This window comes from Cupressus sempervirens, chromosome 7, assembly GCF_028749045.1.
Source record: "Cupressus sempervirens isolate cs-2001-9-10 chromosome 7, ASM2874904v1, whole genome shotgun sequence".
In the NCBI taxonomy this organism is placed as follows: domain Eukaryota; kingdom Viridiplantae; phylum Streptophyta; class Pinopsida; order Cupressales; family Cupressaceae; genus Cupressus; species Cupressus sempervirens.
In genome coordinates, this window is record NC_143124.1 from 390,219,040 (window position 1) to 390,291,128 (window position 72,089).

Below are 72,089 nucleotides of genomic sequence, written 5' to 3' on the forward strand. Positions count from 1 at the left end.
AGTTAAAATACTATCACTCAACCATCATTCAATTATCCACTCACTATAGAACTTCTAGCTCAGCATCAATATAGTTTGCTCAGTCAATACTAATACTTGGTCAACACTAAATTTTCTTAGCACTTACTGTGACTTGGTTGACAATAGCATCATTCAGTATGAACTTCAAAGTTACCTTATTTTTTACTTTGTAGCTTGGTTAAGTTTTATATTAGTGATCTAACTTGGCTTGCAAAATCAAGACTTGAAGATCAACATGATTTAAACAATCACTTTGTTTTGTCAAACTCTAACTAATAAAATGTCCATTGTAGCTTCCTTTTCATAGCAAAACCTTTCCTTTAGGTTCTTTTTCTATGAGAAATTTCTCAAATCCTCTTCATCAATCAAATAGATATGACATTTATATCAAATAGAAATATGTACCATCAATAAATTTCACATTAATGACAATACAAAAATTGTTCCAATTATACTTTCCAACAATACCTCTGTTTGACATTGATGGAAACACATTAAAATATTTTCCTCTAGGTAATCTCCCTCTTTGTTATCATGAAATTTAAAAGAGTTCACTTCCAATATCCTTAGTTTCATTCTAATTCTCATCCATTCAATTTTAGAAACTCCATCCAAGATCTAAGTTTAGATATCCTCTATCATAGGTATTTATCTAGTTCTATTGAAATCTCTTTATGCGTCTCGCCCTCTTTGATAAAAATACCAAAGACATGATCTCTTATGTCTTCATTTATTTCATGCATATTGATTATATAGATAAATACATATCTGGATAAATTAAATCAACTGTCTAGAACTATTTGCATCAATGTGTAAGTTATTATGATTACTGCATTTGATGCAATGCACCATTTCTTCTTAAGTTTCTTTTCTTAAGGTAATCACCCCTAGTTTACCTCTAAGGTATTCATGAGCATCTTTAGGTAAGGCTTTAGTATATATGTTAGCAAATTGTTCATTGGGATGCACATATTCTAATTTTAGTTCTTTGTCTTAAACTAGTTATCTCAAGTAGTCATACTTGATAGCAATGTGCTTTATTTTAGTATGCATCACTAGACTCTTTGATATGTTGATAGAACTTGTGTTATCACAATAGATAACCACTATATCTATAGATTTTTCCTTCATTCCTTTCAATAATTGTTAAACTGACATATTATTTGAGCAATTCACTACAACTACCACAAACTTGGTCTTGGTTATTGATTGGGAAAATATAGTTTGGTTTTTTGCATGTACATGAAAACAATCTCTTTTGTGGAAAGAATGCACCACCACTAGTACTTTTTATGTCATCAATAATTTCTATCGAATCAAAGTCAGTGAATAACTTTAGTTCAAATTTATCACTTATCTTGTAATACAATCCAAAATCTTATGTACCTTTTAGATATATAAATATAATTTCTATTGACACCATATGATTATCCTTAGGATTTTATAAAAATCTAGCAAATATCCCAACAACTAATGCCCTATTAGGTATTTTATAAACAAAATATTATAATTTGCCAATCATGGATCTATATAGTATTTTCTTTACATTAACAGATTCATAATTTTTCAATAACTTATGTCATGTAGACATAGGTGTGCTCACATGTCTTGATTCTTCCATTCTAAAATTTTTTAGAATCTCATTGATATATTTGGACTTCGTAATGAAAATACAAAACTTCATTTGATATACTAGAAAACCAACAATGAACTTAATTTCACCAAGCATTGCCATTTCAAATTCCTTCTGCATTTCATTAGAAAATGAATTGTGTAGTTATTTTTTTCCTCCAAATATAATTTCATCAGCAAAAAATTTAGATAATAGTACCTCATTATTCTTACTAGTCTCCAAATATATATTACTATTATCATTTGTCTTTTCAAAACTAGTCTTCGCCAAATAATTGTGTAGTATTTCATACTACGCTCTCAGATCTTTTTAAAAACCATATAGAGCTTTTTTCAATTGACATATCATATTATTCTTGTTTGGGTCCAAAAATCCTTTAGGTTGTTCTATGTACACTTCTTCCTCAATTATACCATTTAGAAATGTGCATTTGACATCCATCTGATATACCTAAAAGTTTTTGCAGATTTTTGACTCCTTCAAGTCTTACCATAGTAGAAAAAAATTCTCCATAGTCAACTCCTTATTATTAAGCATTTCCTTTGCATACTAATATTTCCTTTTCCCTTGTAACTTCACCTTTTTTATTTATCAAATTCTTAAAAGCCCATTTTGTTCCAATTATAGTTTTTTCTTTTGGTCTAGGTAATAGGGTCCAAGTTTTAATATTCTCAATTTGTTCAATTTCTTCATTGATTGAAAAATCTTCACTGTCTAGAGCATCGTTTACTAAAATGGGCTTAAATTCACAAAGTAATCATGTATCATTTATGAGTCTCTTTCTTGTCATAACTAGACATTCTCCATCTCCAATGATTTTTTAGGTTTATGATGTCTCCATACATACTTGGCTAGCATAGGTGGTCTCCTTCTTTTTTATTCAATAGATTCATCTTAAAAAATAATCTCAAGCTCATTATCTCTTTCAGGTTTAGGTTCAGGCTCAGGTTCTACATGCTTGACATTATTGATCTAATGGTCATCATTGCTTTTATATGACTTGACATCTTTTGTCTATTGCTTAGCACCCACTATCTACTACTTAGAAACCTATTTTTGCACTTCATTATTCCTTGATTTCTAGGAAACTATAGCTTGGTTGCTTTTTTTATAGGATTTTTGGTAGCACCATCATCTACATATATGAATGTAATATAATCTTTAGGTTGTTTCTTACCTTCAATATCATTTCATTCTACAAATATATCAATTTTCACATTTTTTTAGTCTACAACTTTTTTAGTGTTGGATTATAAAAAATTGTAAGATTTATTATTGGTGGAATAACCTAGGAATATACCTTCATCATTCTTTGCATCAAGTTTTCCATTCTCATTATCTTTGAATATATATAGAATATGCTTCTAAATATTTTGAAATATTTCACATTAGTAACATATTCATACTATAGTTCAATAGGTCTAGCATTTGTACCTTTTTTTACTTGTACTCTATTTAAGGTATAGAAAGTAGTAATGCTAGCTTCTTTCAAATACTTACTATGATAAATTCTTCTCCATAATTAATGTTCTAGTACAATCCATTATTGATTTGTTTCCCCTTTTAGCTATCACATTTTGAGGAGAATTCCTTGGTGCTAACATATGTCTTTTATTTCCTTTATCATTAAAGAATGTGTTGAACTCATTGGAAATGAATTTGCCACCTATATTACACCTCAAAAACCTAAGATTATTCCTTTTTTATTTTTTAACTCTAGCTAAATAGCACTTAAATAACTTAAAAGCATTAGATTTAGCTTTTAAAAACATCATAATCATCATCCTAGAATAGTCATTAAAAAATAGAAAGAAATACTTGTCTCCACAATATCTTTCAACATCAATAGGTCCACAAAGGATAGTATGAACTAATTCCAAAATATCATTAGATTTGTAAAGTTTTCTCTTGAATTTGAACTTTCTCATTTTTCCCAATTGACATTGTTTACACATAACATTGTCAGGCTTCTTCCGTTTTAAATTCCCTCATACTTTCTTTATTTTACTAATGTTCACCATATTTTCAAAATTTGCATGACATAACCTTTTGTGCCATAACCAAGAATCTTCTTGTTGTGCTAACAAACATGTCTCATTAGATAAATCTAGATAGAACAAGTTACCTCTTGTCTAATCAGCATTTCCAATCATCTTGCCATCAATATCATATATATTTGCCTTTATGAGATGGAATTTAACTCTATATCCTAATTTGTTTAAATATGAAACACTCAACATATAATAGTTATATCCTTCCACCTAGTAAACATTGTCACACTTGATTTTTTCAATCAATTTAATTGAACGTTTACCTTTCACAACACATGGAATATCATTACCAAAGTTAACATAGCCTCCCTTATATGTTCTAATTTCCTCAAATTTATTTCTATCCCTAGTTGTGTGATTCAAGAATCCACTATTAATTATCCATCTATAAATTTTTTTCACATATTAAATTGAATAATTTATCTCATCTTCATCATAATGTTCTTTGATAGCAACATAAACAAATTCATCATCATTACATTTAGATTCAATGTTAGTTTCTTCTTTAGCAATATAACAATATCTCTTACCTTTTTAATCCTTTTTCTTCTTGTAGTCTTAGTCATCTCTCATTGCTTTGTACTTTCCTTCCTTTCTATCATTCGTGATTTCTTTGTTAGGCCACCTTGTAGCTATATGACCAACCTTGTTGTATGAAAACAAATTATAAGTAATTTACCTTTGTATTTAACTCTTCCTCTTCCAAATAATTTTGGAATAAGTTCTTCAAGTTCATCTAGATCATCATTAGACTTGTATTAATGTCACTCTTCAATTTTTTTCCTTTTCCTTTTCAAAGAACTAATTGTGACTTAAAAGCATATTGAATAGTAGCAGGTGTGTAGTTATCAAAGCTAGACATCTCAGAAGTAGTAAGTCTACTAATTACACATTCCAAAGTCAAATTGTTACTTGGAGTACATCTCAACTCTTGTATTGTAGATACCCTAATGAAATATGTACATAGTAGAGTTATCAATACCTTGATTATCATTACTTCATCTTTAATCTCTCCATTTGCACCTTGAATAGCCTTGGAACCTTCCTTGATTCTTATACTATATTGCACCATGTCCTAACCTTCCATCATTTTCATTTAATCCAATTTTCCTCTAATGCTCTCTAATTTGGCTCTCAAAATATTATCATCTCCTCCATATATGGCCACCAGTTTATCCTACATCTATTTCACATTACCACATTATTTTATGTCATCAAACTTGCCACAACTTAGGGATGAAGTAATATCTAGCATTGATTGATTGTATTCTTTCTTGTCTTTCAAGTTTTGATGAGTGAGGGAAATAATTGTTATCTTCACATATTCATTTTCCACAAATTTAATAACTACATCATTGATATACTAGATACGTGTAGCCTCATCAATGTTCTACATGTAGGAAAGTTCTCCTTTCTCAGCTTTGGCACCTCCCTTTTGTGAGTCATGATATTTAGCTTTAAGTACCTTCAAACTTCTTTTTATAAGCACCCATTACTATGATGCTAATTGTTATAATGTTTACAATAGATGAGAGGTTGGGGGTGTGTGAATCAGTTACTCAATTACCCAAGCTCCATAAGTACCATTTGAACAATCAAACATTCTCTATTTTTCTTAACTTGTTGTAACTGGGTTTCTACTATAATCTAAAAAAAAATCTTAACTAGCTTTTCATTGTCCTATGATAACAAGCTTTGCTAAATGTAACAACATAAATGTAAACCACCATAGAACTTTCAACAAAGTTAGACACTAGGATTTAAGATGGAAACCCAATTGAGAAAAAAACCACTAGCAACATTTCACCACTTTTTCACTCTTTCGAAGTGAGCCATGTTATGAGCCAACCCTATTAAACGTTACAATACACACTGCTTAGTGTCAATTGGTGAGATGATTTAATTACGCTATTAGGAGTGGCCTTGTTAGAGGACTTTAGAATATTCCATAGTAATGTCACCTTGCAAAATTATTTAAATAGACTATTAAGTCCTTAATGATTATTAGGTCAACCTTTGATTAAAAATATTTCAATACAAACTATTTAAAATGATCAAAATGAAAGCAATAGGATTTTATCTGTATGATTACAACTCACTTTACAATTTTAGATCTTTGTTTAGTTGATGTGTTGATTCTCTGATAAGCCTTGCTTGTCACCTATGTCCTTGATTTTCTTGGAAACCCTTCAAGCATTCACCCTTCTCTTCACAACAAACTTAAGCCTTATGCTTAGATTTTCTAATCAACCTCAACAGATCTCATATGGAACAAATTAGAATTTTATTAAAATATTTAAATTTGATTCCTTTATTTTTCTCAATTAATTAAATATAATTAAATATTAAATTTTATTTATTTAATTTCTATTAAATTAAATCATTAATTTAATTTAATTTTATTTAATTTAATTATAACAAAGAATCATTCTAGACTTACAAGACAAAATATGCAACCATCATAAAGAACAGAATAGAAAAATAAATTCTAGGGTCAAAATTGCGAATTCATGTCACTTGATGAATTCAAAAAGGTGAAACCAACTCACATACTTGTCCTATTTTCTAGGACAATTGGCTTAGTTTAGGATTTGATCTTAAGAGTTATCCCCCCATTGATACCATTGAAATATTATGATAGGGTATGCTCATCTTGGCAATTCAGGAAAGTTGATTCTCGGTACCTACAATCTACATAAATTTACGTATGTACAAATACATATATTTTAAATTTAACAAGCAATGGTGGGGAGTGATACGTTGTGCAAATGCTAACTAGTAGGTGACTATGACTCCCTCCCCCAACCAAATCAAGAGTATCAATCACAAATAAAACATACATGTACACCATACACATGCAAGTATGGGGTAAGTAACCATAGAAACTACATGTAAATCATTTGTCTAACTAACATCATGAAATAATTGAAATCATTAACTGAACATACATGTATCATCACTGAAAGCATAAATATAAACACATGAAATATCTAAAATAACCAAATAATTCATCACATAAATCAACTAATTATGAGATAAAATATTAAAAATCCAATAACCAAGTACCCCTAATCATAAAACATAAACCTAAAAAAGGCCTAAAAGAATGCAACAATATGATAACAAAAGTCAACTAGGAGTAGGCATTACATCCACTCCCCCTAGACATAGCCTTACTCCTAGAAGCCTACTACAAATACTAGGGTAACTAAAAGTTAAAGAGTGCTAGCTATAATGTCAAACAAAAAGCTCATTTAAGAAACTAATACAAATAAATTAACTATGTACACACTTTTAGTCACTTAGAGAAATATGATTCTGGTTTAATAATAATCCAAAAACCATATTGATCCAACATTCATCTTCTAACAAATACTTAAATAGATCCCCTAAAACACTCCAAAAAAAAGGTCAAAATCTCTAAACCAATCATAAAACATAAAAGTTATAATGTATAGACATAAATCAAAATTCAAGAACAACAAAAATGCTCAGAAAATAAATCAAAGGCACACCACCTTAAAACACAATCATAAGAAAACATGTTTGAAATCCAACTCACAAGTTTTTCCTATTCCTATGTTTCAAGTTTCACTTGTTCATGTTTTAAGTTTTGAAGTGTGAAAGTTGCAAAAGATACATAATATTGTTTATGTTTTATTTCATTTCAACTAGTTCAAGTGTTCAAATTTGTAATAAATACATATAAAAGTTCAAAATTTGTTTCAGTTCAACTAGTTATCAACTAGTGGCATTCCAATATACCCAAAGCCTCCAATGTAGAAATTAGTCTCGGATACCATATGTAACGACCCACCAAGGAACCCAAAAGAAATTAACCTAAAATTTCACTAAGTTTGTAAAACTTTTTTTTTTGAAAGATAATAACTTAACAACAACAGATATAATATAGCACAAGCAATAACATACACATAAACACATACCATAAAACAAATTACAATTCCTAAGGGTCCCATGACATTGAATCACATTTAAGTTTAAATAATACTAAAACCAATATATAACACATCCACGTTAAAGAATAACTTTAACTAAAAAATTTATTTAAACAATATACAATTATATCGAATGCCACTAGGCAATCATCAGAATGCATAATCATCCATTGTATAGGTCATAAGGTATTAGAGGTTATAAGAATATATATCATAAAATAGATTAAATTATATCTTAAGATCCATGAAATAAAATACAATACAATAGATATAACCATCCATAAAAGAAATACAATATTAGATACAAAAGAACATCTGCACAAACACATCTAGCAAGGGTATCCAATGGTTAGATCTCAATGGTATAAGAAAATGCAGTACCATTTGACCTCATGGAACCTAAATGATCCACTCCCACTATGTTGAGGAGATAGTCTTATGTCCCAAATAGGATAACAAACTCAAAAGTCAAAACCAACATTTAGGGTCAATGAATCAGCACAAAGAAAGCTATCTCAAAGTGTACCAAGACACAATTATCAACTAATCCTAGAGGCAACACAGACATGTAAAAAATATACTATGCAAGTGGGAAAGTGTTATCACATGAGTCAACTCTTAGGTTACCCTAGCAACGCTTATGGACTCTAGACCCCCTACTGTCTCTATGTAGTATTAGTATCCTTTTGTATAGGAAAGGCATACTAACAAGTCAGCTCTAAGTTTACCTTGGTAGTATTTTAATACTCTAGACACCCTAGTAACTTTCTATGGTACCAATATCTTATTAATTCATTTGAAACCCATTTGATTAAATGTTATCATTTATTACAATAACTTACAATGGGTTACCCACCAGCCTCTAGTCACACTGTTCATGTCAGTCCCACATAAGAAACTAGAAAGCACATCAAACATCTACTCAAAATCATCATAGCACACATATGACACATCACCATGGATGAGTATAAATGATCAAATATAAAACAATTCATAACATCATCACAGAACAAAACTCTCAAGCCTCTTGAAAATATCTTGATTTGGTCAAAGCTAAGTCAACCCCATAACCCAATAATAGTAAACCACGCATCACATACAGTGCATGCAAAAGTCATTTCATATCTTATTAGGTTTTCAAGAACACAAGTTTTATTTTCACTTATATATTTTCAAGTTTTCAGTTTCATTTTCAAAACATAAAGATTAAATAACAACCAGGGTTTGAGTTTTCTTTTCTAAGTATTATTTTCTATAGAGTTTTCAATTCCAAATAGGGTTCATGTTTTCATTTTCATTTCCAAATATTAAAGTTCACAAGATTTTTTTAAATCTAAATTAGGGTTTTAGTTTTCATTTCTCTAGTTATCAGATTCACTACGATTTTTGAGTTCACTAGAATCCCAAACGATTCAACTTATTCATGACAAGTTGTTTAAACATTATTTTCACAATTCAATTCATTATCAAAACATAAGAGTTCAGTAAATGTACACATCACAGTTTTTGTCTTTTTAAAGTATATTAATTACTAAGATTTTCAAATAAGAAAATTTCCCTAGCAATATAAATCATTTTCATATAAAATCGAATCATCAAGCACAACCCAAGTTTACTAAAGATAACCATTTTGCCTAGTTTATAATTCACGATAAACTTGTACGCATACATTTTAATAATAAATTAATTAAAAAATTTAATCAAATATTATTAAAATTCAATGAAAAATTATTAAAATATTAATGAATATAATCATCTATTAATTAAATAACTTCTTTTAAATTATTAATAAAATAATTACCAAGGTTTCATTTTCATTTTAAGTCCTAGACTTACCAATGTTGACAAATTTCCTCTTAACAAACAAATAATTATTTAATTAAATCACTAATTGATTTAAAATAATAATAATCCCAATACACCTGATTGATAATGAAAGCTAAAGTCCATTATCTAGAAATTTGCAATTTAATAACTACTATGATAATCTCAAATTTATCTTAACAAAAATAAACAATTAATATTAACAATTGTAATAATAATTATCAATTATTAATAAATAATTTTAAATTTCTTAACAATCCCATTACTAAAATTAATAGAATAATATTAACATATTTCATATTAACATATCTTTTAATTTAATTAGTTTAATTTAAATTAATTTAAAGCTATCATAAACTAAAATTTAAATATAATTATAAACTAGAAAAATTAATAAATTTAATATTTAAAAAATAAAAAAATATTGCATATCAAAATTAGAAAGGTGTTTTAGGCTTCTTGGCCACCCAAAGGGTTGTCGCAATAGTAATCGTCAGTAACATAATAAAGAAGCAGGAGGAAGAAAGGGGGGTAAGGGTGGTGGCCCCCACCCACCAAAAAAAATTTATTTATCTTTTTTAAAAAAAAATTATTCTTCTCTAGCACCATTAAAACAGAATCCCTACTAAGATTCATCCATTTATTTATGTAATAATGTAATTACAAAGTAATTACAAATTACTATGTAATTATATTTTTTTATAGTGTTTTTCTTGATATTTTTTTCCAATTTAAGCCTAGTATAGAAACTTGGATCAAATAGTCAAAATCTGAAAAACAAAATTCATTTTCTTTGCAAAACCCACAACCCGATTTAAGAATTGAAAACAACCCTTCAAGTCCATCGAACAAGGGTTTCCAAGCTAAATTCATTCATTGATACTTTCAAGAAACAAAGAGCAATAATTTCAATATGAGAGTTTCAAATTCAGTTCAATTCCGAAAACAAGTTAACAAACGTGGAGAAGACAGAGAAATAAAATAAAGAAACTATTACACAAACCCACAAGATCCTACCAAGATCTGATGCTAAAACAACGAATGCATAAAACATGCAACAATTTTTCCTTCTCTTTCAAAAACCCTCTTTTCAAAAACTTGCTCCTCCAAACCTATGTTCTTGCAAAATGAGCTTGAGATCTCTAATAAAGAGTTCTCCCCTAATTTTGGGGCTTTTATTATGCAATTATGTGAGAAGATCCATTGATCTTTATCTTTTATTATTTAATTATATCTTAATTTTCAAGCACAACATTTTTGCAGTTAATTAAAATATCTTTATTAAATTATTTTTTTATCTCTTTATTTAGTTACGAGACATTTTAATAATATATATATTAATTCAAATAATAATATTAATTCAATTTTATTATTAAAATAAAACTCCCAAATAATCATTCATAAATTAAATAAAGATAAATATACCTAAATTAGAATTTTAATAAAATCTTCAAATTTAACTCCTTTATTTAATTAATTTTATAATTAATTAAATATAATTAAATATTAATTTTTCTTTATAAAGTTTTGATTAAATTAAATCATTGAATATTCTTTTAATTTGATTTAATTATAAGAGAAAATCACCACAAACCCACAAGACAAAGTATGAAATCATCATGAAGAACAGAATACCAAAACAAACTCTAGGGTCCAAATTGTCAATTCACATCACTTAATGAAGTTAGAAAGGTGAAACTAACTCAAATGCTTGTCCTATTTTCTAGAATAATTTTCTTAGGTTAGGATTTGGACTAAATAGTTATCTCCCCACTTATACCATTGAAATATTGCGATAGGGTATGCTCATTTTGGAAATTCAAGGAAGCCAATACCCGATACCTGCAATCTACATAAATCCATGCATGTACAAGCACATATATTCTAAACTAAACAAGAAATGATGGGGAGTGGTACATCATGTAGATCCCATCTAGCAGGTGACTATGACTCCCTCCCTCAACCACATCAGGAATGTTAATCATAAAGTCAAATAAACACGTACACCATACAGACGCAAGTATGGGTTAAGTAACCATAGAAATTGCATATAAATTATTCCTCTAACATCATGAAATAAATTAAATCAGTACCTGAACATACATATATCATCACCAAAAGGATAAACATAACTATATGAAATAACTAAAATAACCAAATTACTCATCAGATAAATCAACTAACTCTGAAATAACATCTAAACATTTCGGTAACCAAGCACCCCTAATAATAAAACATAAACCTAAAATAGGCCTAAAAGAATCAAATTATATGACAAGAGAATTCAACTAGGGGTAGGTATTACACAGTCGATATTGATGGTTGGTCAACACTAAATCTTCTCTACACTTATGATTGGTTGGTTGACACTAGCATCACTTGGTATGAACTTCAAAGTTCCTCAATATTTCATGCTTATATTTCTGTAAAGTTGATTTGATAGTAACCTACAAAGTTCAAGTGATTGCATGATCTAATGGATGCATGTATGATGAATATGTTTTATGGATATGGGTCCAATAAGATGTAAAAAATTTTATTTGTACAAATAGACCTTGGATAATTGATTCACAACCTCTCCCACCCCAACGCCAAGTTAGTCCAAAGAATCCCAACAATTGGTATTAGAGCCATCTGCTTAAGAGGACTCGTTTGAAGGTACTAGAAGAAAAAGATCAAGATGGAAAAAGAAAGGTCCCAATTTTAATAGAGATAACTTCCTTGAATAGAAAAGTCTAATGAAGCCATGCCTATAAGGTCTTGGTAATCATGCACAATCTAACATCACCACATGGCATGTTGATCTTCTTGGAATCTTAATTGCTGAAGATCTAAAAAGGAAGAAAGAACACAACCAAACAATGTTGGAGATTGCCTCTACCCTAGGTTATACCAAGTTTGGTGATATCAAGGATTGTGATGGTGCAAAAAATATGTGGGATGCTCTTCATATTATTTATTAGAGGAGACACAAATGTTCTAAGAGCCAAATTTGAAAGTCTCAGAGGTAAGTTTGATGATATGAGAATGCAAGAAGGTAAGAATGTTGCTCAATATTTCTTTAGGATAAAATATGTTGGTAATGCAATAAGAGGAGTTACTGGTAAGATAGGTGATGAGACTATAGTAAGAAATTTTTTGAGAACACTACTGCCCATTAATGCTATTAGAGTTTCTGCAATACAAGAACTAAGAGGCATATCAGGTTATAATTTGACTCTTGAAGGTCTAGTAGGTAGACTCACTGCTTTTGAGCTATCTAATATTGATAATTTCAAATCTAACAATGTTGAATCTTCTTTCAAAGAAAAGTTGTCATTGAAGGAACCTAATGAGAAGAAGAGAAAGGAAAAATATGTTTCCAGTGACAATGATACAAATGAGGAAGATGTAGAACAACTTGAAGCACTACTAGCAAGGAGATTTCATATAGGTAAAGGAAATTTCAAAGGTAAGTTACCTATCATGTGTTTCAATTATAATGAGGTTGGTCATATTGTTGCTAGATGCCTAGAGAAGAAAAAATATAGAGATGGAGAAAAGTACAAAAGTAGAAGAGATGAAGAGAACAAAGATTACATAGACAAAGGATAGAAGTCTTGCTACAATGCTAAGGAGGAATCTAAAGATGGATCCGATGATTGATGAAGTGATGTATGTTACAATGAACAATGATTCTAACAAGGATGAGACAACTACACTAGTGTCTTATGTGAACAAGAATGACATATGGATCATTGACAGTGGGTGTTCACATTACATCACTAGAGATAGTGTAAGGTTTGCTAATGATGCACCCTATCTGATAAAAGAAAAAGGTTCTATCAAAATCATAGAAAATATTTTATGTGATAATGCTTATTCTACTAAAGTACTTATCTATAATTTTTTGAGTGTGTCACACTTGAATAGTTTAGGTTGTGAGGTTGAGTTTCTAAGGCCTCTCCCTGACCCATCATAGCATAGTGATACGTTATTATTTTGATACTCATGACTCGAGATGTCGAGAAACTACCTAATGCTTTGAACATATTATATTATTTCATGTTGTCTGATGTTTACTTCTAGATATTTGAATTCATCTTTTAATGCTTTATGAACATGCATGTTGGCGAAGTAAGTAAATGCAGGATTTAACACTTTGATTTTGAAATTGTGATGATTAAGAATATGAGTAGGATGATAGAAACCTTGATTTATTTGAAAGATGTATGTTTTAATTTATGTGATTTCCTAATATGTATATACATATGTGCATGTGATTTTATGGGGCTACTGATGTGTGCAATGAGTGTGCAGGATATTTTAGCTGAGAAACTTGACAGAGGAATGAAACTGATCCCTATGTGCCATTCATGGAAACAATGTTGTTTGTATCTTAATTGTACTATGAGATGTATTAATGTATCTTTTCGTGATCAGTAAATGTTAATGTTTCATAACTGTGTTCTTATAGTGTTACTTGACACTCGTGAATTTCATATGCATTCGAACATGCTAGTTAGGGTTATCTGTGTAACCTTTGGACCTAAGTCAGACTAAGTTAGTGTCATTTATGCTAATTTTTTTTAATCAAGTTTAGTCACCCCTAATCTAGATTAGTGCTTAATCTACATTTTTGGGAGTTGTTAGATGGTCCTAAATATTCCTAGCATTTGTTTGGTCCCAAATAATTTCCTAAGGCCTTAAATCATAAAATCTTTATACCCAAGGGGTATGGGTATGGTTTGGGGACATTTTTCCACCCCCTAAGCTCATTTTGTTGACTTTTGAGGTCACTCAAAAAGTCTATTTTTTCCTTTGTGCGAAAATTGAAAGTGGTTACCATGAGTTGCATAATCTCAACTCCACTTAGAGGTTAACCTTAGGTTTGGTTGAGTTAGAAACTTCTAGATTTTTAGGTGAATGGGAGAAGTTATTGCCCTTTTGGGTATTTGAGTTTGGATCTTATTTAGAGGCCCTTTTTGGAGTAGTTTTGGTTGTTACCCAATCTCTCCTTTTAGAGAGGAGTCTTGGAAGATTGAAAGAAAGGAAGGAAAAGCTCTTCTCAAAACTGTTCATTTTACCATAACTTCTTTGTGAAGGTAGGAGTTATTCATCTCCTTGTTCTTGTTGTTCATGTTGCTCATGATGTTTCATGCTTGGTTCATGCTTATGTTATTACATTTTTCTTTTTGGTATGCTTGCATGTATGTTGGGTATGCTTGGGAAGTATTGTAAACCATGTTTCTTGAATGCTTTTCTTTCATGTTTTTGGTTTAAATTTTGAAGTTTTCTTGTATGGGTGTTTTGGCATTACTCACCCTTGGATAGGGCAGAAGTGGCCAATTTCGAGAAAGGTATTTAGTTGGACTCCAACAATGTAGAGTCTCTTATCAAGATGAGAAGAGGGAGAGAGGGTAGGGTGTTATGGGCCCCTACCTTTCAGCACAAACCACGTATGAGTTTTGGCATGTAAAAATGGAAGAACGAAAGTTCTTGAATTATAGCCCGGATTGGGCACCTATTTTGGTTTTGTGTCTAGCATCTCCTGTTGGAAAAATCCACCTTTCTGTAGTTTTGATTCAATGTTGAATCCTATTGTGAAAACCTAGTATTGATATGAATGTTTGATTTTGTCTCCTTGTTATGCTTGTTTGTCACTTGGTCAGATTTTGTTCCCTCCATGATCTTAGCAATGAATTGCAGAAAATGATATGGATCCCTTGATAACGGTCATGAAAGAAATTTAATTTGATTGTTGTAATTTCAAGATTGAAATCCTATGTAAATTGCATTTTAAAAACTGTGTTGTAATGGCAATGACGTCAGGTTTCCTTCTTGGTTCTTTCCCAGCAGAGCCTTTGAATCAGGTTGCCAATAAAATAGTGATTGAGTACTATTGCTTCTCATGAGATTTTTGAATTTTTCAGTTATATGGATGCATATCATAAATGAGAGGAAATGATGATGTTCAATTAGGCAAAATTCAATTTTCATATATGTTGAGATGAAAATTATGTTATGAACGTAGATTCATTTTCGTGATTATTGAAAACAAAAATCAATCTTGAAATGTTGCTTAAAGAAGTTATTCAATTTTTGACTTAACTATATTGTAGCGAACTTCAATAGCATATATATATATATATATATATATATATATATATATATATATATATATATACACACATATACCCTCCTTTGAATAATGAATAAAATTGGTACTCATACTTAGACAAATATTTATATTTATGTCTTTTGTTCTTAAAATTTCAACACTTAGAAAAATATAACAAAAAAAAAAATACATTCCTAGTGCCAAAGCCCTCTGGATTTTGTATGGGCTTGGGATTAAATGTCACATTGCAATAGAGAATATTCTTGATAATATTCTTCAATTTAAAATTAGATTTTTTTTTTAAAAAGTATATAATAACAATAAATTGCATAAGATAATGACTCATATAACTTAATATCCTAAATATCCTCGATTCTACACATAAAACTTTTTGTCATTACTCTTGCTCCCGTCCCTTTTGGCGCAGGCTTTATTAAGAGAAATATATATATATATATATATATAATTTAGATTGCATTCAATGGTAGTGGGTGATAGGATGTTGGGAGTATGGCAAGATTAGAAGTCAATTCAAATTATTAATGCAAACTCTTTTTTTTTTCATTCCCTCCTTGTCTAGGCATGGTCAAGACTTTTGTTTCATATTTGCAATCACTACACTTTTCTCATGAACCCCAATGCTCTCTTATGTCTTGTACCTAGATTTTCTAAGGAGGAGTTGCGCATGGATTTATGTAGGCACTAATGCCAAGATCATGTCATAGTTTTCTTTTTAAAAAATATGCAAATCTCCCACCTTTTTACCCTAGTGCCACATCATTGGTCTAGGTCAACACATTAGAGCCTTGTGAAGCGCTTGGGAAGCACATAGGTTTATGGAATAAGAGCTTGAGGGTTGAGGTAAGTTGTTTTGTGAGGGAGATGTGATAGGGATGTAGGGTATAGGGTAGTTAGCTTATATTATATGTAGTTAGATTATATCATAGTTAGTTAGCTAGTTTTAGATTTAATTTAGTTTAAGATTTAGTTAGATTCATTTTAGGTTAGTATTAATGTTAGGATAGTTAGTATTTAGTTTAGTTGATTTGTATATTTTATTGAAAGGATAGTTATAAATTATGATTAGTTAGAACTTATGATAGTTAAATTTTGATAGTTTAGTTTTTATTTAAAGTTTTTAAATTTGATTAAGATTAATGTTTAAATAATTAAAATTGTTCTATAGTCGAAGATTCATTGGTAGATAGTGTTTATTGAGTAAGTATATATATATGTTTTTTTTTTTCTTCTTTTAATTATATTGTTAGTAAGTATTAGAATTTTAAAATCTTAGTAAATTTAATGTTAGTTTAGTATATTTTGATATTTTATTTATTTTATTTCCTAGTCTTATTTAAGTTATATTGTTTTTTAAACAATTTCAAAGTATCGTTGTAACCTTAATAACAAAATCAAAAGTTGATACCAATTTAATGATGAATATTTAACTATAGAGATCGATTTCTTCTCATGATGATAAACTTTTGATGAACGTAGTAAATCTATTTTTGCAATTCAGCTCTTAAACCTTTATGAACTTTATTATTATTATTAAAAAAAAAATTTTAAATTGTGTGTTTTGCCCTCAAAATTTGGACATGACAAAGTTTGAGAAAAAGATTGCTAAGATAAATGATATTGATGGAAAACTAATTGGAAAAGGTGATAAAACTAGAGATAATCAATTCTACATTGATATGGATGATTCTACTTATTTAATTGTAGAATTTGATGATGTGTGGATATGACACAAGAGGTTATGTCATGTTAATTTTGATAATGTGGTTAGTATCAATAACATGAGAAGATTGGGAGGTTTTCCTAAGTTGAAGAAACCTAACAAAATAATTTGCAAACAATGTCAGTTAGGAAAAATGACATAGTCAAGTTTTACGAGTAAGACTCATACCTCTAAAGGAATATTGGAGATTATTCATATTGACCAATTGATGTGCAAAGCTACAAAGGTAATAAGTAAACTATGTTATTTGTTGATGATTATTGTAGAATGATGATAGTTATGTTTCTGAAATAGAAAGCTAATGCTTTCCAAATGTTTAAGTGGTACTTAGCAAGAGTTGAGAAGGAAATAGGGGTATGTGCAAGATCATGGTCAACCAAACTATGCTCTTAAGTGGCAATAAAAAATCAAAAAATCAGGGTTATGTCAGCTTAACATGCAATTTTCTGCCTGTTATTAACTTTATATCAAAAAGTTGAGAGAAAAGAATCTCTACAAAATTGAATCTAGTTTCTAAACTACTAAGACTTATCTCAAAAAATAAAAAATTATTGGTCAAAATTTTGAATTTTAATGCAATATTAAGAAAATTTTAGAACAAAAATAAGAAGTAGACGTATGTTTAACCACCTTAACCAAAATTAAATGATATTTTTTTAATAATATTCTAGATATAAGAAGTAGAATCATGTCTAGATGTGACACATATTTTTGGATTTTTTTATTCTAAATAAATAATAATTAATTAATTTTTTACTTTAGTATTTTTGGAATAAAAAAACTCTCATGTCTGACCACCTTAACTAATTCAAAACTCTGTAAAATTCAATTTTTTATTTTGTTTTTCCTTATTGTAGAAGAAACATAGAATGTTATGCATCTTTTGGATTTAAAAAATGTTGCACCATTTGAAATTTATAGTTTTTTTTAAAGTAGTGTCTCAGTCAACACTTTATACATAAATCCATTAGAAAATAAGTAATAATTACTTACTAAACTCATAATTTGAAAAACCTTACATTTACAGAAAGATAAGAACATTCTTAATAAATTCTTTTCATTCTATCAAATTTTCCTGAAAAAAAAGTCATGAACTACATGTTTGAAGTAAAAATTGCATAAAAATAGACCAAAAGCACATTTTTAGGATGTTTTAAAAGTTGACCATATAGGTTTGGTATCAAAAAATATAGTAGAACTTATAAAGATATTAATTATTTTCATTTAGTATTAGGGTGGGTGGGAAAAAGGTTGGAATAGATTTTGAAATGGTTTAAGATATTTCAGAACTATAGATTTTTCAGATCACCACTTTTTGGCACACCATGATCCTATAGATACCCATAGGTAAAAGCCTAAAATGTTTGAGCTCTAATAAGGGAGGAGAATTTACATCAAATGAGTTTGATATGCTTTGTAATGATAGAAAAATTAAAAGACTTACATCTACCCATACAATCCCTCCACAAAATGGAATTGCTAAAAGGAGAAACATATCTATAATGATCTATGCTAGGACACTCATGATGGAGAAAAATGTTGCTTTGAAATACTAAAGAGAAGTTGTGTGTACAGATGTCTATACCTTGAACTATGTTCAAGTAAAGAAAGGTGCCCATTCAACACCTTTTGAACTATGGTATGGATACTCACCTAATGTAAAAGATTTGAAGGTATTTGGAAGCAAGTTTTATATTCTCAAGGATTTTAGGAATGGAAAACTAGATGCAAAAAGTGAATAAGGTATATTTTGTGGCTATTCCATAAGAAGAAATGCTTATAAGTGTTTTAATACTAACACTAACTATAAGGAAACTCAGGCGCAGAAATAACTTCCTACACTAATCTCTTAACAAAAGTATTGTGCAAATTCTTTTTAAATCCTTACAATTTCATATTTAATTTTATGTAAACAATAATATTGCAATCAATCAAGAATAACGAAAATAGATAGAGAAAGAAAATACGTAAAAAGAAAGATATGCCAGTGGGGAAATACCTTTTGGTAAAACAACCCCACCCCTCCAAAACCTGCACAATGTATTATCTTCGAGACAAAGGTTAGAACACACTTGCAGTGCATTTCTTTTAGGACATAGAATACTTATTCAATAGCAACCAAAAATACACTTTTTCAATCCCTCCTATCTACAACCCTGAAAGTGCTTCTATAATGTTCTTTCCATTTTTAGGGAAACTTCCAAAGAAGAACCATATCAGGGTTTTACCATTCTCTGAAAAAGTAGGAACCACAAAATTATGTTGAACCCCACGTGCTAGATGAAGACTCGAGTGTAGAATACTCGATGATCAATTGACATATGTCTTACCATCTTCACCCATCATCATATCTTCCAAAGATAACTCTTACATGTCATAGGAATCCATCATAACATTTCAATAATGATTTCCTTACACACAATTCAAGATGTTGACACATGCAGGTGGAATGACACATCAACATACCAACTAGACATGTACACTCACACGTAATTATATTATTTGAAAAATATACATTTACAAAAACAAATAATAAGAATACGAATTATCCAAGGTTGAGACACCTTATTCCCAAAAATCTCCTACTTGTCAAACACCTTGTAAGAGCAACATGAACATAACAAGAACTAACTACTATAGACCAAAGTGCCCATAGACTCTGAACACCATCTAAACTTCTCTGTGCCTACTAGTTTTGTCAATGCATCTGTAACATTCTTTATAGTATCTACCTTCTCCAAATTTACCTTTTGATCTTCTACTCCATCTCTCACAAAATGAAATTGCAGATCAATGTTCTTCATTTTGGAAAGGAAAGTTGGATTCTTTGCAAGGAAAAGAGCACTTTGACTGTCATAAAAAATATTAATTTGTCCTACATCTATATCAATATTAGAGCACAATCTCCGAAGCCAAATGGCTTCCTTACAAGGATGAGTACTAGCCATGTATTCAACTTCTATAGTGGACAAAGCAACCATAGGTTTTTAGTTACTCATCCAACTGATGGCACCACCAAACATAGTGAAGACACAAGTAGTAGTAGATCTCTTGCTATCAATATCACCTACACAATCTGAATCCACAAACCCATGAATATAAATAGAATGTAGAGCTCCAAAAGAGTTATGACAATAACAAATGGAATAATCTAATGTACACATCAAATATCTAGATACTCACTTAACTACATCCCAATGTACCTATCCAAGATTAGCCCTAAACTGGCTTAGAACTCCCACTGCTTGGGAAATGTCTAGTCTATATAGACCATAGCATACATAATACTACCAAATGCACTAGCATAAGGTACTCTACTCATGTCGTCCACCTCACTAAGAGATTTTGGACAATCACCTACAGATAACTTTGTTCCCATAGAAATAGGAACACACAATGGTCTACAATCTACCATGTTGAACCTTTCCAACATAGATTTCACATCCTTACTCTAACAAAACAAAAGTTTTCTATTAGACCTATATCTACTGATTTCCATATCCAAGATGTACCTTGCTACCCCAATATCCTTCATCTCAATATGTGTAGACAATTGAGATTTAAAATCAGAAATCATACCCTTACCCTTCCCAAAGAGAAACATATTAGAAATATATAATGTAATAATAAGAAGATGATCATTTTCAACTCTGGAATAAACACAATGATCTAATTTTGATCTTACAAATCCAATTGACAACACAAAGACATCAAACTTAAGGTACTACATCCTAGGAGATTGTTTCAAACCATACAAAGACTTATTTAATCTTTAAACCAAAGATTCTTTGCCTTTAAGAATGTAGTGCTTAGGCTATGACATTTAAATATCTTCCTCCAAATTACTACGAAGGAAATTTTTCTTCACATCCATCTATTATATCTCTAAATCATATGATGTACTAAGAGATAATAGAAATTTAATGGATGTCAACTTTGGAATAGGAGAGAATATTTCACCATAATCTAGTCCCTCTATTTGTGAGTATTCCTTTACAACCAATCTAGCTTTGTACCTTTCAATACTACCATCTACACACAATTTCTTCTTAAACACCCATTTCCTACCAATAAGTTTCCATCCTTTAGGAAAAGGTACAAGGTCCCAAGTTTTGTTTTTACCCAATCAAGTCATCTCATCATCCATTGCCTCAATCTAGGAACTTGCATCTTCCATATCCAAAGCCTCTTTCACATATCTAGGCTCATCAGTGTTAGTAATCAAACTAAAGGCACAACTGGAATCTAACATAGAATAATCAAAACTTTCTCACTACTTCCTTATTCTCATGGATCTCCTCAATGGATGAGGTTGAGGTTTTTCTTCCTCCTCTTCTAAACTATCGAAGCTACTAGAGCTCTCCTCATCATTAGACCCAACATGGTCTTTTTATTCAATCTTCTCAGGGGTAGGAGGTAACTGAACAATATCTTCTTTCTTTTCTTTTTCATCTAGTTGTAGCATAGTAGGAGAAGATGTTGGCTCTCTAAAAATAACATTTCTCCTATACAATGCCTTACTAGTCACAAGATCCCAAAGCTTGTATCCTTTAATACCAACATCATATTTGACGAAAATACACTTGACAACTTTGTTTTCCATCTTAGATCTTTTCTCCTATGGAACATGTGCATAAGCTTCAAAACCAAAAAAATGAAGATGTCTAATTGAAGGCTTCTTACCAAACCACACCTCTAGGGGTGTCTTACCAACAAGAGCTAATGTGGGAGATATATTAACTAGATAACAAGTAGTAGCCATAGCTTCAGTTCCAAACTTTTGTTCAAAACTAGATCTACTAAGCATACTCCTAGCCTTCTCCACCAGTTTCCTATTCATTCTTTTTGCATCTCCATTTTGTTGTGGGGTATAAGGAATTGTCTTATGCCTCTCAATACCTCATTCTTTATCGAACTATTTGAACTCTACTGAGCTAAACTCATCCCCACTTTTAGTTCTCACACACTTAATCTTCTTACTAGTTTGATTCTCTACAAGGGCTTTAAATTCCTTGAACCAACTAAATACTTGTGTCTCACTTTTCAGGAAATAGATCCATGCCCTTTTATTGTAATAATCTATGAAAGATACAAAAAATAAAGACATGTCCAGGTTGAAGGAAATTTTACACAACCAAATACATTAGAATTAATAAGATCCAAAACATCAGAAGATTTGTGAGAACTAGAGTATAATTGAACATGATTTTGTTTACCATACACACAATGTTTGTAGAAGTTGAACTCGAGATTAGAATCATTTAACCCCTCAATGAGGTTTTTATTTTTAGAGTTTGAGACCCTTCTCACCAATGTGGTCGTATCTCATATTCAACAGCATTTTCTTTTCTATATGAAGCTTTCCTTCTAATGTGTTTGCACCCTTAGGGACACATGTTGCATTGTCATTAGAACTAATAACCATAGTCTTCTTTATTGCTCATTTAGATGGTGGGAATGAAGTGATAGTTTCTCTCTTCTTTAAAAAAAAAGACCTATTGCACTGAGAAATGCATACATCAAGCTGAAACATAGTACCTCTCCTTATAACCTTAGCAAGCACCATAGCTCCTCTCATTATCTTACATCCATCTTCAGGAAAAACAACTTGCATACCTACATCATTTAGCATAATTACAAATAATATGTTTTGTGCCAAACCAGGTATGTGCATTACCCTATTGATCCCTTTTTCTCATCCATCAGGGAATCTGTTAGTGACTCATCCTCATCCAACTATCTCTAGGTTAGAATCATCACCCAAGTAAACTTTTCCACCATCAAAAAATTGATACTTTGAGAACTAGGTTCGATGAGAGGTCATGTGGAAAGAAGCACCCGATTCTATCAACCACATATCATCAAATGCATGCACTACCAAGGATGCAATGAAAGCATCATCTTCTTGTTGAGATTTTTCTAAACCTAAATCCGAGGCCTTCCTCTTCCTCTTTGGAACTTTACAGTATTTATAGAAGTGCCTAGTCTTATCACAGTTACAACATTTTTCCTTGGACTTTCTAGGAGTCTTTGATTATCCATAGGATTTGGATCTACCCTTTACAAACTTGTTTTCATTTTGCTTTCCTTTATCATTGGATCTACCATGAATAGCAAAAGCTTCCTTAGCTAAATTTTAAGACACCAAATCATCCATTCTAAAAGTGACTAAGGTACTTCCAAGAGCCATCATAAGATGGTCCCATGAATTCGACAAGGAACATAATAGGGTCATACATTGATCCTCCTCTAGCTTTATACTAGATGATGTCAACTATGCAATCAATAAATTAAAAATATTTAGATCATCTATAATAGATCCTCCTTCCTCCACTCTTAGAAAATAAAACTTCTTCCTTAGGAATAACTTGTTCACCAAAGATTTGGCCTAATACACAGACCCAAGCCATGCTGACTAACTATTTACAATCTTCTCATCAATAACATTTAGGAGAACTGAATTAGCTAGACAGAGTCTAATGAGACCCTTAGCTTTTTGATCCTTGAGAACCCACTCTACTTGAGATATTTTTATGGGTCTCACATAAGTGAAGTCACTTTCCATAGATCATAATCTTCAAGAAAATCCTCCATCTTGAGTTTCCACAACTCAAAATTACTCCCATTAAATTTCTCCACCTCCATTTTTTCATATGATGAACTAGCCATATCAATTTGCAAATAAGATTCAGAATGCTCTACACAAATCTCCCACTCAACTTGTGATTGGCTCAAAAAACCCTACCCAACAACTAGGATCAAAAGTTAATCAAGCTCTGACACCACTTGTACGGAAACTTAGGTGTGGAAACATCTTCCCACACTAATCTCTTAAGGAAAGTATTTAAAATTCCTTACAATCTTAGATTCAATATTATGTAAACAATAATATTGAGTCAATCATGAATATAGAAAAAAGATAGAGAAAGAAAATACATAAACACAAAGATATGCCAACGGGGAAAAACATTTGGGTAAAACAACTCCACCCCTCCAAAACTTGCATGATGCATTATCTTCAACAAAAAGCTTAAAACACATTTGTAATGCAAGTTCTTTCAGGACATAGAAGACTTATTCAGTAGCAACCAACAATATGCTTTTTCACTCCATCATATCTACAACCCTAAAAGTTCTTATATAATGTGCTTTCTATTTTTAGGGAAACTTTCAAAGAACAACCATATTAGTGTTTTGCCATTCTTTGAAAAATTAGGAACCCAAATTTTTTTGAACTCTTCATGCTAGATGGAGACTCGAGTGTATGGTACTGAATGATCAATTGTCACATATCTTATAATCTTCACCCATCATCATATCTTCCAAAGATAGCTCTTACATGTAACAGGAATCCATCATAACCATTTTATTCATTATTTCCTTACACACAATTCAAGATACCAAAACATGCAAGTGGAGTGACACATTAACATGTCAACTAGATATGTACACTTACACTTAATTACATTATGTGCAAAAAAAATATTTATAAACCAAATAATAAGAATAGGAATTATCAAATGTTTAGACACCTTATTCTTAACACCAACAAAGTTATGGAAAGTGCATATGCGAAATTTGATGAATATATAGAAGTACATGAGGTTGCATCTATGAACTAGAGGAATACAAATCATTTATATATTTTAATGAAGATATGGCTACTGATGAAGATGTTGTGCAAATCAAATTGCAAATCAACAAGTTTTAGTGACTGTCAAGTCATGTGCTATGGATGTCAAGTTACATTTAGAAATCGAGCTACATTCAGGTGTCAAGTTATATAATGAAGTTGAGGCACATTTAGATTCTCAAATTAGTGTACATGAAAGAAATGTTGAGGTACCTGATAGAGATGTACACAATGATTTAGAATTTGAGAAAATAGAGTAGAAGCAAGATTGTCAAAATATGTCAAGAGACATCACCATGTAGTACAAATTTTTAGAGATAAAGATACAAGATCAATGACAAGCAAAAATTTGAAAAATAATACGGTTTCTTAGCATGCATAAACCTAAAATAGTGAAAGATACGTTATAAGATGTGGACTGGAGTATAGCCGAGAAAGAACAAATTGAACAAATTAAAAAAAATAAGACATGGATTGTAGTTCCTAGACCAGAAGATAAAAATGTGATTGGCACCAAGTGGGTGTACAAAAACAAGTTAGATGAAAATAGTGAAGTCACAAGGAACAAGGCAAGATTAGTTTGTAAAGGATATGCAAAAGAAGAAGGGATAGACTATGGAGAAACATTCACTCTTGTTATAAGATTGGAACAATTAAGAACTCTACTTTCTTACTCTGCATACAAAGGTTTCAAAGTTTATCAAATGGATGTTATATTTTCATTTTTGAATGGTATATTTGAAAAATTGAATGGTTTTTACCACAACCCTTTTTTGTAGCTAAGGTATTTACTAGTTCACTCAATAAATATGTGAGACTAATAAAGAGGATTAGAGGTTTTTAAATGATCCTTTCTAGAGAATTAGATGGTCTACTTGAACAATCCTTTTATTTGGTAGGTAAAATTGATGAAGCTACTACAAAGGCAATAAACTTAAAATAAATTTAAAGAAACAAAATGAACCTAAATATTTGTGTACTCACTCCCTATTAAAAATTGCATAACATCATAAATAGCTACTCCCTATAGAATTCCTCCACCTTGACAAGAAATAAAAAAACATGCAATCCTTAGTTTGATCTTCTTGATTTAAATAAATCAAGCATATCATTAAGAAGGATGTTTTATGCTAACAACAATAACATGGTATGTAGACTACAGAAAGCTTTATATGGTTTAAAGAAAGTGCCAAAAGAATGGTATGAAAGGCATCATAATTATATTGTGAAGATTGGATTTCAAATGACTAATGATAGGATTAATTGGTACTTGAAAATAGAGAAAGACAAGGTATTTTATTAACTAATTTTTTTTATTTTTTTTATGTTATCATATTTGGAGATGAAGATACTTTATGTAGAGCTTTCACAAATGAAATGAAGAAATAATTTGAGATATCTATGTTTGGAGAGATCAAGTTCTTTATGGGTTTGCAAGTACATCAGGTGAAATATGGTATATATATCACTAAGTCAAAATATGTTAATGAGATACTGAAAACTATTGGATTGGAAGATTCCTAGCTAGTAAGCACATCTATGGTGATAGGACATAAATTGTCAAAGAATGATGATTCAATTGAGGTAAATCACACATTGTGAAATTCTATGATTGGAGAATTAAAATATGTAGTACACATCAAACCTAATATTACATTATCTATTGGGATAGTTGCAAGATTCTCTACTAATTATAGGGAGAACCATTTGACAGTCATTAAGAGAATAATGAAATATCTAAAAGGAATTGAATACTATGGTTTATACTATAAGAAAAATGAGAAATTTGAATTGAGAGCCTACACTAATGCTGATTAGGTTAGAAATATTGATGGCAAAAAGGAAAGTAGCAAAGGAGCATTTTTCTTGGGAAATAGACTGGTTACATGGACAAGCAAGAAATAATACTGCATATCTCAATCTACTATTGAAGCTAAATATGTGATGAAGAGTGCTCCCCTTAATACCATAAACACATAATAGAGACAATGAAACAAAAACCAATAGAAGAACACAATATGAACTTCTTATTATCACCACAAATGAAAAATTATAGAATTCATAAGTTCAATATGCTAACCCACATGGGTGCATTCATTACTATAATTTGCAAGACTAAGCTGCGAACTAACACCTAGAGCTATTCTAAACAATGTTTAGGACTTTCTTAAATAAACAATTTTATGTCACCCAGAAAGGTTCTAGACATTGAAACTTAATACCTAACACCAAAAGACCCTACTAATACATATAGACTCAACCAAATACATATTTGACAATTATTTTAGAAATTTTGGGTAGCCCAACTTTGGAAGGCCATAACTCTTGAACCATTGCTCTGATTGGATATTATAATCACTTTTCATATGCCAGCTCATGCTCTATATGGTTGAAATGGAACAAGCACCCTTCTTCTATTGTATTTTCAAACCTTTCTAGGAACTCTAAAGCCTTGAATAGTGAGCCTGTAGATTTTTCTCCTAAAATTTCCACTAAAAATCAACAATAACTTCTCTAATACTTAAGATGGAGCAATGAGATTTTTATGGTAGGGTTATAATTTTGAAATGAACCTTCATGTAGAAAATAAGAATATTCTGAGCTTGTACAATGAACTTACTAAAAATAACAAGTTCTCAGAAATAGTAACAACCCTGACTACTAGTCCTTATTAAAATAGAAAAGGCTGAAAGCAAAATTTTTTTTGGGTGATGCAAAATTCCTCTTAAACTTGGGGTAATTTGAGAACTAACCCTATCACATCTTATGTGTTAAGAGGAAAACCAAGATCATTAACCTCCTCCCTTCCTAGCCATAATGAATCCTCTACTAGTCTCCCTTTCCCTTTGACCAGGTATTCCTCATAAGTTTTTCTCCTTGGACTTTTTCCAACACAACTATCTAGTATCTCCTCAATCTTCTTTGCAGCTAAACTAGCTGCTAGAATACTCCACTACACTTCTACAACTTCATCTCCATCACCTCCTTCATAATACTCTATCAAATCTAGAAATTATTAAATATTGGTGAAATATTCAATTTATCAAGTAACTCCCCTTCATAAAAATTTTAGAATCATGCCTTTTCACTATCTTGCACAGTCCAAACTTGTTCATCTTTAGCTTATTATATGTACCACTAGAAAATGCTTCTTTCTCAAATGAACCATGACTTCATCTCCAATCTAGAATTATTTATACCTCCTTTTCACATATGCCTTAGCCTTGTATGGTGTATTCATCTTTATGATGTACTTCCACATCTCCTCATGGATGTTCTTCAAATGTTTAGTAAATTTCTTTTTTCAACATTACTTATCTCTCCTTTATCAAACTACCAGAGTTCAGAATAATTTCTAGGAATACTCCCATATATAACTTGGAATAGTGATTTATTAGTACTCCTATTGACAAAATTATTATATGCAAATTCTACATATGGTAAAATTAGATCCCGTCCTTTTGGTTTATCTCCAACCAAATATCTTAACAAATTTCCTAGACTCTTATTCACCACTTCTATTTGTTCATTAGTCTATGGATGATGCGATGAATTGAACTTCAACTTGGTCTTCAACTTCTTTGACAATGTACACTAGAAATACCCAAAAAAATTGGTATCTTGATCTGAAACTATACTCTTTGGTAGACCATGTAGTTTGACCACTTCTCTAAAAAATAACTCTACCACATGAACAACATCACTAGTCTTCTTGCAAGGAATGAAATGTGTCATCTTTGAAAAATCAACCACTACAAATATATAATCATGTCCTCATTAAGTCCTCGATAATCCAAGAACATAATCCATGCTCACACCCTCCAACAACTTTTTTGGTATAGGTAGTGACTGATACAACACTATATTCTGCTTTAAACTACTTTCACCATCTAACATACTCTGTAACTCTATACAGACTTCTTCTAATCTTGTTGCAACTATGCCTTGTAATAATCCTCAGAAACCAAATCTATGATTTTATCTTTGCCAAAATTTCTAGCCAACCCTCCACTATGCTTTTGCTTGATTAGATTCACTCTCATTAAACTTATGGGAATGCACAACTGCATTGCTTTGAACAACATACTATGCTAGATCATTACATCAAACCACTTTATCCTATCAAGTATAATAGGTCCTATACAAGCCTTCCATGGTTCACCAAAATTAGAATCATATGAATACAAAGTATTGAGTTCCTTGAACCCAAGCACCTCTATCTACATTTTTGTTAGCAAAAGTTGTCTTCTACTAAGAGCAGATCTACAACTTTGTTAGACTTCCCACTCCCATGTTTCAACTCCAAAATCTCAACCCACTTCAAATGCTTTTGGTTTAATTTTTCTTGGCTATTCAAATATTGCAAATCTTGATGATCAGTATACAAAACAAGCTCCTTAGAAAGAAGATATTGTCTCCCCTTCTTCAATGCTTGAATTGTAGCTTAAAATTCTTGGTCATAATTATAATATTTTCTTTTTGCATGATTCAACATCTCACTAAAATAAGAAATAGGTCTACCTTCTTGGCTCAAAGCAACTCTTATTATAGTATCACTAGCATCACATTCTACTTGAAATGCCTTGTTAAAATCTAGAAGTGTTAAAATAGGTTGCTTTGTAAATTTTTGTTTCAATAGATGACAACTCTTATTTTCTCCTATAGTCCACTTAAAATCTTTCCTATCCCCTCTCATTGTTTCAATCAAGGGTCCACAAATACTGCTAAAACCTCTTACAAAATTTCTATAAAAACTAGCTAGTCCATGAAAAGATCTTACCCCTATAAAAATCTTCAAAGTAGGCCATTTAAGGATAGCCTTCATTTTATTTGGGTCCATTTTTAGACCTTCTACTAAGACTAGAAATCCTAGGTACACTAACTCCTTTATAAAACTGCACTTCTTCAAGTTTATCAACAACTTTTCTTCCCTCAACTTATCAAACACCATTCAAATATGAGTCAAATGCTACTCCAATGTCTTACTAGAGATCAAAATATCATCTAGGTAAAGAATGAAAAACCTACCTAGAAACTCCTTCAATACTTCATTCAAGAGCCTCATGAAAGTGCTCCGTGCATTGGCTAACCCAAAAAGCATGACTAGCCACTCGTATAGGCCTTTCTTTTTCTTGAAAGAAGGCTTCTACTCATCACCTTATAAGATATGAATCTGATGGTACCCACTTTTCACATCTATCTTTTTGAAATACTCAACTTCACATAAATAGTCCATAATATCATCCATCCTTAGCAACATAAATTTTTACTTGATTGTGATCTTGTTGATACCATGATAATTTTTGTACATCATCCATCCTCCATTCCTTTTTGGTACTAATATAGCTGGTACAAAAAATGGACTCAGACTCTCTCAAATCAACCCCTTCTACAATAACTCATGAACTTGTCTGTTCAACTCTTCACTTTTTGTTGGTGTCATTCTGTGCACTGCCTTGTTTGGAAAATTGGCTTCTACAACCAAATCCATCTAGTGACTGATATTCCTCCATGGGGGCAATCCATCAGGTAAATTATCTAATGAAATATTAGAAAATTCTCCCAACATATCTGTAACTTCTGTAGGTACCTCATCTATTTCTTCTTTACTATATTTTGGAATTATAGAAAAAATACATATGCTCACACTTCATACCATTGAGAAACTCTTTTGATCAACTAAATATATTCTCGGAGCACTACATAACTTTTTTCTTTATCCTACAATGGCTTCAACTTATGCTTCACTCCATACTTGGTCAGAGTGTACATACTTTCTCGTCCATCGTTTATAGCATGTCTGTCAAACTTCCATGACCAACCCAATGAGATATGACATGTGTCCATAGGTATCATATTAAAATGTATCTCATCCTAGTATCTTTTGATCTTGAACTTCTCTAAGCACTTCTCAATGACCATGATCTTGTGGTGATCTTGGAGCCAAGAAGTATTGTATGGACATGGGTAATTTTGTCTCTTGAACTTCAACTTTGTGATCATTTTTTTTTACACCAAATTATCAGTACTTCCACCATAAATGATCAAATCATAATACTTATTGTCACATCTATAGCTTGTGTGAAATAAGCTCCTTCTTTAATCAGGTTCATTTATTCCACTTAGCAAGACTCTTCTATTAAGAGTATGTGCAGGATCATAATGTGCCAAAAAGTGACGATCTAAAAAAATTTGTAGTTCTGAAATATCTCAAACAATTTCAAAATCTATCCCAACTTTTTTCCCACCCACCCTGATACTAAATGAAAACAATTAATATATTTATAAGGTCTACTATTTCTTTTGATACCAAACCTATATGGTCAACTTTAAAAACATCCTAAAAATGTGATTTTGGGATCATTTTATGTGATTTTTACTTCAAACATGTAGCTGACGACTTTTTTTCACCAAAATTTGTTGAAATAAAAAGGGTTTCTTAAGAATGTTCTTATCTTCCCATGAATGTAAGGTTTGTTAAATTATGAGTTTAGTAAGTAATTATTAGTTATTTTCTAATGGAGTTACGTATAAAGTGTTGATTGACAGACTACTTGAAATAAAACTATAACTTTCAAATGGCACAACATTTTTTAAATCCAAAAGATGCATCACATTCTATGTTTCTTCTAATATAAGGGAAAACAAATGAAAAATTGAATTTTATAGAGTTTTGAATTAGTTAAGGTGGTTAGACACGAGAGGATTTTATTCCAAAAATATTAAAGTAAAAAATTAATTACTAATTATTTATTCAGAATAAAAATACCCAAAAATATGTGTCACATCTAGACATGAGTCTACTATTTATATCTAGAATATTATTATAAAATATTATCATTTGATTTTGATTAAGGTGGTTAGACATACATCTACTTCTTACTTTTGTTCTAAATTTTTTGTAATGTTGCATTAAAATTCAAAATTTTGACCAATCAATTTGTATTTTTTGAGATAAGTCCTAGTATTATAGAAAGTAGATTCAATGTGCTAGAGATTCTTTTCTCTCAACTTTTTGATATAATGTTAATAAAAATTAGAAAATTGCACGTCAAGTTGAGCTAATCCTGATTTCCTAATTTTTTATTGCCACTTAAGAGCATAGTTTGGTTGACCATGATCCTACATATACCCTTAACTAGGACTTCTCCTGTCTCAGCATCTATATAATGTGATGATCTGGCATCTTCATCAATGTGTGCAACCCTGGCCTAGCATTTTTTTCTTTAATTTACCTTCCTTGGTGCTTGAAATATTCAAATGCTCTATACCCTTCTTCTCCATAGTAAAAACATTTTCCATAGAAGTCTCCCCCTCCCGATCCTTGTCCTCTACCTCTTCCTCTCTGATCTCTATTGTTCTAATAATGGAAATGATTAAAATTGTTTCCCCTCTAGTTTTGACTACTAATTTCAGCCTCATCCTTTTTCTTTTGGTGATCATTATGATCTCCATAAGATTGTCTTCTGGATCTTCGTCTACAACCTCTTCCACTATTCTTGTTGTCAAAACTTCATGCTTAGTTTCTCCTCAAATCTTAGGAAAATGGGTATGCTTCCTCAATACTACTCATTGAAACCATACATATCTTGTACTAAATACTTGGCCTTAACCTATTAAGATAATGTACCACTTTCTCCTTATTATCCTATGTATGGCTAGTTTTAATGAGAACTCCATGGAACTCTTCGATATACTTTTTAACAGAATTTCTTTCTTGCTTCATACCTTGCATTTTCTTCAACAAATCAAGTTCATAATCCATGAGAATAAATTGTTGCTAGGCTAACATCCAATCCTATTTGTTCATTTTTTCCTTTCCCTTTCTATTTCACTCCAACTGAAGCTCCTACCATTAAATCTTTGCATGTCCCTTTAATTTTTCCTTTGCAAACCTGAGCCTACCAGGATCCTCAATATCTTCATACTCAAAGTGCTCCTCTAGTTCATTGATCCAATTGATTAGCTGCTCTGGTTTAATATTTTTCAAAAATGTGGGAACCTCAAACTTAGGTCTTTTTCCAATCTTGGAGATGGCCTTAAAAGGCCTATCTTCCTCTAGGATTAGAACTACCTTTGCTTCAGCATTTTTTTATGCTCTGTCCTCATCCTCATTTTCATCTCTTACAAGAAGATTTATTCCTCTCTATATTTGTTCTTCCAATTCTTGCATTTTTCTTTATAGGGATCTAAAACCCCCAAGGGTAACACCTACAACTCTTCCCCCACACTCTCCTTGTGGAGGTATTTTCTCACTTTCATTGAAACCCTTGTACAAACTACCTCACAATTGGCAATCTATTTACATGCTTAGCCCAAATCATAGTTCTGGTGTAAACTACCTCACAGTCAGTGATCTGTCCACACATTAAAGAACTCTAGCTTTGATACCACTTAATGAAGGGTGCTCCCCTTAATACCATAAACAAATAACATAAAAAATGAAACAACAACCAATGCAAAAAAAAAAAATGGACTTCTTATTATCACTGCAAATGTGAAATTAGAAATTTCATAAGCATAATATGCTAACCCACATGAGCACATTCATTATAGTAATCTACAAGATTAAGCTACAAACTACCATCCAAAGCTATCCTAGATAATGTTTGGGCCTTTTTTAAATAGGTAATTTTATGCTACCCAGGAAGGTTCTAGACATTGAAGGTTAATACCTAGGGTAAAAACCCTAATAATACATATAGAGTTGGCCAAACACATCTTTGATAATTATTTCAAAAATTTTGGGTAGCCCGACTTTGGAAGGACATAACTGTCGAATTATTGCTCTAATTGGCTATTATAACCACTTTTTAAAAATGCCAGCTCATGATCTATAAGCATGGAAAGGTGCAAGCACCCTTCCTTCATGTTTTTGGACCTCATTTGCGCACTCTAAGGTCTCCAACGGTGAGTTTGAAAAATTTTCTCCTAAATTTTCCACCAAAAATCTGTAATAACTTCTCGGTTACTTAACCTAGAGCAATGGTATTTTAATGGTAGATTTATAATTTTGAAATGAACCTTAATGTAGAAAATGAGAAGATTCCAAGCTCATATGACAAACTTACTAAAAATAGCAAGTTCTTAGAAATAACAACCACCTCATGTACTAGTCCTTACTAAAATAGAAGACACTTAAAAAAAAAAAAAACTTGGGTGATGCTTGAGATTTCTCTTACAGCCAGGATGTTGCTGCATCAATATGTTGTTGTTGTAGTAAATTGTACAAATATTGTATGGATCAAAAAACTACTCAAAGGTATGAAGGAGGAAATCACTGAACATGTGATACATTATTGTGATAATACAAGTGTTATAAATATATCAAAAGATCATGTGATGCATACAAAGACTAAGCACATTGAAGTCAAGTATCATTACTTGAGAGAGTTAGTTTAAGATAAAGAGGTGAAGATGGAATATGTTAACACAAAAGAGAAAATAGTTTATATCTTCACAAAAGTATTAGCTAAGGATGCTCATGAGTATCTAAGAGGTAAACTAGGGGTGATACTGCTATCCAAAGCTATTTAAGAAGCATGAGAAGTGACCTACATCAAACAAGATGATTGGCATATGTTACACATTGATGTAGTGGATCTTACTTTAGGAGCTCCATAGAGTAATCAAAGAAATGGAGCTACAAATTAGTCACAAGATAGAGGATAGAGGGAGAAACTGAAAAATGTTCAAATATGCATATTAAGATGACAAGTCTTTGGCATTGTTGTCAAAGAAGGAGAAGATAAAGGAAGTGAGAAATCCAACAATCTAGAGAGGGAGATTATAGGAGAATTAAATCAAAGAAACATGAAATATCTATTCAAATGGAGATAGTGTACCTACTGATTTGTATAGCGTAAGAAATGATTACATTTTCCTAGTAAGAGGGAGATAGTACTAAGTGAAATATAAGAAATACTCAAGAGGGATTCATAAGGACGAGTTGATTTTCTATTGATCAGAGAACATAATTTTGTAACCTATACAAGAGATGAAAGTTGTTGATAGAGGGAGAGCTTTCAATAGAAGAATTTTTTTTTTTTTTTTGTATTATTGTTAGTTGTACTCATTAATTTTGGTTTTCCATCAATTTTAAAGATGGAGGTTGTTGAAAAAATATTGATACAAGTATGAGAATATGTTTCAATCATTGTTTTGTCATTCATGTCAAACCTACTGCTTGCTAGTATGATAATTTCTTAGATGATTTGGTGACTATAATTTTTTTGATTGGTGAAGAGGATTTGATAAAATGAGGTAACAATAGCACCTATAGAAAAGGTTGAGTTATTATTTGGAAAAGGAGTACAAAGATTAGTTAAGATAGTGATATTATAGTCCATTGCTTATCTACTTATGGTTGCAAAGGATGGATAAACTTATTAAGTTTAGCAGAAAAAGTAAACAAATTATGTCTGCCAAGCTTAACAATCTACATTGTAGGTGGTGAGAAAAGTTATTGTACACCAGGTAAGAAATTAGTTGGAGCTAAGAAAAGTCAAATTTTAGTGTATGTTGAATGATACAATGTTAGCTGAGTAAATTTTAGTTGATGTCAAAAACCAGTAAACTTTAGTTCATGCCATGTGATTTAATAGTGGATGTCGAGAAACACAATATATGTTGAGCATTAGAGTTAATGTTGAGTGCTAGCATTATGACAAAGATCTTGAATTTGATGAATTTGAGCTAAAAAGTTTGATTTCATGGATTATGTGTATCTTGTGGAAGATAAGCTTGATGAGCTGGTGACATAGAATTCAAGATGGACCATTTTGAGATTAACTCAAAGAGGATTGAAATAGAAGTTACTAGAAGGAAATAAAATGAAAAGATGGGTAGATTCATTGAATCCTACCTAATCCTGCCTAAACCTAAAATAGATGATTGAGGATGAATGAGAAAAGATTTAAAGTGTCTATTTATAGAGATGCTTGGTCAGATGTGAAGGTTGTCATGTGTGAGATCCTAAGGAAGACAAGAATTCTAAGGTATTACCTCATTCAGTGACCAAAGAAAAGAGAATGATATTGGAAAGAAAAGGAAAAAGGCTTAAGGGTATGGATGTCTGAAGGGTAAACAAGCTATTAGAGCTGAAGTGTGTTAAAGCCAGGAATAATTGAGGACTAAAACATAGATTTTCAATCTACAAAGTGAATTAAAAGTTGATATCATATCAAGCCTTACTATTACTTTCTAATCATTGTATCAATCTAGGGTGTATCCTTTTGATTAAGTTTGACCTAAGAATAATTTATATATCCTTTAAGTGGGTGACATTCCAAGTGAATGATCTAAAGTCCTCTAACATGGCTCACTCCTAACAAGGTGACTGAAGTCCTCTAACCAAGTTGCATTTAGTAATGTATATTGCAACCTTTAACAGAGTTGACCATGCATAGGACATCACTTAAGAAGAGTTGAAATGAGTAACATGTTACTAGTGGTTTTTTCCAAATTGGGTTTTCACATAAAATCATTTCATCAAATATGTTATTGAATTTGTTATGTTTCATGCTTACATTTCTACAAAGTTGATTTGATAGTAACCTTCAAAGTTTATGTCATTGTATGATCTAATAGATGCATGTATGATGAATATGATTTATGAATATGAGTTCACTAAGCTATGAAAAATTTTATTTGCACATCTGAACCTTGGATAACTAATTCACCCACCCTCTTAATTATTCCAAAGAATTCCAACAATTAAAAGTATTATCTACTCCTATAGTCCACTTAAACTCATTCTAAAACCATCTCATATTTTTAATCAAGGGTACATAAAAAAAACTAAAATTAATGATAAAATTATGCAAAAATTTAGTCAATCCATTAAAATATATTACCTCAATAGCACTTCTTCCAGTAAGTAATTCAAGGATATCTTTCACTTTCTCAAGGTATGATTCTAGACCTTTTGTTAATACTAAAAATCTCAGATGCAGTAACTCCTTCACAAAGCTAGGCTTCTTCAAATTAATAAGTATTTCTTCTTCCCTCAACTTCTAAAACACCATATGAATATGCATTATATGATCCTCCAATTTTTAACAAAATAAAAAATTATCATCAAGGTAAATAATGGCAATTGTAACCATAAATTATTTATGTAACTCATTCATAAGCCACATGAAATTTCTCAATGTATTTTTTATCCTTAAAGGCATGACTAACCACTCATATGATCCTTCATTTGTCTTGAAATAAGTATTATGTTCATCCTTGTCTCTGATCTAAATTTGATGACATCCACTCTTTAGATCTACCTTTATGACATGGACAACTCCATTTATACTATCCATCGAAAGGGAAATATATAATTTATTGAGAGATTAATAATATCTATGAAATTTGTACATATTCTCATTTCTTCATTATTCTTTGGTACTAGCCTTTTTTAGAATAAGAACTATACTCTTTTTTTCACCTCTTCACTTTCTAATGGTGTCATTCGATATGCTCCATTATTTGGAAAACTAACTCCAAGAATCAAGTCCATATAATGATTGATCTTCCTTACTAGTAGTTATCCATCCAACACATTATTAGATATAACATCTTTAATTTTACTAATCAAATTTGTGACTTATATAGCTATATCTACTTATTGTTTACCAACTTCTGGAATTATAAAAAAATACATATACTCATGTATCATACCCTATAGGGACTTTCTTCCCTCAACAAAACATATTCTAGCATCACTACACACCTTTTCTCTAGGCCCTTTAATGACTTTAGCTAATGCCACACTTCATTCTTTGCTAAGGAATAGATGTTTACACAATCATCATACACAACATTCCTTTCAAATTGCCATAACCTACCAAGTAACACATTCCATGCATCCATGGTTATCATATCATGTAATACCTCATAATGGTACCTCCCAATATTAAACTTCATTAGGAATTGCTCACTAACCGTGACCTTTTGGTCATCTTGCAACATAGTAATAAGATATGGATGTGGGTTTTTCTACCTCTTCAGCTTTCAATTTATGACCATCTCTTTCAAAACCAAAATGATAGTGCTTCAAAAATTGATAATCATATCAAAACACTTATCTTCACACTTGCACTTGGTTTGACATAATCTCCACCTTTGATCTAGTTAATTCTCACCACTCAAGATTTCTCTTTCGTTAACTAGGAATTCTTCTATTTAGGCATCCCTAGAATATGACTATTTCTCATCTTCATCCACATGTGCCACTCTTACTTATCCTTTACACCATTCACTGGATTTTAGGACATTCAAATTCTATATGACCTTCTTCTCCATACTAAAAACATATTCCACAGAAACCTCCTTTTGCTAATCCTTTCCCTTTCCCTTTTCCTATTTGATATCTCTTATTATAATCATAGAAATGATGTAAATTATTTCCTATCTAATTTTCACTAATATTTCAAGCCCCATCCTTCCTCTTTTGATCTTCATTTCAACCTCCTTATGATGATTCACTAGATCTTCCTCCATAATCTATTTCATTTTTTTTTGGCTTTGAAAGCTCTTGTTCAACTTGTTTTCTAATCTTAGGGAAAATAGGTATGCCTCTTCAATACTATTTATTTTGACTAAACACAACTCCCCCTTAATTATTTACCTTAATTCATTAATATAACATACAACTTTTACTTTTACATATTTTATATGGCCAGTTTAGACGAGGACTAGGTAAACCTCTTATGTCTACTCATGGACATATCTTCCCTCTTGCTTCAAACCTTTAATTTTCTTTAGTAGATCAATATCATGTAATGAATTCGAACATATTGAATTAATAGTCTTAAATTCAAAAGATTATTACTATGTAAATACATTGACTGAAAGTATGTAGTTAATACTAAAATTATGTTTGTTTGTGTCGTGATAATATATTCGAAGGTCCCCCAAGTGGTTGGGGTAAAGATGGAGTTTAAAGTGGTGGAAGTAATCCTCCAAGTATTTTCTATGCAAATGATTTATGACCCTTTAGTACGAAGGTTGAAACAACACAATAAGAAACTATAAGAGGGTTCTCTTAGGAGAGAGAACCCAAAAGAACACACGATGAGGATTAAAAACAATCAAAACAAGAAAAAAAACATACAACGTAAAGAAAAAAGAACAACTATAAACCATATTAATATTCAATAATTAATGAGGATACAAAAATACTTAACACTAAAACTTTACCTTCTTCATTAGAAACTTGGATGCATAATAATTAACGAGATATATTTATGATATTGTAGGGTATTTCAAGTTTAAGGCAATACATGATTTTAAAAATTTGAGGTCTATTAAAATCTGGTTAGAAAGACAATCTAAAATGTTTTGGAAATAGGTACAAATTGAAAGAGATAGAAGAAGAAAACGAAATATTTACAATTTAGGAAAAAAATATTAAAATGATGAACATGTATTTTATTCTTAACTTATGAGATAGTGTTGTTGAAAAAAATAAAAAGTCTAAAACAAAGGGAGTAGGATAGCTAAAAATTATATAAATGAATTCGACAAAATCTTATTTATAACAAACATTTCTAAAAATGAAAAGGAGAAGATAGATCATTATATCAATGGGATAAGACCAAGCATTCAAGAAGAGTTGCATGTAGTAATAATATATACCATGAAGGCTGAATTTAAATTTTCTCTAAAATTTTAACAAAAGTTTAATATGAAATTTGAGAATGAGAAAACAAAACTATACCAAGATGTAAAGAAAGATAAAAAATAATACATAACTGAGAATCAAGATTTATAAAATAAAATATGTGGACCTTGCAAGCAAAAAAAAGTTGGAGGAATGATAATGATTATGGAATACAAGATTAAAGTTCAAGCAATAGAGGAAAATCATGTGGACTCTTTTGATGAGGATGTTTCATATGAACCTAGAAAATCTATCGTGAAGATGATTACAAGGCATACAAAATGCCCTTATGAAGGTGGAAACCAAAATAGAAGGTCTGAAAATGGTAATAGGGTAGAAAAAATTAATGAAGAAGCCTATCCATTAAAATTTAATAAATCTAAGAAACAAGTATTGCTAGTTAAAAGATTGTTGATAAGTTAAGGAAATGACCCTAGTCAGAGACATAAGTTGTCAAGAACAAAGTGCAACTATGAAAGATGTTTTTTATGTCATCATTGAAAGTGGAAGAAAGTACAACCTTGTGTTAAATAAATGGTACAATTTTTATTTTGATACAATCCCTATGGATGAATTGTATATTCTATTAGGAGGTAATTAGAAAATTGATAGGAAATCTTTACATGATTAATCCACTAGTATTTATTCATTGATTAAGCATGAGATGAGGCATAGTTTGGAACCCTTCAATAAAAATGCCAAAAATGCATGCAAAGAAAACTAGTGAATGCTTGGTTATTACAGTCAATGTTTTAGTCATAGAGGATATATATTATGATTATGGATTTATCATTAAATTTATGAGTGTGTTGGACATATTTTAGAAGGGAAGAGTGATAGTTCTAATGGAGAATGAAAAAAAGGTGAAATACATAACTTTTGTAATAATATTTTTAGATCAGTTGTCTAAGACTGATGGTATTAGTAAAGGATATTATCTTTTAAAAAGTAATCTATTGATTGAAAATCTTATAAAGGAAGGTAAATATGTATAATTTAAGGGGTGATTGATGTATGATCTCTTGCTTGAAATAAAAGGTTTGTTAAGCCCATATTCTGAAACTAATAGCGTATTGTAGGATGGGAAAGAATAATCATTTAGTTTTTTTTTTTCAAAAATTCATGTGACTGCAATGATGGAATTTTATAGTAATAGCATCTTCTAAAGGTCTAGAATGAGAGCAACATAGTGTTGCAAAAGAGAAAATCAATAGAAAAATTATTTTTCATGTCTCAAGGAAAGGGGTACTGCATAAGTTTTTATTATTTTATTGATTAAGGACCAACTCTAAATCTTACAATTTTCTATAGTATCATATTTGATATTGGTAGGAGATAAATAATGAAAAAGGGGTAGAAATAGAGGAATGATTAAGGATTAAAGAGACATCAATTTGTAGGGAAATCTTAAAAAGTACATTAAGATGGATAAGTTAGATAGGTGGAATAAAAAAAAATAAGACATGTCAATTTGTATACGTGTTATTTATCAAATATTTTAATCTAGCATGGGTATCTAATATGAGCATCCACATGGATAGAAGAAAAATTCAAATTCCCTCTCTTTTGTGTACAAATTGAACAACCATTTACGAGAGTACTTAAAATTTTGTAACCATTTACAATTTAATTATGTTGTTGGTAACATATGAGAGACAAGAATAGATATTTAATGATTTTTGTATCTACTGTCTTCTAGGGATTGTAGAAGCCATTTAAGGGTGGGTTGCATAACTTTTTTTTGGGTTAAATTTTTTCTTATATTTCTTGATGGGAGAAGTTTGTTGAAGGGAAGAAAAATTCAGATTTGAGAAGAAAAATATATATTTGGGGATGGTGTTATTTTAGTTGACACTTTAACATATTGTTTGTAGCACTACTCTTTGACAAAATCACCATTGTTGCATGTTTGTGATAGACCAAATTAGATGGAAATGTGGTAAAGCGAACTAAATGGGCTAAACATTGTTTAATGAAAATTTGTATTGAATTTTACTAATAATTTTGAATTTTATTAGATTAATTTTTTAATCCATTCTGACCTATTTATAATTCTTTATAGTATAGATTGTATGTGTGTTTTGAGCTTTGATTGTCATTGGTTTGAAGGGTGATATAGGTATTGCATCACATGTTTATATGTATTGTTTATAATTGATTAATCTTGTGCTACCAACAAAAAGAAATGAATGGAGATGAAAAAGACTACAATTGTATTTCACGTGTGTAGAGGAAACAACTATAAACTAAAGCATAAATTGTGTAATCATAAAAAGGAAAACTATTAGTGTAGATTGGTATTCCATTATGGTTCCTCAAAAAAACAATAAACTTTAAAATACAACTTTCCTCTAAGATCTCTCCCTTTCAATTACTTTGATTTCCCAAATCTATGTACTATAACCCATAAATAATGTTGACCTCTCAACAAGATGGAAAACAATCATATATGTATCACTAATTGCTCACATGACTTGTACTTCAACTAGAGCCTATGGTTATCCATAGAATTGAGTGCCCCCAAAAATTATTCTCTCCTCCATATTTGTAGATTCTCTTGGATTGATTTTGTGAACATTTAACTCTTCCACTATCATCACATGTTTACCACTTGTGCCAAATAAATCCTTAAATTTCCTCACCCACTTTGTGTTTGCTACATGTAATGCAAAACATAAAAAATATACATAAATGTTATGCATGTTACATTCTATGATTGGAAGCATTCACAAACAATATATCATATGAGTTTTAGAAACTCACATTTTTTTCTAAATAACAATAAGATGTGTAAAAATTTATGTCTTTTCTCACCTTATAGAGCTCTTGAGACCACCATATTTCTCATCTCTCAACACTCTGCAAGTTGTTTTATGAAACTATAACAAAAAAGTTAGACAAACCTAAATATTGATTGACTATTGGAAGATATCCACAACCCATTTGTTTTATGAAACTATAACAAAAATGTTAGAGAAACCTAAATTTTGATTGACTATTGGAAGATATCCACAACCCATTAATAATGAAAAACAGTTTCTGAAAACTCATTGTGTGTAAATTTATACATCAACATTTCAAATCACATTGGATGATTTTTCCAAAGATTAAAAAAAATCAAATAAAAAACAAATTGTACAATCAAATTCCCAAAACATGTTTGTCATTGTTTTTTGTCCTTCGAATCTTGTCATCTTTGAATTCAAACTCTTTAGTGTATAAATCAAATTAAACATCAAATAATACTTGAATAACAACAATCGATTTTCAAAGCGTTGAACATCTAGATGGTTGTTAGTTATTCTCAATCACAATGAATCGAGAAAATATAATAGTCACTGGTCAGACATTCCAACCGAGACAACGATTTTAAAAGTGGAGCACTGGAGTGGAGGGATAAGCGAAGAGTCAGTGGTCAAGATCCGTATATTAAAGAGTTGAATTCGAATAGGCGCCATGTTCTCATCAAAACAAAAATTATGTATCACAATCAACCTATTCATTGTTTATGTTGGCTTGCATGACCACCTCATAGCTGGCTGTTTGACCAGAACTCACAGGATGTTATCCCATACCCAGAAGATTAAACTCGCGCCTATGAATTTCAATGTATCTCTCCCTAAACAAGCAATGAAAACCATTTAGCTAGGCCAAGATATGGACAAGTCTTGTAAACCATTGTTCCTGCTTATCACACTCTGTGGCACTTGGGCTGCAGCACAAAATCCAAATGGAGATGGATTGTTGTCATGCTTGCAAGCAGGTGGTGTAACAAACGTCACGGCCATCTCCTCGTCATACTTCGATCCTTTGCTTGATTTCTCTGCGCAGAACCTCAGATTCACAGAGCCCCAAGTGTCCAAACCCTATACTATCATCGTTCCTCTAAACAAAAGCCAGCTGCAACAATCAGTAGTGTGCAGGATAAAAAATAGCTGGGAGGTCCGTGTTCGCAGCGGAGGTCACAGCTACGAAGGCCTTTCGTACACGTCTGACGTTCCCTTCGCGCTAATTGAACTCGCCATGCTAAACAAGATCACAATCAATACAGCGTCGAAGTCTGCCTGGGTGGAAGCGGGCGCCACATTGGGGGAGATTTATTCTGCCGCCGCGATTAGTTCCCCCAATCTGGCTTTTTCGGCGGGGATCTGTGCGACGATTGGAGTTGGCGGTCATATTTCAGGCGGCGGTCAGAGCTTCATGTTTAGAAAATATGGGCTCGCAGCGGATAATACTCTGGATGCCTTGTTGATAGATGCCTCCGGGAAGGTTATGGATAAAAGTACAATGGGGGAGGATGTGTTTTGGGCTTTGAGAGGCGGCGGCGGTGGCAGCTGGGGCCTTGTTTTCGCGTGGAAAATCAGGCTGGTGAGCGTGCCTTCAACTGTCACGACCTTCACTGTGCTGAGATACGGCAAAGAAAACGTTACAGATCTTGTGTACAGATGGTAGTATTTGGTCCCTAAAATGGACGAGGGCATAACAATGCGAGTACAGTTAGCAGGTGTCAATGTAAACGACACCAAAGTTAGCAGAGCCGCATTCCATGGACTGTATCTTGGGCAGAAGGACGAGCTCTTAGTAAAAGTAGGAAAGGTATTTCCACACTTGGGAATGGCGGCGAATGAAACACATGAAATGAACTGGGTAGATAGCATAGCCTATTTCAATTCCGACCTCAAAAACATATCTGACCGGTACTATCCCAGCAAATATTACTTCAAAATCAAATCACATTTCGCCAAAGCCCTAATTCCAAAATCAGGGATCAGTGGCATGTTGTGAAGATTAATGCCAAAATTGATGCTGTTCAGAAATGGCAAACTCCAGTTCCACTGCTGATCTTTCAGCTCATAACAGTTAACATAAAAGTCTTATTATATTGCATGGATATCGGCAGTTTTTTTTAGAAAGTTTATCAGTAGTCATATAAATTCCTAAATTTGATGCTTAATAATGTTAATAATGCATGCAATCATGCTGAAGCTGCTGTATAGAACTCAAGATTAGGAAGTAGTTTTAATTAGTTATTTTCTAAATAAATATACCAGCAGTGGTATTAAATGTAATGAGTTCTGGAAAATCTGTGTAATCTGTAATAAAAAGTTATTCATTTGATTCTCTTCTAAACCAAAGCGTACTCTGTTTCTGAGTACAGATTGTATTTGAAGGCCTGTTTATTTGTTTGTTTGTCTTCTTTGCTGTTATAAATCAAATTGTCTAGGTGTTCATATTTTACATTTTGGTATCAGAGCTGAAGGTGTTTGAAAGACAGCAGCATGGCAAACAATTTGCAAATCGTAGAGTTTCATGGAGTTGATTACCAATATTGGTCAATCAAGATGAAGACTTTTTTGATTGGGAAAGATTTTTGGGAGACGGATGAATCCGGATATGAAGAGCCTGCAGATTGGAATACTCTCCAACCTAATGACAGAAGATTAAAGAAAGAAGTTGAGAAGAAAAATGCAATGACATTGTTTCACACTTAGATGGCTCTTGATAAGAGCTTGTTTCCTCGAATTGCTGATGCATAGAAAGCAAAAGAGGCTTGGAAGACTATAAAAGATGCTTACCATGGCAATGATCAGATCAAGGTTGTGAAGCTACAATCCTTGAAAAGAGAATATGAGAACTTGAAGATGAAGGAGACAAAGAGTGTGGGAGATTTCTATGTGAGAGTGAAAGATGTGACTCATAAAAAATGGCCACTTTGGGTGAATCTATTACTCAATAGCAAATAATACAAAAGATATTGAGATCTCTAACCCCAAGATGGAATATTGTAGTAATTGTCATAAAAGAAAGCAAAAATTTAGCTACCATGGAGTATGATGAATTGGTTGGATCTCTTATATCACATCAGGATAGAATAAGGGACACATCTACTGATGTTAATGAGAAGGCTTTTGCTTCTCAATTGCAAATTTCAAAGAACGATGGTGCTAGTAGCAGTAATAACAACAACAAAGGCTCGGGAAGGGGCCAAAATCAGAATTTTTCAAGAGGATCTAGAGGAAGAGGGGGTGCTCAAGGAGGAAGATGTAGAGGCAAATTTAATAAAAGGAACATCCAATGCTATCATTGCAATAAGTACGAACATTTTGAGAAAGAGTGTAGACTAAAATTAGGTAACAATAATACAAATTATGCCCAACAAGACGAGGATCCTTCTTCGGGTAATTTATTTTTGTGTTATGGGAAAGGTGAAAGTAATGTGAATGATGTTCCGTATTTGGATTCTGGATGCTCTAACCATATGTCTGGTAACAAAAAAATATTTTCAAAGCTTGATGATAGTTACAGATCCAATATTACTCTTGGTAATAACAATACTGTGGATGTTGCGGCCAAAGGAGCCATGGATGTTCAGACAAAGGAAGGTATGAAAAGTGTTCAAGATATTTATTATACTCCCAAGTTGAAGCATGATTTATTGAGTGTTGGGCAGCTATGTGAGAAGAATTATAGAGTGGTATTTGAAAACATGCAATGTACTATCTATGATAAGAATCGGAAAAATAAAGTGATTACAATTGTTCCTATGACAAAGAATATGATGTTTCCTTTGAAGTTTGGTCAAAATGATAATCAGCTTGTCAATATGGCTTATGAGGATAAAAGTTGGTTGTGGCATCTCAGGTATGGCCATTTGAATTTCAATAGTTTGAAAAATCTAACATCAAATGCATTAGTTCTTGGATTGCCTAAGGTTGAAGAGCATAAACAGATTTGAGAAGGGTGTGCAAAAGGGAAACATTCAAGGGAATCATTTCCAAAAGGCAATGCATGGAGCGCCCAATACCCACTTCAGCTTATTCATTTAGATATTTTTCGTCCAATGCAAACACAAAGCTTAGGTAACTCATCATATTTCATTACTTTTATTGATGATTACTCACGCATGTGTTGGGTATATTTTTTGAAGACTAAGGAGAAAGCCTTTGATACATTCAAGAGATTTAAAGCTCGTGTAGAGAATGAGAAAGGGAACACAATCAGATGTTTGAGAATAGATTGAGGAGGAGAGTTTTGTTCAAATGATTTTTAAAATTTTTGTGAGATGAATGGCATCAAAAGACAACTCACAACTACATACACACTCCAACAAAATGGAGTGGTTGAAAGGAAGAACTGTAGTGTGGTAGAAATGGCAAGGAGCATGTTACAAACCAAGGGTTTGAACAATTCTTATTGGGCTGATTTAGTTGCTACAGCTGTATATATTCTCAACAGGAGTCCTACAAGTGCCCTACACAAGATGACTCCATATGAAGCATGGTATGAGAAAAAGCCTAACGTAAATCATTTTAAATTTTTTTGTTGTTTGGCTTATGTTTGCATCCCTGATTAGAATAGACAAAAGCTAGATGCTAAAAGTGAATCATGTATTTTTGTGGGCTATAGTGAGGAAAGCAAAGCTTATAGATTATTCAGTCCTATTACTAATAAGATTGTTGTTTCAAGAGATGTGATTTTTTATGAAGGGGGGTTTATAGTCATTAAAAATAACATGTTGAAAAGCCAAAATCAATTTTGGATGATGATGATATTGTTGATAATGATAATGAGCAGCCAGCTAATGGTTCTATTTCAAGATCGCCAAGCCCACCAAGAAATCCCTTACCAATCCCAAGAGCAAGTCCATTCTCAAGTCCTCCAAGGAAGATAAGAAGATTGAGTGATATCTATGAGAGGTGTCAAAATCAAGCACATGAAGAAGATCCAATAGGTGAGATAGTAAATTTTGCATTACTTGCTAAAGCTGATTTTGAGCCATGTTTTGAGGATACATGTGCTAATGAGGTTTGGATGCAAGCAAAGAATGAAGAGATGGATTCCATTGATAGGAATGAAACATGGGAGCTTGTAGATCTTCCACATAAGAAGAAGAAGATTGGCACAAAATGGGTCTATAAGACCAAGTATAATAATGATGGGAGTGTTGAAAGACACAAGGCAAGATTGGTTGCTAAAGGTTTTACTCAAAAGTATGGCATTGATTATGAAAAAACTTTTGCACCAGTAGCAAGACAAGAAACTATTAGGATGCTAATCTCTCTTGCAGCTCAAAAGAAATGGAGTATTCATCACATGAATGTGAAAACTGCCTTCTTGAATAGGTACTTAGAAGAAGAGGTATATGTGGGATAGCCACAAGGTTTTGAGATTCAAGGCAAAGAAGATTATGTCTACAAGTTGAAGAAGGCTTTGTATGGCCTCAAGCAAGCACCACGTGCATGGTATGCAAGAATAGATGGATATTTTCAGCAGAATGGCTTTCAAAGAAGTAAGAGTGAACCTACCCTTTACTACAAACAAGAAAGTAATAATATTCTCATTGTGAGTTTGTATGTTGATGATTTGTTATATACGGGTAGTAGTTCAAAGATGAAAGATGAATTTAAAGTTGCTATGAGGAATGAGTTTGAGATGAAAGATTTAGGTCTCATGAAGTACTTTCTTGGCATGGAGGTTTATCAAAGTAAAGATGAAATTTTTATTTGTGAAGAAAAGTATGCAAAAAATATGTTGAAGAAATTTCATATGGCTGATTGTAAACCTCTTTCCACTCCAATTTCTCATGGAGTTACATTATGTAGAGATGTGTTAGGAACCTGTGTGTCCCGTGAGTATATTTTATTATCCCACATGCATAGGTAGTATTACTTTTCTAGATCGTACTCAGTATATAAGAATAGGTTGAGGCCCTTGATGGGCACGGACGAATTTATTGTATTGAGCTTGCTCAAAGGAGGTTACCCCCTCGAAGTGGCCTGCGATCAGTAGATTCATTCTGAGTTCTGCTATCACTTTGTATTCTGTTATTTCGAGCATTCTCACGATATTGCTATAAGGAGGTTCTTCACATCTGGTATCAGAGCACTCTCTTGGGCTCGCTGGGTGGAAATTACATCAAATTTTTTTTTCTGTCGTGGCCTTCAGGTTCCTCTCACTTCCAATATCTCTTGTTATTGCAATAACTCTTTTCAGTTGTTCTGTCTGTGAGTGAATTTTTCTAAGTCGTTCGCCTCCCTACCCTTGAAACCCTCATTTTTCTGTTTCCCTTGTCCCCAGATAGTCTCCCACCACCCGTCGAACACCCATTTCCTATCTGAGTTTTACCCAAATCCAAGTTTGCCGTAACTAAAAAAGTTTTTGTTTCTCATCTTCTACCCATTCCAAAAAAAAAAAAAAAAAAAAAAAAAAAAAAAAAAAAAAAAAAAAAAAACCTTGCTTTATGGTTGTTACGCGTACAGGAGCAAAAATCATGGAAGAAGAAATGGCATCCCTCAAAACCAAACTTCAAGATCTGGATGACAAAATTCTGGGTCTTAACTTTCAGCAGTCAGCCATGAGCCGAAACCATTCAGGAGATACTGGGTCCTCTTCTGGCAATTTCCGTGGACCAAAGCTTGATTTTCCACGCTTCGATGGTTCTGATCCGACTGGATGGATCTATAGGGCAGAGCAGTATTTCAGCTTGCATAATACTTTGGATAACCACAAAGTCCCCCTTGCATCTTTTCATTTGGAACATGAAGCTCTTCAATGGTTCCGTTGGTACATCAAGGCTAATGTAGGCCCAACATGGACAGAATTGTGCACCCTCATTTTGGAGCGCTTTGGCCCTAGTTCCTTTGATGATTTCATAGGAGCACTTACTAAACTGCGTCAAACAGGCACTGTAAGAGAATACCAAACAGAGTTTGAAAAATTAGCTAATCACACAGAGGGCTTGTCTGATGAATTCTTCCGTAGTTGTTTTGTCAGTGGTCTGAAGGATGCACTTTGCTCAGAAGTCAAAATGTTTCGACCTACTACAATGATGGAAGCCCTTGGGTTGGCTAAGTTAGCGGAAGACAAGATTAGTGCTCTACAACGCTCCAGATCTAATTTTGTTCCATTCAGAAATACAGGTTCTCACAACCCTCCAGTCATACCAGCTCCCAGAACTACTCCGATCAAGCACTTGTCTGAAACAGAGATGCGAGTCAGGCGAGACAAAGGGCTTTGTTATAATTGTGATGAGAAATGGTCTCGGGGCCATAGATGTGTTCAGCAAAAGCTCTATCTCTTGGATGTGGACTCTCCACCGGAACTGGAAGAATATGTAGATGCTCAGGAAACAGTGGATGATGCGGTTGAGCCTCACCAGCCTGAACCTCCTTCACCAGAAGCTCCACCAGAGATATCTGTCCATGCTTTGGCAGGAGTCACTACTCCACAAACCATGCGGGTCCAGGGTTTCTTCAAGAAGATCCCTCTTACTATACTCATTGATTCTGGTAGCACTCATAACTTCATTGATCCACGAATAGCCAAACAGGCTGATTGCTTTATCCATCCCTGCTCTAGCTTTGAAGTCATGATTGCCAATGGGGGCACTTTACCTTGTAAAGGGAAATGTCGCAATGTGCGTCTCTCTATTGGAGATTATAACATGCGCTCTGACATGTTTGCCTTACCCTTAGGTGGCTGTGATGTGGTTTTGGGTGCCCAATGGTTACGCACTCTTGGCCCCATTCTCTGGGATTTTGTTGAACTTTGGATGCAGTTTTCAGCCGAGGGGCACCAACACACTTTGAAAGGCTTACAACCAGGGTCTCTCAGCATCATCAGTTCCCACCGTATGGAAAAACTTCTTAAGAAGAATTCACATGGTGTCATCGCTCAGCTCCATTCCATTCAGATGCAGCCATCAGCAGTCTCTAGCACTCCTGCCGATCTCCAACACATTTTGGACAAGTATTCTGGTATATTTGCTGAACCTGTGGGATTACCTCCTTCTCGTCCAGAGGACCACCGTATTCAGCTCCTTCCTGGCAGTGTTTCGCCCAACATCAGGCCCTACCGCTACCCATTTCATCAGAAGACCGAAATCGAGATACTTGTCCGTGACTTACTGAAGCAAGGTATTATTCGCCCTAGTACCAGTTCCTTTTCTTCTCCAGTTCTGCTTGTTCGCAAAAAAGATGGGTCATGGCGACTTTGCATTGATTTCCGAGCACTTAATCATCTCACTATAAAGGACAAGTTCCCCATTCCAGTTGTTGATGAACTTCTTGATGAACTTCATGGGGCTCATTTTTTCTCCAAGTTAGATCTTCGTTCTGGGTATCATCAAATTCGGGTTAATGAGGAGGATATACCTAAAACTGCCTTCCGCACACATGATGGTCACTATGAATTTTTAGTCATGCCCTTTGGCCTCACGAATGCTCCTTCAACATTTCAGGCAGTGATGAATAACATATTTCGACCATACCTCCGGAAATTCATTCTGGTCTTCTTTGATGATATCCTCATATATAGCAAAACTTGGGCTGAGCATCTCCATCATCTGGAGCTTGTCTTGCAACTTCTCTCTGATCATCAACTCTGTGCAAAACTATCTAAATGTGTGTTTGGCCAGGCGGAAGTGGAGTATCTCGGGCATATTGTTGCACACCATAGAGTGCGGGTGGATCCTACAAAAATAGATGCCATGAAAACTTGGCCGCATTCTAAAACTCTCAAGAGCCTTCGGGGTTTTTTGGGGTTGACTGGCTACTACCGCAAGTTTGTCAAAGATTACGGGAAAATTGCAGCACCATTGATAGCTCTATTAAAAAAGGATGCCTTCTCCTGGACCCCTGTTGCTGAGACTGCATTTGAACAACTGAAACAGGCTATGTGCAGTACACCTGTTCTCGCGATGCCAGATTTTTCCAAACCCTTCACTATTGAGAGTGATGCTTGCGGCAATGGATTGGGTGCTGTTCTCCTGCAAGATGACCATCCTATTGCGTTCACTAGCAAAGCCCTCTCTGGTAAGAATCTAGCCCTCTCTACTTATGAAAAAGAAATGATGGCTATTTTGCATGCTGTACAGAAGTGGCGGCCATACCTCTTAGGGAGTCATTTTTGCATCAAAACCGATCACCAAAGTCTGAAATACTTCCTGGAACAACGGGTATCCTCTCCTACACAACAGAAATGGGTCAGCAAACTCATGGGGTATGATTATGAGATCACCTACAAGAAGGGTAAGGAGAATATTGTGGCAGATGCTCTTTCTCGCACATTTGATAATCAAGCTTCCCTTTCCGCTATTTCTATGCCCATTCCCAATTGGTTAGCATCTGTTCAGCAGGGCTATGACAGTGACTCTTCTTTATCTCAAATCATTCACCAGCTAGCCAATAATCCTTCTGCTCTACCACATTACTCTTGGGATGGTGCTTCTCTTCGATACAAGGGTCGGCTAGTGCTTCCTCAGAACCCAGCTCTACATCAGGCTATTTTTTATGAACTCCATGCTTCTCCTTCAGCAGGGCACTCAGGCTTCCTCAAAACTTATGAGCGAGCAAGGAGAAACTTCTTTTGGAAAGGGATGAAACAGACGATTCAACAGATGGTGGCTGAATGTGATACTTGCCAACGCCACAAGGGTGAAACGACCCTCCTTCCTGGCTTGCTCGAACCATTGCCCATCCCTACACGGATTTGGACTGATATTTCTATGGATTTCATTGAAGGGCTTCCTAAATCCGGTGGCAAGACAGTGATCTTGGTTGTGGTTGATCGTCTCTCGAAATATAGTCATTTTTGTGCCCTCAGCCACCCCTATACTGCCTCCTCTGTTGCACAAATCTTCATGGACCAGATATTTCGTCTTCATGGACTCCCTTCTTCCATTGTCTCTGATCGTGATGCAACTTTTACCAGTCATTTTTGGACTGAACTGTTTCAGAAAACTGGCACCAAACTGAAGATGAGTTCGGGCTATCACCCACAAACTGATGGTCAAACTGAAATTGTCAATAAATGCTTGGAAACTTATCTTCGTTGCTTCACTTCCGAACAGCAACATCAGTGGGCCAAGTGGCTCCCTTTAGCTGAATGGTGGTACAATACCTCTTACCACACTGCCTCTAAAATGACTCCATATGAAGCAGTCTATGGTCAGGCACCTCCAGTGCTCCTTCCTTACACTCCCAACAGCTCACCAGTCCAGGCAGTTGACATAGTTCTCCGCAGCAGGGATCAGATTCTTCGTACCTTACAGGATAATCTTCACATGGCCCGTAATCGGATGAAACAGCAAGCAGATCAACACCGTTCTGAGCGCTCATTTCAAGTTGGGGATATGGTTTTTCTTCGTCTACAGCCATACAAACAATCCTCCCTAAAGCTGAAAGGGCGTCATAAGCTGACCCCAAAATTTTATGGGCCTTACAAGGTTCTGCAGAAGATTGGTTCAGTTGCTTATAAACTGGAACTTCCTCCTTCTTCCCGCATTCATCCAGTCTTTCATGTTTCTTGTCTAAAGAAAGTTCTGGGTACCACTATCAGAGCACAAACTACTCTCCCTGAAATGGATACGGAAGGATCCATTATCCTGGAGCCGGTGGCAATCATTGACCAGCGCACTCGCCAGCTTCGCTCTTGCTCCATCTCTGAGGTCTTGATTCAGTGGCATGGCATGCAACCAGAGGATGCTACCTGGGAACCCCTTCTTCAGATTCAACAACAATTTCCACACCTTAAGCTTTGAGGACAAAGCTTTTTTCTAAGGGAGAGGGGATGTTAGGAACCTGTGTGTTCCTTCTGTTTATTTTGTCAGAGTAGTGTTGTTGGACGCATGTGCTTTGTAAGTCGTCCCGTGAGTATATTTTATTATCCCACATGCATAGGTAGTATTACTTTTCTAGATCGTACTCAGTATATAAGAATAGGTTGAGGCCCTTGATGGGCACGGACGAATTTATTGTATTGAGCTTGCTCAAAGGAGGTTACCCCCTCGTAGTGGCCTGCGATCAGTAGATTCATTCTGAGTTCTGCTATCACTTTGTATTCTGTTATTTCGAGCATTCTCACGATATTGCTATAAGGAGGTTCTTCACAAGATGATGGTGCTAAAATTGTTGATGAGACATTATATAGGAGCATTGTGGGGAGTTTGATGTTTTAAACTCACACAAGGCTTGATATTGCTTATTCAGTTTCATTGATTTCAAGGTATATGACAAATTCATCAAAGAAACATATGAAGTCAGCCAAGAGAATTTTGAGGTATGTGAAAAGCACAGTACATTTTGGCATTTACTATTCTTCTAATAAGTTTGAGCTTGTTGGCTTTAGTGATTCAGATTGGAAAAGTCATTTGGATGACCGAAAATTTACATCTGGTAATTATTTTTCTTTGCGTTCTGGTTTAATTACATGGAGTTCAAAGAAGAAAAGTATGGTTGCTCCCTCTTCTACAAAAGCAAAATATGTTGCGATCACTTCAGCTGGCACACAAGCTTTATGGCTTAGAAAGCTTCTTGAAGAAATTGGAGAGATACAGGTTTAGTCTACTGTGATTTTTTGTGACAACATAAGTGCCATTAAATTGGCCAAGAATTCGGTTCATCATAGTAGGACCAAACACTTTGATCTAAAACAACATTTTATCAGAGATTTGGTACAAAATAAAGCGGTTGAGTTGAAGTACATCAGCACAAAGGAGCAAATCCCAGACATCTTCACAAAGGCAGTTATAAAAGATCAGTTTTTGGTACTCAGAGATCGAATTCTTAGTCCTCTCAGCATCAAGGGGGAGTATGAAGATTAATGCCAAGATTGATGCTGTTCAGAAATGGCAAACTCCAGTTCCATCGCTGATCTTTCAGCTCATAACAGTTAACATAAAAGTCTTATTATATTGCATGATTATCGGCAGGTTTTTTTAGAAAGTTTATTAGTAGTCATATAAATTCCTAAATTTGATGCTTAATAATGCATGCAATCATGCTGAAGCTACCGTATAGAACTCAAGATTAGGAAGTAGTTTTAATTAGTTATTTTCTAAATAAATATACCAGCAGTGGTATTAAATTGAATGAGTTCTGGAAAATCTGTGTAATCTGTAATAAAAAGTTATTCATTTGATTCTATTCTAAACCAGAGCATACCCTGTTTCTGAATACAGATTGTGTTTGAAGGCCTGTTTATTTGTTTGTTTGTCTTCTTTTCTGTTATAAATCAGATTGTCTAGGTGTTCATATTCTACACGTTGTCCATCTTGGAAGAAGAGTCGACCACCTTTCTGAATTTGAATCCTCACGGAGGGGTAATGGAAGCAATACCTTCTTCTGCGATCCCTTTTCGCCATCGGGCGGGGACTTTGTTTGGCCTGCAGTATATGGTTACCTGGACTGACAAGAGTCAGGATGATTATTACCTCGAATGGATGACAAAGCTTTACAAGTACATGGAGCCTTATGTCTCGCACTCTCCCAGGTCTGCGTATGTGAACTATCTGGGCCTTGATCTAGGCAGTTCTTTCAATGGTAGTGCCTCTGTTGAAGAGGCCAGAGCTTGGGGTGAAAGTTATTTCCATGGAAATTTTGATAGGCTTGTCAAGGCGAAAACGCAAGCAGATCCCCACAACTTTTTCAGGAATCCCCAGAGCATTCCTCCCGTCATGAATTAGTATTTGTCTTTCGTTTGTAACAACATACCATAAATTAGTATTTTTGTCCTTCGTTTGTAACAACATACCATTGTGCATGCTCTCAAATTGTTATTATTATTACATCTGTATCTCCAGTAATCGCTAATTTCAAATTGTTTATCTCTATCTAAATTGTCCTGCTTTCCTTATTAAATACGCATATCAGTTTACTTCTAGTACGGTTACAGATAAATAGAACCGATCTTAAAAACAAAAGGGATACCTACTTCACAATATTAAAGGTCTAGGTGCAGATGTCCAATATATCCTAGCCCAGTCTTCTCTATCCCGGGAAACCATGGAAACATGGACGTCAAGTGGTTTCCCGGTCAGGACATTCCTGGCCAACGATAGACAAACTGTATTATTACGATAGAAGGAGACCTCCACGTGGCAGGTTGATTTCAGCTTGGATATTGACAAACAAAATGCTGGACGACTTTGTGATAAAATACAGTAATTGTTATTATTATTAATTTATTTGTGCATAGTGTTTTTCGCTATTGTAGAAAACAAATTAAAGACTATGAATAACGTTTGTACATTAGCATTAATTATATATAACTCCCTTATGCAGGAGAAATAAATAATAACAAGTTATCAATATAAATGTTTAAGATGTTTGGGTAGAACTTTGCTAAAAAGATACAACTAATAAACAAGTCTAGGTATGTTATTAAAGTTGAAAAGGAAGATCATTATAATAATAATATATTATCTCACCATTTAAATCAAATATGGAAAATTTTGTTACCTAAATTAAATCATTCACAAATACTATTTTATGGCTTTAATTTATAGGAAACTATATTGTATTGATGAGACACCTAACCATATGGAACACATCCTCCGCCATACAACACACTTCTAAATTATCCAATTTTGCATGTTCATTGTACATCACTCATAACTTTCTCATATGAGAAACACCCACCTTATCTAATTTTACAGCTCCAATATACATCACCCATAATTCTCACATATGAAAACCACCTTTCTCACCCCTCCACTCATATAGTTAACATAAGATTCTCATATGGTCAAAGATAAGATTTCCACTATTAATTTAACTTATTCACATACACCAATGAATCCTCAATGTATGGTACTATACTCATATGGCTTGTAAGATGAATTAGCATAACTCTATTATGGTAGTATTCATCTATCTTTAGATACTTTATTAAATATTATAGAATGAACATACTCCCATGATGGATTAAGTTAGTAACAAAAAATATTTGTATTCTAATATTGCATCAAATATGCCTTTCACTAAATAGTTCAAAATTTTAGACCAACTAGTAGAATAGTGCGATGAGTGACTCCCCCTAAAACTGTAAATACTAGAATAGAGATAATCTTGTATCTCTAAAATGAAGAAAAATAATGAATATCGACTAGAATTGCAAATGCACAAGAGAATAATATCCACCATGATTTCATACTGAGCAAACCATGGTCTCACTAAAAGCTCCAAGAAGTTTCCTGAAAGGTTACAAAAAGGTTTACAATAGCTATTTATTACTTTGTAAAAAATAATATTTAATTGATTAAATAGGCCTATAGGATATTGATATATTTTTAGTACCATTTAATTGGTTAATTTCATTAAGTCAATTAAATATTTTTGGTATATTATTATCATTGTAGCTCAAAAGTTACTTGCTCTAAACAATTTGCAAACTCAGATGATCTAAGATTTGGTCATTCTCTCTCATATGGGATCTTCAATTGATGGATACTTTGAATGAGATAGGTGCTCCATGACAATGGACAACTTCAAAATTCTCTCTCTGACATTGAGGCTTATATAGGTTCTATCACAAGTTTTCCTTATTCATCAATACATGTAACTTACATGGAAAATGTGACACAATAACTAACTTCCTACTTGGATCATGAAACATGAAAGATTTTGTGGACCATAATTCCTTCTACAAGCTCCAAATTGTTAGAGACTTCACCCAGTCTCTATACTACTATGTATTCTCCATATAAGTGAGACCTTAACTTCTCAACACAACTTTTCTTCAAGGAAAACAATCTATACAATTGTAATTAGAGGTAGACCATATCACCTACTTTAAAATATGTGTTGATTCTATGTCAATTATTTGTTATTTATGAGAGTAAAAGATCTCCAAACTCTCTAGAACCTATTTCTTTCTCTCTTTTGTATGATTTCTGCCAAATCTCAACTCCATGAATGATGAAACATCATTTCTATATAGATCATTACAGGTTGATATTCCTATTGACATGTGGTTTTAGTGTTGTAATCTTGTTCTCCTTAAATAAGTCAACTAATCCATATTTTTTGTTGCAAAATGACACAGTTGCTTGGATAGCCCTTTAACCACATATTTACAATATGTGTTAACTATTGGACTATTGGTGGTAGTTAACTATAGTGAAAAAATAGTTATTCTTATCACTAAATATGTAATATAAAAGGAAACATGAAAAAGAAAAGAAACTCATAAGAATGACTCTATAACCTAATCTACCTAACATTCCACAAGAATTGAAAATATATAAGTATATTTGACCAAATAACCCACCCAACGTAAATTTTATCCTTCCATTTTCCCTTTTGTGATCTAGTGAAGAAGTCTAATAATGTTTTTTTTTTTTCATTTCTAATCAAGTATTGGAAAAGGATGATGTAGACCCATAAGTAGGGCATGGTTAAATTTATTCTAATATAAAATGGCACATTTCCTAATATAGTTCAATATACAGTGGTCCCACAATTCAGTGTCCTACATTGTGGCCAACTTTAACACTGACATGAACATTTTGAAAAATAATTCACCTTTATATATCTATAGTTTTAGAACCATCAATGATTTGAAGATGATGTATACTCATGAATTTTAGAGTTTTGGTTTTAGTTTCTAAATGTCATTTTTACACAAAAATAATTTACCCTTTTTACATTCTTTTTTACTTCTCGTTTCAAAAATGGTTCGTATGAATAATCAACGTTTTTAATAAGTGATAGTCACTCGGATTGGCATAACATTTTCTTTTCAAAAATGATAATGTCATGATTATTTTGAGGTTAGATTGTTGACACCAATACCTAGAAAATATAATTGATTTTGTTAAATTCAATTATAAATTTTATTTTTAAAAAAATTTATAAAGATTCATTTAGTTTAATTTATATATAGGTTCCTTCTTGTCACTCAATCTTGATCTCTATCTATCAAAATTATTTTAGTTTTTTTAAATGGTAACAAAAATACCTATTTCGTGTAAAAATAGCTTTTGGGTGTTCTCTTTCCCTTGTTGGGGGTTCCCCTATTTCTTTTGGTGCTCATACCTTTATTACTAATATTTCAAGTTCACCCAAGAATAAGAATCATTGTTTCATTCATCTATAACTAATCCACTAACACTATCTCCAATTATTGTGGTCTTGTCTTCTACAACTAGAAAATCTCCTTACACTCAACTAACCCTTTCCCATTTTATAGTTTTATGCTTTATGATTTTGTGACTAGGGCCCTTTGTCGCTCATTGTCTCTATTGTCTTATAGTAAGGTTTCTACAAGGGTGTGTTTCTTAGCTTCTAGGGGAGCTCCCCTAGCTAGAACTTATTTTGTAGTTGCATATGCTATTTTGGGGGAATGTTTGATTTCTAAATCATAATTTTCCTATTCACCAGTATCTTCCACTATAAATATTGTTAAGGATACTCCATACATTTCTAGGGCCTCTCCCAATTTAGGTTTTGGCTAATTTAAGTGGAGTTCATTAATTCTACTAGTTGCTTCTATTTAGTAAATTTATTTCCACATTATTGTTGTTTAGAGTTACCTAGGAGTTTTTATTTTGGTGGCAATGTCACCTTGAATGTAGCTTTAGGTCCTATGACTACTTTTTATGGGATTTTCTCTATAAGAAGTCATTTTCCTATCTCTAAATCTATATTTGTTACTCTAGACTCTAAGATGGCTAACAAAGTAAACCATGTTGCCTCTATGTTTTTTATGCAACTTGTGATTTTATAGTTTGGAGATTAGTGGCTTTCTCAACCAAATTTCTGTACATGGGTTTCTAAACATTGGGCTTACTAAATTAATGGTAGAGTTCATGTTTTCCATTTTCCTAAAAGGATTTTGTTTCCAAAAATGATGATCCTTAGGATAGAAATATAATGTTGTATTATTCATTCTTTAGTTGGGAGCACAAATTTTTTCTTATGGTTAAAACATTATGTTTTGACTATATAATCCTTTAACTATTTTTTAAACTATTGCTCCTGTTTTGGATTAATTTATTTATCTAGCTTTGAATCTCTTCAATGAACATGTTTTTGCAAAAATTTGGAAGACTCATCAAGAATTCTTTATAGTGGAAGAAGATTCATTTATTTGTCTCCATTCTACCTATGCTCATATTCTTGTTAATTTGGATGCACAAAAAGGTCTTCATGCGAATATTTTTTTTGTATTCTTCTAAGGGAATCTAGTTCTAATACTTGGACTATGAAGGGATTTTTTGTAGATATAGAAGATTCTTTAAAATAAGTCACCCAAAAGCCTTTTATGGTTTAGATAAAATTACTATTTATGCCTCTTGGGGTAAAGGTACATGTGTACTCAACTTTATATTGTTTAGAAGGAATTGTTATCATTTTTTCACCCGCCAAAGATTCAAATTTCAAATGTCTAGCCCGTCTAACGACTAGTCCCAGAATTAATATTATTTTAATGCCTAAGAGACATCAAAAAATCTAAGTGATCAAACCTTGTAAAATTTTCCATGGCCCGCAGGTTCTCTGTCATTAGATCTAAGTCATATCTATGGTTGGCGCTATCTCGCCATCAGAAGCTGCGCGAGATTTACATTCGTGACATGGCACCCTTTTGCCACGTGTCTGGTGGGTCCAACGGGCTGGGCAAACATGTTTAGCGGGTCAGAAAAGTTCCATGACACTATGGGTGCTATGTCGCTATCGTGTGTTGGCCAAAAAATCTCCATAGTGACATAGCGCCTGACAGAAAAGGTGTTCAGCGGGCAGGTTGCATCACCGAAAATGTCTTACAGCGGACAGTCAGTTTTCATGGGCCGAAAAGTTTAAAAGGCGGAAAGGTGCCATGTCGCCATCGAAAAACCCATGATTTTTCTGATAGTGATATAGCACCCGGCCGGTCAGAGGTTGTTTCTACGGTGAGTCCCAGTGTCAGCAGCAACGTTCGTGGCAACGAAAGAAATCAACGGCAAGAGCCTCAGGTAGGTGGTTGGGTCCAATTTTGGACCTCATCTGCCTAGTTGGCGGAGTCCAGTGCCATGGTGGCGAATCATTGGAAGACATGTGTAGATCAGAAGGCATGTCATCGTTGGGTGCCATTGCGCTATGGGAAGTTGGCCTTGATTTTCCCATAGCAACATAGCACCTGGGTGCCATGCGTCCCTCAATAGGGTCAAGGCAGTACGGACCCTCCAGGTTGGTGCCTTGTCAGACCAAGGTGGTGCTTCGTTTGTCCAATGGGGAACAACCACGTATGCTAGGTTAGAATACAGTCAGCACATGGGACTAGATCTTCAACGCGGCCACTGCAATCAAAGGCTAAGATCTCCACCATCGGATCTACAGAGATCAACGACAGGCGCCATTGTGCTATGAATAAGCCACATGAGATTTATGTTAGCAACATGGTGTTTGGAGGACACTTGTCCTCATGGGTCCAGGTTTGGAGGTGCAAGAAATACAGATAGTGATATGTGGCCGATTTCTATTGATTGATGCACTAAGAAACAATATCTATCTTGCCTGCCATCAGATCGAGGAAAATCGACGGATGGTGTCATGTTGCCATGGTGAAGTTGCGCAATCTTTACCATAGCGACATGGTGCCCTTTCACCACGTGTCAGTGGGGCCCGGTCTCGCTAGGGTACGTCTGTCAGGCACTGCCAGGTGTCATTCGAGTGTGGTGCAGTTGCTGAGGTGGTGCCAGATATGATGGGCCCAGGGTAAGAACAGTATAGCGGTACGACAAGTCTCCACGATTGTCAGATCAACGCAGATCAATAGAAGGCGTTGTCTCGCTATGGTGAAGTTGTGCGATCTATACCATAGTGACATAGCATCTTACTGACATGTGTCTCACTGGCAGACCAGGGTTGACAGTTAGCGGCTGGTAGTTAACGTCGCGGTCAGGTTGTAATCGCCGCAGTTAATGATGACAGATCGAGGGTGGCGCGGTTAGTTCAATAACAGAGGGTCAACCATGAAAAAATTTCCAGGTGGCAGAACGAAAAGAGGCGATTGGTCTGCATGGCCCAGTTGGTACATAGGGAACTGTTTGACTTGCTTTGACCTCATGGATTCATGAGCCAGAAATAATGAATCAAGATTTTGCCACGAGATTTCAATCCTATGATCAATGCCACCGACTCAGAAGTGAATGCAAAGTGCAAGGACATTCTACCACCGTCTATCTACTATGTCAGGGGATGTTTTCTGGTGCCATTCTATCTTCTCCAATCTCTTTCTCAAAGGAATATCAGATTTTGGTACTCAAACCACCAGATCTTTGATTGGATTTTCAGGGTGAGGAGTTAATGCCAGTAGTTGAGAAGTAAATGTAATGCAAAAATCCTTAGTTATGCCTGAACTATAAAGGCAATTTTGTGATCTTTACTCAAGGGACTCCTTTTCTAATTTCTCTGCTATTGCTCGCAGGTCTTCAATGTAAAATTCCCTTTGTCTCTGAGCTGTATAACATTCTGTATCATCTCCTTTAGCCATCAATGTGTGTGTGCATCCATCTTGCCTCTCATTGGTGTATTGTTGAGATCTATGGCCTGCATACTGTATCTATTTTCGGCCTATTGGATAATATATAAGTGAAATCCTTTTCCTTGTGTTATTCAGTTTGGTTTCCTGATCTGTATTAGGTTGTTGATTGACGTAATTCTTGGTGTGTATGTCTTTTGAATGTTATCTTGGTTTGGTAGTGCATATATGGGCAGAAATGATTTTGAACACTCTATTTTGGTGCATCACCTCCTTAGATTAGACTAGGTAGATTTTCTTTCATGCTCTCCTTCTCCCTTTTCCTCTCCAAGAGTAGTTAGGTGCACCCTGATAGTAAGAGGAAGCCGGCCTTCTCCAGAGACTCAACCTCACAGTTCAAGTCCCACAACTTGGAGGTTGTTTCCATGTTTCACTAGGTTGTCCTCGCGCATAGGCCTTGGACAAGGGTGCAAACCTAAGTGACAACATTTTTTAGTATGCTCGGTGGGACACTTTTCAAAGAAAATTTAAAAGTCTACTAGTGTCAAGAAGAAAGGATTTGCAGAGATTAATGCTAAAGAGCTAGTGCTGGCTTCAGTATTTAAGCCTTTAAGAGGCTGATTCTTCAAACTACTTGGTGACTCTGAACATCAACAAATCTGGTTCCAGGCCAAAGTTGCAGGAATTCATGCCCAGAGCTGAAACAAGGGCATCTTCTAGAGGTAAATTTCAACATCAGGAGCTTTCTCTTTCAAATCCTAGAAGAAGGAGGACTAGAACTTCATTATCACTAGTTAGGGGTGTAATAACAATTAATATACCTGTAAGATCTGTCTCTACTCCTCCTATTGCTCGAACTCAACCTAGATTACCATCAACACTCATCAATAGAACGCTTGTTTACATGGCACAACCAAGAGTTCATGCTTTTGCCACCTTTAATGGTGGAAGTCTTCTATTGTTGGCCCAAAAACATGATATACCAGTATCTGCACTAAAAAGTATACCTGATTTTACTGCTGAAACTTCCATCTCCCCCTTAGAGCATATCCAAGAAGTAGCAAATATTTGTAATATTCATGGTATCACAGAGGATGATGTTGTTGTCAAACTTCTAGCCTCATCTTTAAAAGGAAAAGCATTACAGTAGTATAGAGGCTTAGCTCATGGTTCTATAACTGATTGGGATGGACTAGGAGCAGGGTTATGCAAATATCTTGAAGATAGAAGTGACCATCTGTCAGTTTTAGAGTAGGTGACTACTATTAAAAGGGCCCCCCATGAATGTATGACTAATTTTAACTATAGATTTCAAAAGACATGGGATAGAATACCTATTACAATGAAACCTACCCCTGGTAATGCCTTCTTGCATTACCTTAGAGCCTTCAACAGTGATATTGCCACTACAATCCAAACTATGGGAGGAGATACCTTGCCTAATGCTTATGAGATAGCCATAAAAGATGAGAACATCCTGATACAAGGAGGAAAGTTGGCTCCAAGGTCCCCTATGCCTTTCTTTCCTGATGTTCCCAACCACCAACCAGCAATAGCCCCTCTTCCTACAACTTATACATCACAAGCCCTTACTCCGGTCCCTCAAGCTTCCACATCCTCAAATGGGATAGATGAACTCAAAGAGATGCTCCAAGGTCTAGTGCTAAATACAGATAAAAGAGAGAAGACCCTGGATAAAAAATTGCAAGAGCAGGGGAGGGAGTTGAAGGACCAAGGGAAGAGATTAGAGGATAGTTTTGCTATGATACAAAAAATGAGTAACAAGGTGGTGGCCTTGGAAAGGTAGGAGGCTCAAGGTGGCAAGCCTCCCCAATTGCAATATCAAGCTCCAAATGGTGGTAGGCCTCCTAATCAGTGGAATAGCTCTTTTGATCAGGGTAGGCAAAAAAGTCATGCTTGCCCTGGTTGCACTGTAATTCAAGACATATATGTTGCTGAAGTCAAGCCCTATTTTGCTATCTGTCTTTCAAGAGACTTCACTACTCAAATTGGTGGATTCATATCTGCTGATTGGTCATATATGTCATTTAAGACCAGATATGGAGCCAATGCTTCAATTAGAGCAGAGCCTCAAGCCCTTCATCACACTAAATCTTACAACCCCAATCCCATCAACATGAATTGCCCTATTCTAGAGATGGATGAAAAAGACATAGTAAATGAGCCTGCCACTTCCATAGCAGAGATTCGTGATTTCTTCTTGGATGAGTGGGCAAATGCAGATCAGTTTGAGCCTATGATAGAGACTCTTGAGATAGGCCTTAGTACATATTGCATAATAGAGAAAGATGCTCAAGTTCCTGATCTAGTCAGGACTAATGATGATATAAATGTACTATGGAGTATATATTTTGATGGCTCAAGGAATAGAAATGGATCAGGGGATGGTGTTATGTTGATCTCTCCTACAAAAATAAGATACTACTTCTCCTTTAGGCTCCAATTCAGTTGCACCAATAATGTGGCCGAGTATGAATATTTGATTCAAGGTCTCTTACTTGCCCAAAAGAGAGGAATTCATGCCTTGAGAGTATATGGGGATAGTGAGTTGGTAGTTAACCAAGTGAGAAACTAGAATATCACCAAAAATAGCCTGCTCAAGTCTTACAAACATAGAGTCTGGGATTTGCTTGAGGGCTTCAATGCATTTAATATTCAAAGCATTCCTAGGAAAGGAAATAGACATGCCGATAGACTTGCAGCAGTGGGTGTAGCTTATGATGTAGCAGGGAATCTTGAGGAAGAAAAGAAGCAAAAAATAAAGGTGGTAGTCAGGCCTACCATCCCTGACAACAACACTCATTAGCAGGTGTTTGATTTTGATGAGCAAATTGTGAGTTTCTTGCAGAATGAGGCAGAATTCTCAGATAGAAACCAATCAAGACTGCAAGATCAGTATGGTGATTAGATCATTCACCTCAGTTCTAACAAGTTGCCCAAGAGTCTCATTACCTTGGAGAGTGTCTTTAACCCTGATGATCAAACCAGAGGCAAAGGAATGAATCTAGCTGCAGAAAAGGATGATCATGCCCCAATTACAATTGCTGATGGAAAATATCTGAATATAAGGAAGGTATGTTCTGAAACTGAGCAAGAAAATTTCATTCATCTATGTCAAGAATTTAATGATGTATTTGCTTGGACATATGATGACTTAAAAGGGTTTGACCCTAGTTTGTTTTAGCATACCATAGATTTAATTGATAGGGCCAAACCAGTAAGGCAAAAACAGAGGCCAGTGAATCCTAAGATTGAGCCTCTAATGAAAAAAGAACTATCCAAGTTGATAGAGGCTAATATAATTTTTCCCATCAAGCACTCATCATGGGTAGCTAACCTTGTCCCTGTAAGGAAGAAAAATGGAGAAATCAAACTGTGTGTGGACTTTAGAGACCTTAATCAAGCTTCTCTTAAAGATCACCATCCTCTCCCTTTTATGGAGTAGATCCTGTCCAAGGTTAGTGGTTCAAGGAGATTCTCTTTTCTTGATGGAATCTGTGGTTATAACCAAGTGTTGGTTAAAGGATCTGACAGACATAAGACAACATTTACTACTAAATGGGGCACCTATGCTTATTGCAAGATGCCATTTGGACTAACAAATGTAGGTGCCACATTTCAAAAGGCAATGGAGATGGCCTTTAAAAAATTAATTGAAAAATTTGTCTTCGTATACCTTAATGATGTAACTGTATATTCAAAGAATGTAGAAGATCATTTTGATCATCTAAGATAGGTATTTCTATGATGTAGAGAGTTTCAGGTTTCCCTCAACCTAGCCAAGTGTGTCTTTGCTACAAGCCAAGGAAAATTATTGGAACACATTGTATCTAAGGATGGACTGACCATTGATCCAGAAAGAACAAAGGAAATACTTGCCCTTCCTCTTCCTAAACACAAGAAAGGGTTGCAAAGTTTCCTTGGTAGAATTAATTTTTTAAGAAGACTTATTCCTAATCTTGCTACCATGGGGAAACCTCTTACAGCTATGTTTAAGAAAGGTATGGTCTTCTCATGGACCAAGGAAGGGAAGGAGAGTTTTGAAGAGATCAAGGCAACTATAGCCTCAACCCCTACTCTCATGAACCCAAATTTTGAAAAACATTTCATCATCTACACTCTAGGTGGGGAGTCAAGTATCTCCACTGTCTTGACTCAAACAAATGACAAGGACGAGGAGCAGCCCATAGCCCTCTTTAGTGAAGGGCTTAAGGAATATGAAGATAGGTACAAATTTGTTGAGAAGTAGGCCCTTGCAGTCATCAGAGCCTTGAAGAAATTTAAAGACCTCTTGTCCCATAATAGGATCCATTTATTGGTACCCCATGATAGTGTAAAGGACTTCCTATTGAGCAAAGATATTAGTGAAAAGAGAGCAGGATGGATCACTAGGGTAATGGAATATGATGTTTATATTCAAATTACCAAGATGGTAAGAGGGAAAGGGTTGTGCAAAGAAATGTTATCAGGCCAGGATTCAGATGTAGAGGCTGCTATGGTAATAATAGAGCAGCAGGAGGTAAAAAATGCTAATGGTCCAAGGAGCTGGATAAATGATATGAAGAACTTCTTATCGGGGGATGGATACCCTCAGGGATTGGATAGAGCTAAACGAAGACAATATAGACTGCAGTCCATTCCCTATGTTGTGATTGATGGTATCCTATTCAGAAGAGATTTTAATGGGACCCTGTTGAGATGCATTGAAGAGGATCAGGCTGAGAGGATGATTAAGGAACTTCATGATTGCCCTGATGGTGACCATTTCTTTGCAAGAACAACTACCATGAAGATCATGAGGGCTATTTATTATTGGCCATCTCTGTTTCATGATTGTGATGGATATGTGAGGAAATGTGAGAACTGTGCTTTCTTTTCAGGAAAACAGAGGCTTGCAGCTCTCCCCCTTCATCCTATTCAGGTGGATCAGCCCTTTACTCAGTGGGGGTTGGATTTTAGAGGCCCCATTAATCCTCCATCTAGTGTAGGTCATAAATGGATTTTGGTTGCTACCGATTATTTCACTAGATGGACAGAGGCAGTTTCCTTGAAGGATGCCAGAGAACCATCAGTTGTTGAATTCCTTGATGGAATTGTATCTAGATTTGGTGCTCCCTCTACTATCATTTCGGACAATGCTAAGTCCTTTTTTGAAACCCAGATTTGCGCATGGGCCATGAATCACAATATCTACCTGAGCACATCATCAAATTACTATCCCCAGGGTAATGGTTTGGCTGAGTCTTCCAACAAGAATCTAATCAAAATCATGAAGAGGACAATAGAAGACAATCAAAGGGTCTAGCATAAGAAATTAAGAACTGCTCTGTGGGCTGATAGGATAACACCCAAGAGATCTATTGGGAATTCACCTTTTGTGTTGGTATATGGTAGGGAGGCCAGACTCCCAATTTCATTGGAATTCCCATCCTTGGAGTTGGCTCATCAGCTGGAATTGATTGAAGATAATGCCATGTCAGTAAGAATGACAGAGCTGATTGAACTAGAAGAAAAGAGAAATAAGGCTATGCAAACCTTGGAGATACATCAACAGTAGATGAAAAGGAGTTTTGATAAGAAAACTAGTGTCAGAACCTTTAGAGAAGGAGATTTAGTTCTAAAGTGGGATGTAGATAGGGCAAAACTAGGAAGACATTTCAAATTTGATGCACTATGGAGTGGTCCCTATCTGATTGCCAGTTGCAAATAGGCTAACACATTCTAGCTAAGCTGACCCAATGGAGAGATTTTTCCCATTCCAGTCAATGGGATCTATCTAAAGCCCTGTTTCTAAAAATTTGTGGATCCATGTACATAAGTAGTTTAGTTTCTTTTCTGTTGTTTCCTACTTTTCAAGAGGTGCGTGAGCACAGCCGTCTCCCTGTGAGGTAGCAGATTTTGAGGTATCTCAGGTTGTAGAGGACGTTTTGTTTTTGTTTCCAGTTGCAGTTGCAGAGCTAGGGTTTTCAATGTTTTGATCTCCTCGCAAAAGGGTTGGGGTTTCAGAGTAGGCACAGACCCATTTTTTGACTCCATAGCCCAATGGATACATGAGGCCACTGGTCATACACATAGCAGGCTTGTGCCCCCTATGATTCGCCATAAATGTTATCATTTGTTCACCTGCCAAAGATTCAAATTTCAAATGTCTAGCCCGTCCAACGGCTAGTCCCAGAATTAATATTATTTTAATGCTTAAGAGACATCGAAAAATATAAGCGATCAAACCTTGTAAAATATTCCATGGCCCGCAGGTTCTCTGCTGTTAGATCTAAGTCAAATCTACGGTTGGTGCTATCTCGCCATCAGAAGCTACGCAAGATTTACATTCGCGACATGGCGCCCTTTTGCCACGTGTCCGGTGGGTCCAACGGGCCGTGAAAACATGTTCGACGGGTCAGAAAAGTTCCACGACACTGTGGGCGCTATGTCGCTATCGTGTGTTGGCCGAAAAATCTCCATAGCGACATAGCACCCGACGAAAAAGGTGTTTGGCAGGCAGGTTGCATCACCGAAAATGTCTTATAGCGGACAGTCAGTTTTCATGGGCCAGAAAGTTCAAAAGGTGGCAAGGTGCCATGTCGCTATCGGAAAACCCATGAGTTTTCTGATAGCGACATAGCGCCTAGCCGGTCGAAGGTTGTTTTTACGATGAGTCCCAGTGTCAGCAGCAACGAAAGAAATCAACGGCAATAGCTTTAGGCAGGTGGTTGGGTCCCATTTTGTACCTCATCTGCCCAATTGGCAGAGTCTGATGCCATGGTGGTGAATCATTGGAAGACATGTGCAAATCAGAAGACATGTCATCATTGGGCGCCATGGCGCTATGGGAAGTTGGCCTCGATTTTCCCATAGCGACATAGCACCTGGGCGCCACACGTCCCTCAGTAGAGTCAAGGTAGTACGGACCCTCCAGGTTGGTGCCTTGTCAGACCAAGGTGGTGCTTCGTTAGTCCAATGGTGAATAGCCACATATGCCAGGTCAGAATATAGTCAGCGCACGGGACCAGATCTTCAACGCGGCCACTACAGTCAAAGGCTAAGATCTCCACCATCGGATCTGCAGAGATCAACGGCAGGCGCCATCGCACTATGAATAAGTGGCACGAGATTTATGTTAGTGACATGGCGCTTGGAGGACACATGTCCTCTTGGGTCCAGGTTTGGAGACACAGGAAATATAGACAGCGATACGTGGCCAGTTTCTATTGATTGATGCACTAAGAAATAGTATCTATCTTGCCTGCCGTCAGATCAAGGAAAATCGACGGATGGCACCATGTCGCCATGGTGAAGTTGCGCGATCTTTACCATAGCGACATGGCACCCTTTCACCACGTGTTAGTGGGGCTAGGTCTCGCTAGGGTACATCTGTTAGGTACTGCCAGGTGTCATTCAAGTGTGGTGTGGTTGCTGAGGTGGCACCAAATATGATGGGCCCAAGGTAAAAATAGTATAGTGGTACGACGAGTCTCAACGATTGTCAGATCAAGGCAGATCAACAGAAGGTGCTATCTCGCTATGGTGAAGTTGTGCGATCTTTACCATAGCGACATAGCGTCTTGCTGACACGTGTCTCGCTAGCAGACCAAAGTTGATGGTTAGTGGCTAGCAGTTAACATCGCAGTCAGGTTGTAATCGCCACAGTTAATGATGACAGTTCGAGGGTGGCACGGTTAGTTCAATAACAGAGGGTCAACCACGGAAGACTTCCCAGGCGGCAGAACAAAAAGCGGCGATTGGTCCGTGTGGCCCAGTTGGTACATAGGGAACTATTTGACTTGCTTTGACCTCACGGATTCATGAGCCAGAAACAATGAATAAGGTTTTTGTTGCGAGATTTTGATCCTGTGATCAATGCCACCAATTCAGAAATGAATGAAAAGTGTAAGGACATTCTACCACCATCTATCTACTATGTTAGGGGATGTTTTCTGGCACCGTTCTCTCTTCTCCAAGCTCTTTCTTAGAGGAATATCAGATTTTGGTACTCAAACCACCAGATCTTTGATTGGATTTTCAGGGTGAGGAGTTAATGCCAGTAGTTGTGAAGTAAATGTAATGCAAAAATCCTCAGTTATGCCTGAACTATAAAGGTAATTTTGTGATCTTTTCTCAAGGGACTCCTTTTCTGATTTCTCTGCTACTGCTCGTAGGTCTGCAGTGTAAAATTTCCTTTGTCTCTGAGCTGCATAACATTCTGTATCATCTCCTTCAACCATCAATGTGTGTGTGCATCCATCTTGCCTCTCATTGGTGTATTGTTGAGATATATGGCCTGTATATTATATCTATTTTCGGCCAATTGGATAATATATAAGTGAAATCCTTTTCGTTGTGTTATTCAGTTTGGTTTCCTAATCTGTATGTGGTTGTTGATTGATGTAAGTCTGGGTGTGTATGTCTTTTGAATGTTATCTTGGTTTTGTAGTGCATATATGGGCAGAAATGAGTCTGAACACTCTATTTTGGTGCATCACCTCCTTAGATTAGACTAGGTAGATTTTCTTTCATGCTCTCCTTCTCCCTTTTCCTCTCCAAGTGCAGTTAGGTGTGCCCTAATAGTAAGAGGAAGTCGGCCTTCTCCGGAGACTCAACCTCACAGTTCAAATCCCACAGCTTGGAGGTTGTTTCCATGTTTCACTAGGTTGTCCTCGTGCATAGGCCTTGGACAAGGGTGCAAATCTAAGTGACAACAGGAATTTAATGAGTTATGTGTTTCTTAGGTGGTAGATGGTTCTCATGTTAATGACATTGTTCCTCTAATTATTGTTGTTGTTGGCTCTACATGTATTACTTCTCTAAATTTTCCTACTATTTTTGAACCATCTCATTTTATTTCTTGTAGAGGGGTTTATATTCTTCCTTTTTTATCTTTAGATATTGTGGTTGGATATATTAATAGTTCTAATTTGATATTTCCTAGATTTGTTCCTTTTTCTAGTATGGCTTCAGTTAATTCTATCATATATTTTTGTTGTGCCTATTTTGGTTGACGACTTGGACCCTACTCATAAGGTTGATTTTTTTGGAATTTCTTTTGTTGCTTGTGTTGATTTAGTTGGGTCTTCTCTTATAATACCTACTTTGGTGATCTACTTGGCTTTATATTGTAATTTTGTTGGCTCTATTTTGTTGAAAAGATATTGTTTGAAGTGCAGAACCTATAATGGAACAATCATTATTTTGTCAATGATGTCAACCATACTACTTGCTGGTGACATAATTTCTCTTTTTGTCTAAATTCTATCATTTGGTTGATTGATGACGACGATTTGAAAAATGGAGATAACAAGAGAACCTAGAGAAAGGTTGAGTTATCTGGTGTTTGAAAGGAGCACTAAGACCAAGTAATACATTGATACCATATTGTATTTTATATCTATTTAAAGTTTGTAATGAAAGATTACTCAAGAAAAGACTAGAAGAAGTTCATGTAAAGATAAGTGTCTCTTTAGCCTTTCCATGAAAATAGTCTTAGACAAGTAGAAAAAAATAGAAGATAAGTGAAAATCACAATGTGTGGAGCAAAGAAGAAAAATAGTGTAAGCTGAGTGAAAGTTAGTATATGCTGAGTAAAGTTTAGTTGGTGTCGAGTAGCAATAGACTTTAGAGTTTGTCGAGTGAACTAGTGTTGGTTGAGTGACATAATAATATAGATGTAGAGTGATAGAAAATAGTGTTAAATTGAAGATTTGATGAATTAGAGCTAACTGACTTGATTTCTTTAAGTATGTGAAGCATGTGGAAGATGACTATGTTGAACTAGTGGCACATAACTCAAGGTAAAATATTTTGAGGTGAATTCAAGGAATATTATGGAGGAAGTTTCTAGAGGAACTCAAATAGAAAAGTGTGTAGATTTATTTAATCTTACCTAACCCTAAAAGGATCTAAATTCTCCATTTATAAAGATAGTTAGTCAAAAGAAAAGTTTATCATGTGTGATAAGCTAAGGAATACAAAAAGTCTAGGGTGTCACTTCATCTAGTGGCAAAAGAGAAGAGACTATAATTAGCATAAAAAGAAAAAAGGATTAAGGTAATGAATGTTTGAAGGGTGAACAAGCTATTAGAGATGAAGTATATGAATGCCAAGCAAAATGGAGGACCGAATCAGAGATCTATAATCTGTAAGTGAGTTGTAAGTTTTTATCAGATCATGTCCTATTTTTTTTTTCTACCAATTGTACTAGTGTGGATAAAATCCTTTGGATT

At 34.2% G+C, this 72,089-nt stretch overlaps 2 pseudogenes; both read left to right on the plus strand.

Annotated features, from left to right (window-relative positions):
- Positions 1–43,042: 43,042 nt before the first annotated feature.
- On the plus strand, positions 43,043–44,538 carry LOC149547148 (reticuline oxidase-like; annotated as a pseudogene).
- Positions 44,539–54,203: 9,665 nt separating this feature from the next.
- On the plus strand, positions 54,204–55,222 carry LOC149547149 (berberine bridge enzyme-like 24 pseudogene; annotated as a pseudogene).
- The last annotated feature ends 16,867 nt before the right edge of the window (positions 55,223–72,089 follow it).